The sequence below is a fragment of the Adiantum capillus-veneris genome, chromosome 28, assembly GCF_014529385.1.
Source record: "Adiantum capillus-veneris isolate H3 chromosome 28, ASM1452938v2, whole genome shotgun sequence".
NCBI classification, from domain to species: domain Eukaryota; kingdom Viridiplantae; phylum Streptophyta; class Polypodiopsida; order Polypodiales; family Pteridaceae; genus Adiantum; species Adiantum capillus-veneris.
Window position 1 is genome coordinate 74,508,823 of NC_140958.1, and position 72,089 is coordinate 74,580,911.

Consider the following 72,089-nt stretch of genomic DNA (forward strand, 5'->3'; position numbering starts at 1 on the left):
TCTCCCTTAAGATGTTACAAAAACTACGAACCAAAATTCTGATTGGTTGATTGTTGAGATATAGATGACCTATAGAAGATAAGTTCAAAGTGAGTAACATTGGTATAATTAATGCTACAAGCAAATAAGGGTAAAGAAGATAATCACTCATCTGCTCACAATTGCATGGAAAAACTAAATTGTGATGCACACTAGAGTCCACCATGTAGAGGCCATTCTCATACCATCTAGACACATTTGCAAACCAGTTGCACTAAAAAATGAAGACTCCAGATATGAAATTGACCTTTAGTATCCTTTCAATAGTCCCACAATACCCGGATTCATCACCATCTGTGTCAAAGTTGCCGATGATACCACAGTCCATGGTGGTTCGATGCATGCCAATGTGATTGGCGACCTTGTACAAGAGGGTAAGTTGAAACGGTAGGCGCCTTGCCCCAGACTCCAAGCATGATTCTCTGGTCACATATTCCCTGCAAGCCGCCCTGCCAAAAGGGTGAGAAAATCTATGTTAAATATTCATTACAAATAATACTATACTGTAGCATTAATTGCCACGTATTGCACAACCGATTAAATTTCCAATTCGTATTTTCTTAATTTCTTAACCATATTTTCATAATTTATGAACTCCAAAAAGCATTGTAAAATTGCTATGAAGCATGGCACCATCATATGGCTACCCCTTAGGGGCACGCCAAAAATGCCCACCCGTCTCCCTCTCTCTTCTTTGGCCAGCCCATTTTGGACTCTCTCTCTACAAAACGAGGTAAAATATTGCGGTAAACGTTTTGTGATTTTCATAGTGTGTCCTTTGTTCGATAAGCTTCAACAAAAGCGCTACGTCAAATCAGCTATAACTCTCGCTTTTGCTCACGATCACCTTATAAAAGTTAGTTGCTTTTGCATGAACAAAGAAGTTGCCCTGCTAAGGCTATGATCACATGAGGCTTAGTTTTTGGTTAGATTTGCCGACCATATTTGATGCCTGCCAGCTTTTCACAATTCTTGACCGGCTTCTTCGTTCTCCAACTATGCCTAAAAAGGCATAGTCACAAAACTCTTCCCGCTCACTACCGGTCAACACCAGGTTCATCTCTCCTACCTGTGCATCACTCCTCATCTCTCTACCTGCTGCTGTCGACGATGGATGTTCTTAGCTCTTGTTAGAGACTGCCGAGGCTTAGTTCTAACTAAGCCTCGCGTGACCATTCCGTAATGGAGTTGCCATGTCTTTCATCACCGCTATCTTGCGTGCTTGACATACTGTTGACCGCATTAACATGTAACCGGGCGACTAGATAGAGAGCTGCAGAGCAGCCTCATGCGACCTAGCCCATATCAATAGAAGAGAGACTTTGCTATCATGTCACTTACGGATCTATAAACAAGCCTTGATCTGCTGTCGTTAGAAGCTTAGGAGTGAGACTTTGATGAGATATCTCACACTTGGCCGATCAGGGTGAACTACCTCGAGGTAGAAGAGCATATATTATATAATGATCTATCTCAAAACAGCGACTGACTGAGGCCTGAACTTTGCCTTTACTCTGCCCATATACGTGTGTAGCATGTACCATACATGATACACCTTACACAACGTAGAGTCTAGAGCAGAGCTCTGTTCAGCGGGTGACAGAGAGTTCAGTACTACTCTTCAAAGTTCAAACTCATCTCTCCAATCATGAGTGCCCAATCAGCTTCAGCTCGCTTCTCGCTCTTCAAGCTGCCTCACATATAGGCCTACACCTCTCCAAAAAATAAAAAAAGAGCGAGCGGGCCTCATGACACATCTGTGGGACGCACAGCCCACGGGACCCGGGTCACGCACCTCACCAGCCTGATCAGTATTCGCCACTCTGGAGTCTGAGCTCTCCATTCTCGAGTCCCCACTCGACTGTTAATAAAGAACTTGGGAGGCACCTTCACCTGCACGGTGTCGTAATGAATTTACCTACTACACATACAAAAGGTCCTCTTTGGATTGCATAGACGAGTCTATAGTCAGCCTGCCTTAACCTGGGCTCACCTGTCAAACCTCAAGAATCACAAAGATGCTCTCTCGCCGCTCGATCATTTCGTTTTTCGTGTGGTGATTGATGAATTTCCATAGCTGCTCCTCAATAACTTACAAGCGGACCTAAAGAAAAAAGGGGTACGAAGTGGCGCGATCTAGCAATATGCGATATAAAAGATTCATTCTCAATGTGAGAGAGATATATATATATATCCTATATTTTCTTCATGTCCATTGTCCTTAATGAATGGCGGCGGGCAGTCTCGATCATGCTGAGCTCACTTGAGGGTGGCCGCTTTAAGTTGCAATAATCGCCACTTTCCCGCCGCCTGCGCATTTCTTTACCACCAGCTCGCACAGAGAAACGTTTACGACAGGACATCTCTCACAGTGTCATGTACAGTGGTAAGGAATCGGTCAGCGACTCAGCAGCACCAAAACTGTCCCGTCCGGTCTTGGCTCTTTAACCTTCCTTATCTTTAGAGGTCCAGAGTCTTCGTAGGTAGAGTCGTCTCGTATATATTCTGAGAGTGCGCACTCGAATAATAGTAATGCAAGACGAATGTACTAAATAAAAAATTTCTCATTGCAAACTGGCCGGCTCAGGGTGAGTAAATATATACGAATGAAAATAGCCATATTAAGGTGTCCAAGCCCCTTCTCGAGCACTGTGTTCTCCACTACGACCTGCGCACTCACAAATTTTACCCTGCTATAGCAACAACTTGTCCACTGGCAATGCTAGGTTTTGCAAGGGTGCGCTCACTCTCATGAGGCTTCAACGTCTTTTGTGAGAGTTGGTTGGCGCTGTGGAAGCCCACGAATAGCTAGATATTATATGCTTAGTAAGCACTTTTAAGCATGGAAGAGGACGTTCAAGAGCTGGGAGGATGCGAGGATGAACAGCAAACGAATGCGCAGGGCGACCCTCAGGCTGCAAGGAATTTGCAACAACAGCAAAATACGTCGCTTCCCGCTCGACAGACGCTCCAAGCTGCCCACCCACAGTACTCTGCTTCATTCATCCCACTTTCCTCCCTACCAGCTAGACAATTGACAAGCTTCTCTCTAAGCACTGGGGCCATCAATGTTCCATCTTCTACAGCCGCGAAGCTGGAAGAGCTATCGCCATCTGCCAAACGAGGGAAATATGCAGGCCTAGCCCTACAATCATGGCCGCCTCCGTTACAGATGAACGTAAATCTCTCAGGAACACGCCCATTATCGCCCGCAAATCCAATTTTTAGCCACACACTTGCAGCGCTCTCCCCGGGCCCAAGCTCTGCCAGTGCTTCCTCCTTCTCCCAGTCTTCCTCGCCGGGATCAGCTCAACCCGCAACTTCGGCTGTGATGATCATGGCACCGTCTGGATCAGGGCCTCCTACAGGGCTGCTGGCACCAGCCGCATCGCCTGCAGCATCGCATTCTCCCTCTCATTCTCTCATCCCTACAGCTAGCAGTGCTGGTTATAATCCTACGTCGGAGCCGAACATTCAAGAATCCGCGGACGCTCAACCTCCGGCCACTAGTAATACCACCAGGAAAGGGAAGTTCGTCTCTCCTGTGTGGAAGCCGCAGGAAATGCTAAGCTTAGCGAAAGCCTGGAGGCTGCAGTATTGTGGCACGGAGTCAAATACAGGCGCTCTGGTGGGTGACAGTTCAGGCTTAGTGCACAAAGCAAAGACCCGGGCCGAAAAGGATGTAGAGGTGGCGGATTACTTAAAACAACACGGAGTACAGCGGGACGTAAAGACAGCGGCAACGAAGTGGGACAACATGTTGGGAGACTTTCGCAAGGTGAACGAATGGGAAAAGACTGCTGATGCTCATCGTCACGCTACGTCCGGCATTCATTTAGGTGGAAAGAGCTACTTCCGCTTGACGTCAGCAGAGCGCAAGCTGCACCGTTTGCCAGCCTCCTTCGACGAAGAAGTGTATGAGGAGATGGCCAAGTTCATCGGCCAGCGACCAGCTCGATCCACGGCCACCGGCCATCTGCAAGCTTTGCCCAACATCCGCGCATCTGCCCCAATCTCATCGGCTAATTTGGGAGTACTCGCCACGCGCCATAATATTAATACAGGCGCCCCAGCTGCTGATTCGCTAGCCCAGCTAGACAGCATCACAACCCCGCCGGCAGCTGCAGGTACGGCCTCCACCAGCTACAGGCCAGCGATGCAGGGCGCTGATCATCCTCTTCTCATCATGAGTAAGTCTGACAGTAGCATTCATGCATTGCCAGCTGGAATATATCATTCACATACTGATGCTGATGATGACAGCTGCATGGATTGATGTATTTATAACTCTGCTCTGGGGCGTGTACTTGCAGGTGAGCAGGAGCTCGTGCGGACGCCAATGGCCAGCGCCAGCGCCAGTGCGCATCATCATGTGGGAGTGCAGTTGCAGTTGAATCGAGGAGGGGTGCATGCCGGCGGGATGGGTGTTACATTGCAGCGTGTGGGGCGAATTAAGATGGTGTGGGAGGAGAGTGTGCACATCTGGGGCCCGCCTGAAGCCCAGCAAGGACGCCTTAAGGTGGACAACCTCAACCTCAACTTCCTGCAAGCTGATCAGCTGGCCTTCTTGGATCACAACATCTCCGCCAATGCCATCGAAGCCTTTGAGAGTGGACCACTCCAAGGTTTCTCCACGGACACCTTCACCTCCGGTCAGCAGCTCAAGGTTTTTGGGCGGCGCGGCGGAGCGCCAGCACCAACATCCACATCAGGTACCTGCTCCTTGCACTTCTTACCCCTATAATCTTAGATAGGTTTGAGTTTAACTCATGCAGCTCACTGCAACAGGCCAATGTTACGTTACCTTCGTGTCGTTTAAAATAATATACTGGCCGCAGGTGCGAATATATACTTACAAAATGCCAGTCCACAAAGTTGATGTATTAGCACTAATCAACCACTCGTCTGAGACTCTGAGTGGCATTGGACTACAATAACGAGTTAATTACGTACTGTGACTATGAGCCTTATCACCCTCACCTGCTAAAAGAAGCGAAAAAAGGTTTCACCAGCTTGCTCTGGTATGATTGAAGACGAGCCCTGTCTCCTCTCGATATGTAACGTAGTGTAACTATCCATACCTGGAAGAAAGGTAGGTTATTGTCCTTTTCTATATAATGTAGAGCTGCAATGGTCAGTCACAACTCGGGCTGATTTTGACGTGCATTGGCCTTCAAGAAAGACGATTTTGCTCAAGAAATTCAGCTTTCTCGTCCAATGGATGGAAACTATGTCGTTTACAACGTTTTGCTTGTGAAATACCAAGTTGTTGGGTATTATAAGTCAACCGTCGATAATTAAGTCTCAAGATGTTAGTGACAACATACTGTTTGAGGACGTAGACCTTATGATGGGGATGCAACGGTAGCACGAGCCTATTCTTCCCTCATAAATTCAATTCGTACAATAGCCTTTGGAAAGAGTACAACATGCAGCTAGTCCTTTGCAGTATATTTCGCTTAGTGTAAGAATCAATAATGCCCCAAGGAAGGGTTATTAAGGTTTTGGGCAATATGAAGTGAAACTTGGAGACAAAAGTGCTAATTGCGAGGTAGCTGAGGGGTGATGCTACTCGATCGAAGCACTTTGATCAAAATTACATAGGCTTTTAGTTTGCTACAAACAGTCACCAGTTGTTTCCATTGGGCAATGAACTAAGAACTTCTTGGAGGTGAGCTATGAGCCTTAGTCCATTGAAGTGTTGCTGCCTTAGCATTTCTTCTTCGGCCTTGTAGTCATCTATCATCCTCTGCAGATGCGTGTAGGAGCCATCGAGCAAGACCTCCTGCTGTTTGTTGATGTTCGCGCTATTATAGAATCCCATGCAGTCATTTAACACCTTCCGATTAGCTTCGTAGATTCTGCACTGGTCCAGTTTGAGCTGGTCAGCCTCCAAGGAGAAGTGAGAAAATCGTACCCTCAAACTTTTAGTCTAGTAAGCATTGCTAAATATGCTGTCATTCCTTTCAAGCCAAATTAACCAAAAAAAAGCTCCTCTATCCTGATCCAGATATATGACAGAGAATAGTGTGACTGAATCCCCAAGCAGAAGTTGCTTCCAATTGGGGGTGGAGCCCAAAGCCCTACATAAGGATACAGAATATTAGTGTTGGCAAGACAGTTTAGAAAAAGGTGTGGGATATCTTCCTCGGTTTGTGAACATCCATTATAGGTCCCTAGGCCCATCCCAGCAGCCTTGAGTCTGCTTCCTGTCCATACTACTTGGTTTTGTAATCTCCCCCTGAATTTTGTAATAGTGTTTCTTATCTAATATATTCCAAAACTTTTCATGGAAAAAAAAAGTGCTAATTGCATGGCAAGAGTCTATTAAGACTACATATGCAGGCTTCGTTTCAGTCTACCTTACAAAACGAGTAGTTACTCTACACAAAAGGATTGACTTGGATAAGTCATTTCTCCAAAAGTTGCCGCTAGTGGAGGCCTGGTTCAGGCAGCTAGAGCGAAGCCCCTCTTTCTCTTACCCCCGTCGATGCCCTCAAGCCAAGGAAAACTCCTGGACTTGACGGGCTTCCCTCTGAGTCTTTTTAGACATTCAAAGAGCTTCTTTTCCCTTTCATCTTAAAAGTCTGGGAAGAATCCGTTGCCCATGAAGCCCTTCCATATGCCATCAACATGGGAGTAATCAAACTTCTGCACAAAAGGGGGCCGAGGGAAATGTTGTTCAATTGACGCCCGCTCACTATGCTGGACACGATCTACAAGATCTTTGCCGAAGCCATCGCAAATAGGATTACTCCACATCTCATGAGATGAATCTCATCAGAACAGAAGGGATTTATTAGAGGAAGGAATATCATGGAGGCAGTTATTGCCATATGGAAAGGGATCAAACATGCCCAAGACTCTATACATGATTTTGTGTTTGTCAAAATTGACTTTGACAAAGCCTATGATCGGCTAGAATGGTCTTTCATTCTTCTTAGCATAGAGTGGATGGGCTTCGAGACTATGCTATTGAGGTTTGTTAAGACGCTCTTTGGGCATGCTCACGGTCTTCTCTCCAAATGGTTTACTCTCAGTCGGTCTGTAAGACAAGGTTTCCCCCTTGCTCCCCTCCTCTTTGCCATAGCCGCGGATGGCCTCAACTGCCTGGTCAAAGTTAGGCTACAGGAAGGAAAAATCAAGGGCATCCATCTCCTTGGAGACCACCGTCAGCAGTGTCTTTCGCGATTCGCAGATGACACTAATGCGCTACTAGCCAATGAAGAGGAGTCCCTCTGGGAATTCTGGCAATGCTTGCACATCTTCTGCTTAGCCACTGGGTCCAAGATCAACCACTCCAAAACTGGGGTTAAGCAAGGGAACTCTCCACTCCCTCAATGGCTGCTAGCTACTGAACGCAGATTGCTAATGGAGCATCAATCCTTTAGGTTATTCGGAATATCTATGGGTTTTGGGCTTTCTCTGAAGCAAAGGTGGAAATGGTTCATAGGTCGCTTCCAAACTAAATTGGAAGGCTTCTAAGGATCTCTCATGGGAAGAGTCATGGCCATAAACCAAAGAGAGAGAGAGAGAGAGAGAGAGAGAGAGAGAGAGAGAGAGAGAGAGAGAGAGAGAGAGTAACTTTCTCGGTCTAACTTTTTGTAGCTCTCCATGTTTGTCTTTTCTGTCTTACACTATCTTTGTCCCTCTTTTTATCTATACCTCCTACCTCTACCTCTCTATCTTTCTTCTAGTAATTATGAAGCCCCCTCAAAGAATCATCATTTTGTGCATGCTTGTGCTCTCTTATAGTAGAGATTGAGCATATATATTTTACCCTTGTTCTCTTTGCTCCTCTCTTCTCTCTCCAATTTTTCAAATTGCTCTCCCTGCCACCCGTCTCTACTAATAATGCTCTTTATCCTTCATAAATTTCATTTTACTTTGAACTAGTGTCAGAGCCTAGGCTTGTTGATGCTAGACATCTGTTCAAAAACGCAAGAAGATGTTAATGAGGTACTAACTTTTGGTAGCACGAGGGAAAATGATGGCGTCATTTTGTTCGTAGAGGAGTCTCTTTCTTAGTTTTTAACATCTTGAAAGGCTCTTTGGTACATAGTTACAGGGGACGGGGGGGGACAGGCCCTGGGACCGGGGGACAGCCGTAACCGGGCCGGGACGAAAGGGAACGCCGAGGGACGGACGAAAATCGGACTGGACGGGCGGGTCGCAAGGGGACGGACCGGGGACGGACCGGAATGGCAGGGGTCGGACGGGGTCGGCTGGGAACGGCCGCAGTCCATTCAAAAATTTGACCGTCTATGACCGTTTTTAACGGATCTGTGCAGCCCCAACTGCCACATTTTGGGAGCCTTGGCCCTTGGAAGGCTATAAAAGGCTCCCTTGGGCCTCTTAATACTCATAGTCTCAATGCTCGTTCCATTTCCCTCAAGCTCAAGGCTCAAGCTACTCAATCATCAATGCTTTCCTCTCTACTCAATGCTCATTGCTCAAGCTTGAAGCATGACCATTGACTACTCTACACTCTAGTCTCCACTCTCAAGTCTCTCCCTCTTCTACCCACTTTGAAGTTTGAACTTTGAAGCTCTCCTCTCCCTCTTCTACCCACTTTGAAGCTCTCCTCTACTCTCTCTCCACACAAGCTCTCCTCTAACTTCTAAGCTCTACTCTCTCGAGTCTCTCCACCATCATGTCATCTCAAGCCAACTCCACTTCTCAAGCCGCTTCTTCTCGAAGGAGGCCCGCCGTGCAAACGTGGTCATGGTGGGATGAAGTCGACTTTAGCTCGCGTAGCAAAGGTGGCGGTGCAAGACCATGGACGTGCAAGCTATGTCCATATAAGAGAACGGGTGGTTCAAACAAAGTGCGAGCCCATCTTCTTCATGAATCTGGTCACGAGGTGAAGTTTTGTTCTCATGTAGCTCCCGAGAAGAGGTTGGATCTTCTTGAGAAGCTCACGGTGTATGAGGTTGCGGAAGCGGCCAAGAGGGGCCGTTTTGTTGCCGTTGATCCCTTCGCCACAGCGACACCGCGAGAGCAAAGGGAAGCCAACCTTGACGACATCTCTCGAACCTTCAAGAGTCATGCATCTACACCGTCCTCTTCCGTTCCGCATCGCCAAACCACTCTCAACGAAAATTGGAATCCTAAATTGAAGGAAGAGGTGGATAGGTCGGTTTCCCAATTCTTTTTTCACGACCACATTGCCTTCCATGCTTCGCCGTGAGTTTCCCTTGGCATATACACATTGTAATCTTCCATTCTGTATTCATAATGGGTTATAATTTCTCGACTCTCGACTCTCCATACTAACACAACATGCTCTATTTTGTGTGGATACTTTCGAACCATGGTTACGAAAAAATGGGAATATGGCTCCTCTTATGTGCCACCTTCATCGGAGAGGCTTCGCACTACCCTCCTTGACAAAGATAAGCTTGCCGTGGAGCAAGCGGCCCAAGCAACAAAGGATTTGTGGGAGACCAATGGCGTCTCTCTTCTTGTAGACGGATGGAGCGACACCCGCAAGCGGTCCATCCACGGGATGGTGGCCTACTCTCGGGGGGAGATGTACTTTGTGGAGTCACATGATGCATCCGATAGTGGCAAGGCCGCCGTGATGTTTGCTGCGGAGTGGACAAGCACCATAGAGATCACCGGCCTAGAGAATGTCCTTTGTATGGTTGCAGATGGAGAGGCGTCAAATAGGACAGTCGGAGCTATCATTGAGTGCATGTATCCCAGCATCCATGTCACATTTTGCATGGCGCATTGCCTCAATAACCTCCTCAAGGACATAGGGAACTTGTCATGGATTTCACCCACCATTGGTGACGCCTCTCGAATTGTCTCCTTTGTGCTCAACCATCAAAAAGTGCGCCATGAATTCTGAAAGAGGAGCCACTTGTCCTTGCTCAAATATTCAGAGACAAGATTTGCATTTAATTGGCTTATGCTAGGCCGCTTGTCTACATGTGGCGGAGCCTTAAGGGGCCTCTTTCTCAGTGATGAGTTCCAGGCCATGCCGGAGTCTACATCAACAGTAGGATTGAAATGCCGAGAATGGGCCGACGCCGCCGCTTGGTGGGAGGAGGTGAAGACTCTTGACGCCATGGTCAAGCCTATTCTACACCTACTTTGAGTGGTGGATGGCTTGCAGCCATGGATCGGATGATAGAGGCACTTGAGAAGCTTGTGCCTGACCCTGTTCAGTATACGGAGATTCATGGCTTGTGTGAGTCGAGGTGGAATGGATACTACTCTCCACTTCATGCGGCAGCTTATGTGCTTGACCCTGAGTTTCAAGGAAGGCGTCAAGAGACCGACAAGGAGGTGAGCAAAGGATGGCGGCTTGCATTGGAGCACCTTGAGCCTAGCAGTGACATTAGGCGCAAGATTAGAGACGAGCTACTCAACTACAAGCAAAAGAAGGGCTCCTATGGATGTGTAGATGCATAGATTGATCGCAACAAGATTGGCTCGGTTTTGTGGTGGGAGGACTATGGAGGAGATGGCCCACATTTGCAGCGCTTGGCTGTTCGTGTCCCTAGCCAAGCATGTACCACTAGTTGCTTGGAGCAACTATGGAGTGTGTACAGCCACATTGCCTCTAAGAAGAGGAATCGCCTTGGGGTTCAGAGGGCCAATGATTTGGTGTTTGTGAGCGCTAACTTGCGCATGCTTGCCAAGAGCGTCACACACAAGGCAGATCCTTTCACTGAGTGGGAGATGGCACAAGAGAATCTATCTATGGCCGATACTCTTTTGGAGGAGCTAGAGGAGGATTTCGAGCCTCAATGCGAACCTCCCAAGCCCTCATACGTCGCTGACGACCTCGACTACGACAACGATGTGGAGATTCAACAGGCGAGCACTTCTTGAGTTTGATGATCATTGATCACTCGACTCTTGAGTCTAGACTCTTGAGTCTACGACTCTACCTACTACATAGCCCTTTGTACTTTTTGTTATCCTTGAGGCCTCAGGCTTGTCCTAAGTCCTTAAGGCTTTTTGACTCTTGAGCCCTTGTGGCATGCACTTCTCATTTTGTATCCATCGATCATCGATGTTTTATTAGCACATTTCAGCCTATATGACTCGTGTTCTTTGGTCTATTTAGTGTAAATTTATGGTCAAAGTGATGCTCTATGTGTGTGGCATGTGTGTAGGTCGAAAAATGCCAAAAAAACTCTCTTTTTTTTTTGCTGTTCCGACCCCCGTCCCCGTAACCTGACTTTTGCCGTCCCGACCCCGACCTGTCGTCCCATGTAACTATGCTTTGGTATCCTACTTCAATTTTGTTGTAGAGCCATGCTTTTAGCCAGGAAGCGGATGTATCTTTGGCTACATTTTGGGAGCCAAAAGAGGTTTGTGGCAAGTGGTCTTGGCTTGGATTTTTCCTAGTGTAGTTGTACTTTTTGTAGCTCGCTAGCAAAAGAGATTTGACCAACAGAGGACCCTCTATTCTAGCTCGATCAACCTCTCGTCAAAGATGATTGGAGATTTATGTCAAAGGTCTTTTCTTAGCCTTGATCTTGGTTTGTACTTATTTACGAAGGCTTACCATGCCAAAAAAGCACACTATTGAGAGTATTAGGACCTGAAGACATGACATGATCATCCACACAGTGGATGTTTCCGTGTGCCAAAAAGCACACGTCTATGGGAGTATTAAAACGTAAACAAAAAATAACTTTTGATTATTCGACAAGAAAATTAATTTCTCTACATGCCCCTTCAGAATTGAAAAAGCTTGAATCTACCAAAAATAAGAATTGGAACATGGTTATGGAGGTAGTGTTGATGAAATATGACTTAATGTCATTGACATAGTCTAAAAATGGTCAGTTGTAGGCTCCTAAGCATCATAAGCTTAGTATCCAAGGAAATAGAATAGATCAAGCCATACCCTTGCTCATGGGTAATGCTTAATGTCGGAATTGGCTCTCGATTGGCTCCTTTATTTTTTTGTATTGTACTCATTGAGCACTTGGAACAACTTCATAATTTGATATCCAGGACCTCTTAAGATCTTGCTACACTTGCACAAGGTCTTAAGATCCTATAAAGTGAACAAAGAGAAGTTTCTCTCTTGGCGTACAATTGTAGACAGATGTTGGATCCTTGCAACTTCAATGACTCTTATGAATCATATATTCACAAACTGCAAGACAACAACAAGTGCAACTTTCTTAAGGTAGAAACATTGGTCTCTTTGGAAGATACGGCAATCATTATGCTTACTATGTTACACTCGGTTAAAGGGATTTCTATTTAGCCTTGATTACTTTTTGGGTAGGGGGTATTGGATTGAAATAATTGAAACTAAAGCTCTAGAGCTAGGTGGGACCCAAAGTCCTTTGACTTTCTTATCATGATCTAAAAAACCAAAAAAGAGGCATTTACATGATTTATGGTGTAGATATTCAAAAAGTCAATGGATAAGCACATTGCAAGCCTTTGAGCCCATCAACACACGATCACCCCTTTTTCTATAATGGCATGCTCTTGGGAACCAATAGTTGAGACTACACTACCACCTTGTCTTTTATGGATCTCTTGGTGAATACGCTCTTCCAACTAGCTGGTATATGTATATGCAATTCAAATTTACTTGAGGCATGTTATCTCTAATGGGCTTTGGAAATTTGAAGCTCCTTCTGTGACAAAGTTTGGCCATTTTGGAAGGCATCATAAAATATTCTCTTGATCTACCTTTTAAGCCCTTTGAGATTTTTTTGTATGTGTTGCATTTTGTAATACTCATCTTATGGGCATGTATCAATGAGAATCATAGATTCTAACCTTGAGATGCGGCATGCTACAAAAGTTTCTTTTGCATGTTTTTTATAAGAAGTGCTTACCTATAATGACTTAGTCTTTCATAAAAAGTTGCAATATGACTTGTTCTTTTTTATATGACTTATTCTTTCACAAGAACTTGCAACACTTGAGTTTTGTGCTTGCTTGATTGGGTCTTTGGTCAAATAAGAAAAATTGAGGAAACTACTATACAAGAAAAAAATTGTTGCATTATGTAATACTCATCTTATAAAGATCTATTGATGGGCATCAAAGATCCTCGACCTTGGAATGGGGCATGCTACCAACGTACCTTTTGCATGTTCTTTATAGGAAGTGCTTACCTATATTTGTTAACTATTGCTCAAGTAGATAAGTGGCAAATAAAAATATGGTTCCAAGTTGATCAAGATAGTTGTAGTTTTAATTTCACTTAGTTCTTCCTTATGGCTCTATACAGCCGATCTCAATGTCTCCTATGCCTTCTTTTCACTTCAAGTGAGGAATGGTGTATAGAGTGATTTGCAAGTCCCAAGGTAGTAATAATCACAGAACTTTTATAGATTATGTCCCACTGACATCAACCTTCTTTAATGATGTTGAGTAGGTTCTTTCTATGTAGTCCACATCCTTTTGTTGTAACAAATGTCTATTTTTTTCTACATTGGACCTTTTGGGGTTACTCCTTTTTTTGACGTATGAGTCCCCTCGTGAATTTACCTTGATCTAGTGAGAATCAACCCTTTTCAAAAGATTCTATATATCATTGAACTCAATATTTCATAACATCAAAAGTCTCCTCTTTTTATGCTCAAGTTGAAGTCTAGCTTGCTGTAATGGTAAATTTTTCTTAATTTAGTAATAAACACTACAAAAGAGTCAAAGGAGATAACAATATCCCATTGTGAACATTACCCATTGTATTGCCTTTCCACAACGGACTATTCACCTAGTACTAGCCATCAGCAACAAAGGTAAGCAAGCTAGAATACATGCACTTTGACCCAGTACACCATTTAGACTCAAATCCAAATGGCTTTGCTACTGTTAATATTTGGGGGAAAATTACCTTCAACTACTTTTAGGTTTTAGAGGCTCTATCAAAGCTTTTTTGTTAGCAGCTATTGTTGGTACATTTTTACAAAAGAAATTACAATTGTGATACAAGCACTTTGGAGGGATCAGAGTGATAGATGTGGTACTTAATTAGTGAATATGAGAGTAGAGATGAGGCTATTTATATAAGGGGTAGCCAAAAGTGATAGGATAGGATAGATTTGGTAGATCAATAGAATTATGATAACCTTTTCTAGGACTCGGTCATTACAACTTATCCTAACAATTCTTCCTTATTATATATAGGTGGTCAACCTTTGCGATGAACTATGAGAGAAGGTAGAATAATGTTGGTGGCTTTGGGTAAAAGAATATTAAAATAGGTTGACCAATTTTCTTAGAGGGAGTGACACATGGAAGAAAAGGCTCACAAGCTGGATGACCATAGTGCACATCATGAGTCGTACTCCCCCCTTCCAATTGAAGAAGCAAAACCTCCCTCAAAAGCAGCTCACAAAAAAATCAAATAGGAAAGGTTGGAAAATAGATCATCAGATGCAGATAAAGGTTAGTCTTACCATGGATCAAAAGACATGGGAAGTGTCTAGCCACTTTGCAAGCGCTTTAAGATTCACGCTGCTTCTATTATTGCATTGCTGGCTTTTAAAACATTGGTCAATTATATGGTGAGTCCATTTGTAAAATTGCATTTCTTTAAATTTTTTGTTAAGATGGCTTGGGTGGTGAAGTGTCAAACAAGGGTAGTGGTGGCACTTTTATCAAATTCCACGAGGATAAAAATCATTTTCTGATACCATCTATCAACCTACCTTGAGCAAAGTGATAATTTTAGCAATGCTCTCTTTCTTAGCAAGACTATTAAGAAGTAAGACCTTTTTGCTCTGGTGTCATTTGGAGGATACTATGGACAATTGCTTTAACATAAGATGTAGTGTATCTCTCAAGTTTTTATTGAAGTGGATTGGTAGAGTGATAAGTAAGAATGCAAAGATACATCTTAAGTAATTGCTTTGAATAGTTTATATTATCACAAGAAGTTGATTTGAGAGATTCCCAAACCTCCTTTTCCATCTTGGTAAGATCTAGATGATGGAGTAGATAGCGCAATGATAGCATGTCTTGCTTTGTTTTTTCTTCCTAACTTGAGTGTTGAGCCGAATTGTAGTGAATGTGCTTGGTTTTATCTTGTGTGGTGGCTTTCCACACACCTACGGTCATCATAAGAAATTGCATCTTTGCCTGCGCAAAGAAAAGTATGTCCTTGAGAACTTGTCAATCACAAGTGTGTACTTCGAGACTCTCAAGTGTAGCCATGATAAGCTTCTTGAGAATAAGCTCTTGAGAATGAGATTTTAAGATCCTTATCGAATGTAAAAGGTTGATGAAAACTCTCTAATATTAACCATAGTCACTGGGGATGCCTATTTTTGGGCTCCCCGTCTCCACTTTTTGGTCTCGCCCTCTTTTTTACACTAGAAATCCATTTGAGCCCCGTCCCCCATCCCCACTCCTCGGGAGGTGTCCCTTGTGACTAAGGTATTAACTCACATAAGAGAGACTTTTGAAAGTACTCTCCAAAGTGTTGACACTCTTCATGAACCATGAAGAGCTTCAACACAATTCAAAAGTGTTGAAGCTCTTCATTAACCATAAAGTAAAGAGCATTTCACAAAATATAAACTATCTAGAATTTATCACATCCATTGTTGCTTAGATTTGTTTCTTAGAAAAAAAGATTAATGATTGAAAGCAATGCAAATATGGTTTGATGACTTGAACTTGAAAATTTTGGACTATCAAGCACGAGGTTTCTACATGGTAGATGTGTGCATTCAAGTGAAACTTGGTTAATTAATACTATACAAATATCTAGGGGTAACTCTAGAAACTCAAAACTATATACTAATATTGCCCAATTATTTTCCTTTAAAGAATATTATTCTCTCTCTGAGTGTCAAATAAAAATTTGATTTTCTATTACAACATGGGGTGTACGCGGATGTCTAATGTAATGTGCAATGGAAGTGATTAATGGTGAATGCTCAAGATGAGTGCTCAATGCGTACTCAAGGTTCCTTTTAATTGCTTTGAATAGTTGATATTATCACAAGAAGTTAATTTGAGAGATTCCCAAACCTCCTTTTCCATCTTGGTAAGATCTAGATGATGGAGTAGATAGAGCAATGATATCATGTGTTCTTTGCTTTTTCTTCCTAACTTGAGTGTTGAGCCAAATTGTAGTGAATGTGCTTGGTTTTATCTTGTGTGGTGGCTTTCCACACACCTACATTCATCATAAGAAGTTGCATCTTTGCCTGCGCAAAGAAAAGTCTGTCCTTGAGAACTTGTCAATCACAAGTGTGTACTTTTAGACTCTCAACTGTGGCCATGATAAGCTTCTTGAGAATGGGATTCTAAGATCCTTATTGGATGTAAAAGGCTGATGAAAACTCTCTAATAAACTTAGACAGACAAAAAACTCTAGTATTTTAAAAGCCATGGGTAATAACTATTTTTGGGCTTCCCGTCCCCAGTTTTTCCTCTTGCCCTCTTTTTTACACTAGAAATCCATTTGAGCCCCGTCCCCCATCCCCACTCCTCCGGACGTGTCCTTGTGACAATGGTATTAACTTACATAAGAGAGACTTTTGAAAGTACTCTCCAAAGTGTTGACACTCTTCATGAACCATGAAAAGCTTCAACACAATTCAAAAGTGTTGAAGCTCTTCATGAACCATAAAGTAAAGGCATTTCACAAAATGTAAACTATCTAGAATTTATCACATCCATTGTTGCTTAGATTTGTTTCTTAGAACTAAGATTAATGATTGAAAGCAATGCAAATATGGTTTGATGACTTGAACTTGAAAATTTTGGACTATCAAGCACGAGGTTTCTACATGGTAGATGTGTGCATTCAAGTGAAACTTAGTTATTTAATACTATACAAATATCTAAGGGTAACTCTGGAAACTCAGAACTATATACTAATATTGCCCAATTATTTGCCTTTAAGGAATATTAGTTTCTCTCTGAGTGTCTCATAAATGTTCGATTTTCTATTACAACATGGGATGTACGCGGAAGTCTAATGTAATGTGCAATGGAAGTGATTGATAGTGAATGCTCAGGCATTAGGAAAAATCTGGACTCCCCATGGGCCTTGTAAGGATCCCTAATTTTAAGGGATTAGCTACTAAATTGTTGGCCCTTGGGGGACATAGAAAACTACTACTAGGGTCAATGGTGGTTTTTTAGGCTCTTAAATGCAACACCTCATATAAAAAGCTCTCATATTGAAGAAAGATATATATGACTTTTTTTGAAATTAGGTTGATAATACCTTTCTGCCTCAAAAGCACTTGCAAAAGTGAGTTTGCCAATTTGATTGGTCCGTGTGGCAGCTTTCAAATTTTGAAATGGTATAATTTTCAAAGGAAAGCTTTTGAAAACAAGTTAAATAAATTTTCAAATTTTGAAATGGTATAATTTTCAAAGGAAGGCTTTCGAAAACAAGTTAAATAATTTATTTTTGTTCGTGAGCTCTAGGCAATTAGCTTATAAAGGGTAACCGACGAAGCGAAACTGTGACAGGCTGGAGCCCTGTGGAGCGTATAGCGTGGAGCCGTGGGAGCACATAACCTCAAGGCAACGTGGACTAGAAAGAAGTGCATGCGTATTAAGCATGTCAGGCAGCTTCATCGATACGCGGCAAACCTTGCAGGTTCAGTGAATGGGAGAAGGCCGCGTGCGCTCTGAGGCAAGGAGGGAGTTAATGCAGATGACGCTAGGAGGAAGGGAGGGATGGAGCTGCATGCACTTGCGAAGCATCTTCTGCGACCGTTCCTTTTGCACTTTTGTCTCAGGCAGCGGCCCATGAAGGCGAGGCTTTATTCAAATATAAGTGGGTAGCATGGTCCTCCTGCAGAGTTGCCTCAGATAGTGGCCCATGAAGGCGATGCTTTATTTGAATATAAGTGGGCAACAATGACTGGCTGAGCTCATTTGCACGCCCCAAAAAGCCTTAAAGCCTTCGTATATATTATACTTTCCTTTGCCAATTCTGCATTTAGATTAATGGGCAATATGACTTACGAGAGGGAACTGAACACCCTTGGCCCACTTAAACCATGGTAATGGCTTGAGAAACCGCTTATGACTTGGAAAACCACTAGAGCAAAGGGGACAACATATGACACGCCTAATATTCTTGAGGCTCTAGGTGATATCCCAGCTCTCACCCCATTGGCTAGTTCTTAACCTCCCCTTAATCAAAGAGCCCCATGGAGAGTCCATCTTTTTCCTAATGGATGAGTGCTCAATGCGTACTCGAGGTTCCTTTTAATTGCTTTGAATAGTTGATATTATCACAAGAGGTTAATTTGAGAAATTCCCAAACCTCCTTTTCCATATTGGTAAGATCTAGATGATGGAGTAGATAGAGCAATGATAGCATGTGTTGCTTTGTTTTTTCTTTCTAACTTGAGTGTTGAGCCGAATTGTAGTGAATGTGCTTGGTTTTATCTTGTGTAATGGCTGTCCACACACCTACATTCATCATAAAGAAGTAGCATCTTTGCCTGCACAAAGAAAAGTATGTCCTTGAAAACTTGTCAATCACAAGTGTGTACTTTTAGACTCTCAAGTGTGGCCATGATAAGCTTCTTGAGAATAAGCTCTTGAGAATGAGATTTTAAGATCCTTATCGAATGTAAAAGGATGATGACAACTCTCTAATAAACTTAGAGAGACAAAATGCTATGGTATTTACAAAGCCATGGGTATTAACCATAGTCACTGGGGATGCCTATTTTTGGGCTTCCCATCCCCACTTTTTCATCTCGCTCTCTTTTTTACACTAGAAATCCATTTGAGCCCCGATCCCCATCCCCACTCCTCGGGACGTGTCCCTTGTGACTATGGTATTAACTCACATAAGAGAGACTTCAGAAAGTACTCTCCAAAGTGTTGACACTCTTCATGAACCATGAAGAGCTTCAACACAATTCAAAAGTGTTGAAGCTCTTCATTAACCATAAAGTAAAGAGCATTTCACATAATATAAACTATCTAGAATTTATCACATCCATTGTTGCTTAGATTTATTTCTTAGAAAAAAGATTAATGATTGAAAGCAATGCAAATATGGTTTGATGACTTGAACTTGAAAATTTTGGACTATCAAGCACGAGGTTTCTACATGGTAGATGTGTGCATTCAAGTGAAACTTGGTTATTTAACACTATCTAAATATCTATGGGTAACTCTAGAAACTCAAAACTATATACTAATATTGCATAATTATTTGCCTTTAAAAAATATTATTTTCTCACTGAGTGTCAAATAAATGTTTAATTTTCTTTTACAACATGGGGTGTACGCGGAAGTCTAATGTAATGTGCAATGGAAGTGATTGATGGTGAATGCTCAGGATGAGTGCTCAATGCATACTCAAGGTTCCTTTTAATTGCTTTGAATAGTTGATATTATCACAAGAAGTTAATTTGAGAGATTCCCAAACCTCCTTTTCCATCTTGGTAAGATCTAGATGATGGAGTAGATAGAGCAATGATAGCATGTGTTGCTTTGGTTTTTCTTCCTAATTTGAGTGTTGAGCTGAATTGTAGTGAAAGTGCTTGGTTTTATCTTGTGTGGTGGCTTTCCACACACCTACATTCCATCATAAGAAGTTGCATTTTTGACTGCGCAAAGAAAAGGATGTCCTTGAGAACTTGTCAATCACAAGTGTGTACTTTTAGACTCTGAAGTGTGGCCATGATAAGCTTCTTGAGAATGGGATTCTAAGATCCTTATTGGATGTAAAAGGCTGATGACAACTCTCTAATAAACTTAGAGAGACAAAAAACTCTAGTATTTTAAAAGCCATGGGTATTAACTATTTTTGGACTTCTCGTCCCCAGTTTTTCCTCTTGCCCTCTTTTTTACACTAGAAATCCATTTGAGCCCCGTCCCCCATCCCCACTCCTCCGGACGTGTCCTTGTGACAATGGTATTAACTCACATAAGAGAGACTTTTGAAAGTACTCTCCAAAGTGTTGACACTCTTCGTGAACCATGAAAAGCTTCAACACAATTCAAAAGTGTTGAAGCTCTTCATGAACCATAAAGTAAAGGCATTTCACAAAATGTAAACTATCTAGAATTTATCACATCCATTGTTGCTTAGATTTGTTTCTTAGAACTAAGATTAATGGTTGAAAGCAATGCAAATATGGTTTGATGACTTGAACTTGAAAATTTTGGACTATCAAGCACGAGGTTTCTACATGGTAGATGTGTGCATTCAAGTGAAACTTAGTTATTTAATACTATGCAAATATCTAAGGGTAACTCTAGAAACTCAAAACTATATACTAATATTGCCCAATTATTTGCCTTTAAGGAATATTATTTTCTCTCTGAGTGTCTCATAAATGTTCGATTTTCTATTACAACATGGGATGTACACGGAAGTCTAATGTAATCTGCAATGGAAGTGATTGATGGTGAATGCTCAGGATGAGTGCTCAATGCGTACTCGAGGTTCCTTTTAATTGCTTTGAATAGTTGATATTATCACAAGAGGTTAATTTGAGAAATTCCCAAACCTCCTTTTCCATATTGGTAAGATCTAGATGATGGAGTAGATAGAGCAATGATAGCATGTGTTGCTTTGTTTTTTCTTTCTAACTTGAGTGTTGAGCCGAATTGTAGTGAATGTGCTTGGTTTTATCTTGTGTAATGGCTGTCCACACACCTACATTCATCATAAAGAAGTAGCATCTTTGCCTGCACAAAGAAAAGTATGTCCTTGAAAACTTGTCAATCACAAGTGTGTACTTTTAGACTCTCAAGTGTGGCCATGATGAGCTTCTTGAGAATAAGCTCTTGAGAATGAGATTTTAAGAGCCTTATCGAATGTAAAAGGATGATGACAACTCTCTAATAAACTTAGAGAGACAAAATGCCATGGTATTTACAAAGCCATGGGTATTAACCATAGTCACAGGGGATGCCTATTTTTGGGCTTCCCATCCCCACTTTTTCATCTCGCTCTCTTTTTTACACTAGAAATCCATTTGAGCCCCGTTCCCCATCCGCACTCCTCGGGAAGGGGCCCCACTGACTATGGTATTAACTCACATAAGAGAGACTTCAGAAAGTACTCTCCAAAGTGTTGACACTCTTCATGAACCATGAAGAGCTTCAACACAATTCAAAAGTGTTGAAGCTCTTCATTAACCATAAAGTAAAGAGCATTTCACATAATATAAACTATCTAGAATTTATCACATCCATTGTTGCTTAGATTTATTTCTTAGAAAAAAGATTAATGATTGAAAGCAATGCAAATATGGTTTGATGACTTGAACTTGAAAATTTTGGACTATCAAGCACGAGGTTTCTACATGGTAGATGTGTGCATTCAAGTGAAACTTGGTTATTTAACACTATCTAAATATCTATGGGTAACTGATCTAGAAACTCAAAACTATATACTAATATTGCATAATTATTTGCCTTTAAAGAATATTATTTTCTCACTGAGTGTCAAATAAATGTTTAATTTTCTTTTACAACATGGGGTGTACGCGGAAGTCTAATGTAATGTGCAATGGAAGTGATTGATGGTGAATGCTCAGGATGAGTGCTCAATGCATACTCAAGGTTCCTTTTAATTGCTTTGAATAGTTGATATTATCACAAGAAGTTAATTTGAGAGATTCCCAAACCTCCTTTTCCATCTTGGTAAGATCTAGATGATGGAGTAGATAGAGCAATGATAGCATGTGTTGCTTTGTTTTTTCTTCCTAATTTGAGTGTTGCGCTGAATTGTAGTGAATGTGCTTGCTTGGTTTTATCTTGTGTGGTGGCTTTCCACACACCTACATTCCATCATAAGAAGTTGCATTTTTGACTGTGCAAAGAAAAGGATGTCCTTGAGAACTTGTCCATCACAAGTGTGTACTTTTAGACTCTCAAGTGTGGCCATGATAAGCTTCTTGAGAATAAGCTCTTGAGAATGAGATTTTAAGATCCTTATCGAATGTAAAAGGATGATGACAACTCTCTAATAAACTTAGAGAGACAAAATGCTATGGTATTTACAAAGCCATGGGTATTAAGTTCCATAGTCACAGGGGATGCCTATTTTTTGGCTTCTCGTCCCCACTTTTTTGTCTCACCCTCTTTTACACTAGAAATCCATTTGAGCCCCATTCCCCATCCTCACTCCTCGGGACTCCCTTGTGACTATGGTATTAACTCACATAAGAGAGTTTTGAGAGTACTCTCCAAAGTGTTGACACTCTTCATGAACCATGAAGAGCTTCAACACAATTCAAAAATGTTGAAGCTCTTCATGAACCATAAAGTAAAGAGCATTTCACAAAATATAAACTATCTAGAATTTATCACATCCATTGTTGCTTAGATTTGTTTCTTAGAAAAAAGGTTAATGATTGAAAGCAATGCAAATATGGTTTGATGACTTGAACTTGAAAATTTTGGACTATCAAGCACTAGGTTGCTACATGGTAGATGTGTGCATTCAAGCGAAACTTGGTTATTTAACACTATCTAAATATCTATGGGTAACTCTAGAAACTCAAAACTATATACTAATATTGCCCAATTATTTGCCTTTAAAGAATATTATTTTCTCTCTGAGTGTCAAATAAATGTTTGATTTTGTATTACAACATGGGGTGAACACGGAAGTCTAATGTAATGTGCAATGGAAGTGATTGATGTTGAATGCTCAGGATGAGTGCTCAATGTGTACTCAAGGTTCCTTTTACTTGACGAGAGAGTTCCTTCGGCATCATGAGAGATGTGCAAAGACTAGAGAGAAAAGAGAGCGATACTGTGAGTGAAGGTTCTGTGAGCGATATATATATATATATATATATATATATATATATATATAGAGAGAGAGAGAGAGAGAGAGAGAGAGAGAGAGAGAGAGAGAGAGAGAGAGAGAGAGAGAGAGAGAGAGAATAACACCATATTGGGCCCAAAACCCCCTTCAAGGGCCCTCTCTCTATCGTTAAAGAGGTGTTAGATTTAGATTGCACAATGCTACAAATGGAAGACACAATCGCCATGCAAAAATATCAACATAACACGTTGCAATCCATGAGAAGCACAAATTTGCATATATGGCATATCCCATAGCGCATATGCAACACCATACGCGACAGAGAGAGACAGAGAACGGACGAGAGAAAGAAAGCGTGCAGGGGCACCTCCTAGAACAGAGTGCTACGTTGGCACGATGAGAGAGGAGAGGGGGGAGGAGAGAAGAGTAACACAGACATTGGGTGGAATTTCCCCCCGTGCAAGAGTGACCATTTCCCTCTTGCATGTATTTGATTTATAGATATCTTAAATGGTCAAATTGATTACAAACTGGCCAGCGATCCATAAATGGCCAAAGCTCATAAAAGAGCACTTGAATAATAGGATGTACATAAAATATATATATATTCGTTCGCATAGGTCTAGATCTATCAAGCCTTTTCTACCTGTCAGTTGCAATAAGTAGTAAAATATCAATTCCATAACATATCGCTCCTCCGTTAGAAAGAAATTGTCCTCTGTTGCAAAGATAAGAATCTGCAAACAATACTTGTCAAAAAGAGTGATTACTATTCTTAGTTAGGAACATGTCATAGTGAAAGGAAGAAAGTATTAAACTAAATAACATTGCTTATGCTTGTCGTCATCCATATACTATCTATTCTAATGTCCTATACCAGTAGAATAAGCGGTATATGTCATATCTTAATGAATCAAGATATCATCGGTCACACTCATCATCATCATAATCAATTCTCATCAATCTCAAATCAAATGTCATAAATACTGTCGCGACAAGAAATTGTCATATACCAAGTCAAAATCCAATATAAATCCAAATCCAAATATCTACTATCCATTTCAAATCCAAATCAAAATATCCTTCAATATGTGTACCCGGGTAACAAAATCATACCAATTACAATGGTGGCCAGCCCCACTGCAGCATGATTTTGTGAACGGTGTTGCCTAAACCAACGAATCTACACCTGACATGCTGCCTAAATCGGTGAATTGGCATTGGTGCTACCTGAACCGGCGAATCTGCATTGATATTATGTAAACTTTTGAATCTATTGTGTGTTGTGTGTTGCCTAAATCGGCAAAACGGCACAGGATGAATGTTGACACACTGCATAAATCAACGAATCTATGTGCTTGTGACCAATGGATCAAGCAAGGCATAAAAACAAAACATTTTCCACACAATTGACACCAAATTAGCATATGTTCCAGTAGTAAAGCACTTACAAATTGTGGCTCAATATCCCAAGGCATCCCAACTCATATGAGGAGTTGCATAGATAATGAATAATCATGTCAATAAAAAATTCATAAAGTGCAAGTAGTAAGTCCTGACCGTAGCAGAGTTGGAGTTTCAGTTGACAAGACAATGCATAAGAAAAATGTGTGATGTACAGGAGGACAGACATGGAGGCTATTTTACATCTGAAAATGTACGTACCTGTGTGTGCGTGCATAGACAGCTATAATTGAAAGAATGACAATTTGGATTAGGAAGTCGCACAAAAATAGAATGCCCGCACAAGCTAGAGAGGGTTGTAACTGTGTTGTTCTCTTTTTGAATGGGAGCAGTAGACACATTTAAAGTTGTAGACAAGAGAGTTAGCGTACTTAACAAATGAAGTGCTGAGTAAGAGATTACGTTAGATAGTGGATCGGTACACAAAGAATGCCATACGAGAATCTTTTAGAATGGTGTTAGTGGAATATCACCTGAATGTGATAAGTAATAATGTAAAGAATAAAAGAAGGGGATTGACGTTGTGATTAGGGAGCTTCATGACAAATTATCAGACTTATTAGTGAAATACTGTGAAGCTCTTTCGATTCTTACATTGTTTGAGTTAGATTTGCTCGCCGTGTATGTGAGACAAATTTTTGTGTGATAGAAACGAAGATTTACCTATGATATTAGCTGATAAGGTGAAAACAAAGATTGGATATAATAATGGAAACGTAAAACGAGTAGTCGATATTAGACATATATCCTCAACATGGCGGTGTATGTAGATAACAGTGATGGCCATTTCTAAATATGAGTATTTACCTACACAACCATCGATAAGTAGTTAGAAAAAATATAAGTGAAAAATTAGGGTACAAAGTCAATGGAGTACGTGAGTAAAGACATAGATATATGACGGTTAATGAGGATGTATTTAAACAGGTTAAAATTAAGTATATAATGCAAAAGGGGTTGACATCAAAATCATCCATAGGAACAATTTTCCTGCACTAAAAGGTAGCTCTTTATAAAGGAGTAATAAAAGTAACAGGATACATGTCATACAAAAGGTGTATTAAGCAAGATATAGTAATAACTTTAATACTGTAACATGGAAGACAACTACAAAGTGCCAAAGTCCATTAGAGGACATCATTTAAAAGAGATAATTATAAAATGTTGTTGCTTGTTCTTGTTGTTAGTAGGGAATTGCGTGCATAGCTATATGAGAATTCTAATTAAAATGGTAAGATTGGGAAGATAAACTTGTATTAAAACATGGTTATCACGGAATGTTTGGTACGTGTTGTGTGGTACTACATAAAAATAATTATGTTTATTGGTTAGAGGTGGGTGTCATATCAAATGCGTCGGGCTTCTACTTGTGTGGGCTATGCACATTGGGTGCTACAACATGATAATCTTGGGTGGAATTTGATTTACAAAGATGATTTAGATCGTTGTAGTGCAACTTTCTGGAGTGAAACATTTACGGGTATGTGTGTGTTTAAAGAGTGATGTGATTACATATATGGCGTGGGTATGATGGGAAACTACAAGCATACTGATTTGAGACAAACAAAATAAAGGAGTTGGTAAAGAAAAGTTTATTATCCCTTGTAAGTTAGCTTGTTATCGTAAGCAAAATAAATTAGTATTCTGATCAATTGTTTGGTGTTCAACTAAGTAAGAGGGGAAGGGGTGGGGAGTTGCAATTGCAGAGTATGTATATTGAGTTAGCTATGACAAGTGGTCGTGATTTGGGGGGGTGGAGAAAAGGGGATAAAATTTCTGAGAAGAAATAGAACTCAACGTAAACAATTTTAAAGATGCTAGTGGTTGGGTAAATAAAGGACACAATTTTTAAAAAAAGTGATATGCTTGGTGTGTTGAAAACAAATAACAATTTTTTTTTCGAGGAGGCTTTACTTAGGTTGATTTGACACAGGTTTGGATTCACCATAAATGCGGTGGGGATCAACTTCCCAATTGTATTCGGCAACGAGTGGGGTCATGGCCTTGCATTCGGGTCGGGTGTTTTGAGGGTCGCGTGAGATCCAAGGTCCGTATTCCAGGTGGGAGAAATAGGGTTTGTGATTACCATACCAGGGGTTAGACAAGGTGAGGTTGGTGGGAGGAACATGTTCACGATCGTGGATTTCAGCTTTCTCTTCGGTGAGGTGATCAGAGTATTACGGGGAGTGGTAATCCCAGTCCATGTCGAGAAAAATGTCTCGAAAGTCAAAGGTCATGCGAGGTTTATGGAATGTGTCGTACATAACGACATTTTGGTGGGGATTATGACAAAGTAATGTGCCAAAAACCAAGTGAAAGAGATCAAGTGATACAGATCAAAAAGTATAGCAAGTATCGAAACCCATAAGATCGTAGGCATTAATGTAAAGTATGGTGTGGGGGACTCTGATTTCGCCAGTACGAAGCTTCGCACAAGCCCATTTGATGTTACCTGGGTGAGGGGTGTCAAAATATGGAACACTGCAGAATTTGGGTTGGCCGTCGACCTACTCATTCAGTACGCGAAGAGTATTAGGGACAAGAGTCGATGGTGGTGCGATCGTCAAAAAACGTGCGGACAACTTGAATGCTCCAAAAAATGTTGGTGCCAATGGCGTATTTCTTTAAGATTGAGGTTTGGATGTCCTGTAGCGTCATGTGATCCCTTGCGGTGCGTTGTCATGGCAATTGGACAGGGTAACTGAAGAGACAAGAGCGGCAGCTGCTTAGTAGTGGTACGTGGCGGTTGTTGTTGTAGGTCTAGGGAACGCCATCATTGGGAGTGTGGTGAGATAAGTAGTCTCACGAGGAAAATATTGCTCATGTGGGCGCAAGCTAGAGTATGAGCCGGTGAGTACAACTTGAAGATCAGAGGTGGGCTCTATGCAAGAGGGACAGGAGAGAGCGTATGATTTTCGTAATCAAAATTAGAAGACGATATGTGAAAGGTGGAGGATAACCAACTAAAAATAACGGGGGTGGCAGGAATGCAGTCTAATAATAGCCAATTAGGATGCGAGCGGTTATGCGCACGCTTGCAGAGAGCTGGCCATAAGGTGGGTGGGTAAATTAAGGGACAATTGGCACGTTGCGTATGCAAAAGCCGCTCTGCACTGGAGTGGCATCAAGATTGGGTGGACGTCAAAAGCTGCAGTGGGCAATCTGTGGCGGCTCTGGAGAGAAAGAGAGAGAAAGAGTTGAAACGTGCATGAGAATAGCTAGAGAGATAGAGAGAGAGAGTTTAGTGGGTGAGCTCGATGGCCGTCGATCGGGTGCAGGGTGTGCATGATACAGAGGTGGTGGGTAGCCCACTGTGCGTAGTAAGTGGTTGGCGGCTCGATGCCACTGGCTGGCAAGTGAGGGAGAGAGTAACCTATTGACGAGGGGGCGGGGGTGTGTGTGTGTGTGTGTGTGTGTGCGCGCAACTGTGAGAGAGAAAGAGTTAAGCGACAGTGAGAACTGGCCTATGACGGCTCGCATGTATGTGTGTGAGAAAGAGAGAGAGACTGGTTGGCACGAATGCGGTCGCTTCAGGTGATCATTGTAGTTAAGAATGAGAGATGGAGAGATTTCTTGCTGCACGTAAGTGATAAAGGCCTGCATGGTGGCTAGCCGAGTAGGAGCCTTGAGAGTGAGAGAAAGTGCCTTCAATTGGCTGATAGAGTGCAAAAAGCACTGGTTGAGAAGATCAGAGAGAAAAAGGTAATGGTCAAGAGAAAGGGTGACATTGGCCTTTGCATGCATGCCAGGATGGTGAGTGGTTGGGAGAGAAAAAAAACCCTCTATGCAGCCCCTGTCTGTGTGTTGGGAGCTACTAATCATGCCGTGGAGGCATGCGGATCTTGTGGTGTGCATGCCGCTACCATGGATCTCATGGGCATCAATGGATCTACTGTGTCGTCGTTGCTGACATTGTGAGTGACTGCCGCCAGTGACTAAGTCGCCAAGCTTGCGAAAGAACACCCGATTCCCATTAGGTCCCATGCTCAATTTTGGGTGGGTTTCCACTAGTTGGGCATCGTTCCCTTCTTCTGCAAGCCCCTTCTTTTTCCTTGGTCCATGCTAAATAACCAAAGTCTCTACTACATGAAAGTTTTACTTTATTCTTCCTCTTCATCATATACGGCTTCCCTGAGGATTTGTGTCCGAAATTTATAAACTCTTGTTAATGACAACAGATCGGGGGGTAATTCTAGCTTAAGGGAGTGAAAACATCTTTATCTTTCTTATTCTTCTTCTTTTTTAACATGGTTTATCTCTATAATGCTTCTTTCTACACACATATGCGTATATGTCTTACATAAACATATATTACTAGCCATGACGTATAAGGTACACTGTATGTATTTGACCCAACTGATCAATGCAATCAAGTGCATTGCAATTAGGTTTCTAATTAAACTATTCTTGTGATCAATTTTATTCACAAATAATGATTTCACAAGTCTTAGACAATGCAATTAATCTTATGATCCTCTTGAAATTAGTATTAATCGTCTACTTGCAATCATAAATAACAAAATCAAGTTTAAGGAGAGCACAACTCATCTCTAATAGTGAAAATCTCCATAGCCATGATTGTTGTAATCCCAAGAGCAAACCATAGCTCTGATACCATTGCTACAAACGCAAGACACGGTCACCTTGCAAAAATACCAAAATAACACGTTGCAATCCATGAAAAGCACAAATCTGCATACCTGGCACATCCCATAGTACATATGCAACGCCCTACGCGAACATAGAGAGAGAGAATGGAAGAGAGAGGAAGAAAGCGTAAAGGTGCACCTTCTAGAGCGGAGTGCTACATTGGCACGACGAGAGAGGAGAGGAAGGAGGAGAGAAGAGTAACACATACATTAGGTGCAATCTTCCCCTGTGCAAGAGTGACCATTTCCCTCTTGTACGTATTTGACTTATAGAGATCTTAAATGGTCAAATTGAATACAAACTAGCCGGCCGGTCATAAATGGCCAAAGCTCATAAAAGAGCACTTGAATAATAGGATGTACGTAATATATTTATATATGTATTTGTTCGCATAGGTCTAGAGTGGTCAAGCCTTTTCCACCTGTCAGTTGCAATAAATAGTAAAATATCAATTCCATAACACAAATGTTGATAAAATGGTCCTAGATGTTGAGATGCTGATGGAATCTTATTGTAGGTGCTTGGATTTACGAGGCTAAGGGCTGAAAATGAAAAATGCTATGGTTTTTGGCTGGTATTTGCAATTGCGATGAGGCCATGGGCCAATTTGCTATCTTAGGTTGAAACCCGAAGACGATAGTGTTGATGACAGGGTCTGAATGGTGCGGCGAGGCTATGGCCGAAAATTGAAAATGTTGTTGTTGGCGGGCTGATCTGGTGAAAAAAATGCCAGAGAGGGTGAGATATTAAGGATACTTGGTATTGGTACTGAGGGTATTGACTTATCTTGGAGAAGTGACCCCTAGGGTCACTTATATAGGGAATTAAAAACAATATTGAAAACCCATGATTTCTAGAAATGGTGCTAAAATGTCACTTATTAATAAGTTGATGAACTACTAATAAGAGGTGATTCACATGCAAATAAATCATAGTCACATGGCGACGTGGCGGGTCTCGGGGACGGGGATGTGGCAAAACAAGGGACAGGGGACGCGCTTAAAAAAACACTAGTTTGCAAATTTAATACTAAGACAACAGTGAATACTAAGAGCACAAGATTGCAAAGAAAAAGTGGGTTTTGCACTCAACACATAATATCAAAATATATCAAAGGGGGTGTGACGTGCGCGATACGGTACACCGTTGATGTGGTGATCAAACATCAATCATCCTCGCTAAAGGGAAAAACATAATGATGTAAAAAGTGATGAGTGGATAAGTAGAGTTTAGCATAAATGGGAGTCAAAAAGGGAAGGACTTGAGTCAAGAGTCAAGACTCAAGACTCTAGAGTCTAAACACTACATGTTGGCCTATGGTGCCAATTGAATGTCAACTGGCTCTACATAGTCCATTTGATCCAAAAAATCATCCTCAAGTGGTGTTGTCTCAATCTCTTCCTCTGCATCTATCTGTGTCTCTGGGATAGGATCATCCTCTGTAAGTGTCCACTTCGCAAAAGCATCACTTTGGTCTGATTTGGAAAGCATCTTCAAATTTGATGAGACATATATGAGATCATTGGCTCTCTGCACATCCTCTTCTTTGAGGGTACATGAACATACACGCTCCAAAGTTGCTCCAAGCAACTCGTAGTGCATGCTTGGCTAAGAATGCGAATAGCCAAATCATGGTGTCAATCATGGTGTCCATGGCCTCATATATCTTGCCGATGCAAGGCTTCATGGAATCCAACACCCATAAAAGGTGGATGATAGGCTTCACCATTTTGGAGATTCTCTTTACTTCCTCCCACCATTCCGGCATGTCGGCCCGTGCTTGGCATGCCACTCCATTGACACTTTTTGACTTGGGCATTGCCAAGAACTCATTACTAATGAAGAGTCCCCCCAATGCCCCACTACATGAACTCAAGTGATGGAGGATAATGAAGTTGTAGGTGAAGCGAGTCTCCGAGTATTTGAGAAGAGCTAGCTTTTACCTCTTTGAAAATTCAGCCCTCATCTTTTTAGAAAAATCAAGTTTCAACATTCAAAACGAGAATTGGCCTTCCATATTGAAATTAGATTCAAATTGAAATGAGATTGGTTAACACTTAATGGTTACCTTTTGATGATTATTTACAAAAGTCACGATTGAATTCACATGCTCAATGACGGGGGAAATCCAATCAAAGGTGCCTATGTCTTTGAGAAGATTGTTGAGGCAATGAGCCATGCAATATGCGACCGTGGTTTTTGGATAAAGGGATTCGATGATGGCTCCGGCGGCATGATTGTTATTTTCTCCATCGATGACAATGGCAATGACATCACGCTTTCCCACCTTCTCAATGGTAAGTGCCCACTTCGATGCAATTACTTGCGCACTCTTCTCGGTCCCCGATGCATCATGGGAGTCAATCAAATATATCTCCCCCCAAGAATATGCCATCATGCCATGAATGGAGCGGCGACGGGTATCACTCCACCCATCCACAATGAGGGATATCCCATTCTTCTGCCATGAAGCCCTTGTGGATGCACATGCCGCCTCCACCATGATTTTCTCCTTTGTCAAGAGGAGTGGTGTACAAGCTCCCCGAAGAGGAAGGGACATATGTGGGTCCAAACTCTCCGATCTTCCGTGCCATTTCTTTAAAATATGGAGACCTTTTATGTAAAAAAAAAAAGTGTACATGAGTGATATACATTGTATAACTAAAGATGAAAGCTTAAGCCTTTTAAGTTAAAATCTATAGAGCTTACCGTATTGCATTGAAAGCAATATGGTCGTGGTAGAAAAATCTTGCTAGGATGACATCTACCTCCTCTTTCAAGACCGGTTTCCAACTATCTCCAAGAGTTGCTTGTTGCTTGAGTGGACAACAATGAGGGAAAGATGGAGAAAGTGGAGGTGGGCAATCGTTGTCGGTGCTGATTGATGCACAAAATGATGCCGAAGAAGGGGATGTCGATGCTCGGATGAAAGCCGTCGTGGCCATCTCCCTGGGATTCACCGTGCGCCACTTGGTACAATTCTTCTTGGCTTCTTTTATATCCTCAAGAGTCTTCTCAAGGTTTATGAGCTTTTGCTTCTCCTCTTCGGAGCCGATTTGCGGGCAAAATTGAACGTGATGTCCTTTTTTGTGAAGGAAGTGGGCGTGCACCTTCCTCACGGAACCATTGCGCTCGTAGCCACAATGGCGGCACTTGCATGGCTTGCTTTCACCTCCAACACCGGACTTGGGAGCAATCACCTCATTCCACCATGTCCATATGAAGTCGGCGGAGGAAGGGGGTTGAGAAGCCGTGGAAGGGCCGGAGGAACGAGAAGGAGAAGGGCTTAGAGGAGCTTTGGATCCATCTTGAGATGCCATTGATGATAGATTTTAGAGAAAGCTCAAAGAGAAGGAAAGAGGGGTAGGCTTCAAGGCTCAAGCTTTCAAGGAATCAAGCCTTCGACTTAGAGAGAGAGAGAGAGAGAGAGAGAGAGAGAGAGAGGAGAAGGAGACTCGTCACTCAAGAGACTCAAGGGCGGAGGGCAACTTGGCTTTTGCAAAGTTGTAAGGCTTGGGCAATGGAAGTGGCTTTGAGGTTTGGATATGAGCCTTGAGGTGGGTATGAGCCTTGGGTGCTCTTAAGTAGAAAGGCCTCCTCCCCCCAAAATGAACGTTTGAAAGGCCTCCCCCCCAAAATTTGAATTTTAAAAATTCCCACCTCTGCAAGCTTGCCCCCTACTCATGTCCCATCTGGAGGTGTCACTGGGGACGTGCGTCCCAAGACCCGTCCCAAAATGGCGTCCCCGTCCCGACGTCCCCCGCCTCGTCCCCGCAGAAATGGGCCGCGTCCCCCGTCCTTGCAACTGACATCTATAGTAGCTCTTTGTGAATATCTTGTAATGTAGGTAAGAATCTCAATAAAATTCTATAAGTTATTATTTTTTTTGATTTGATGTTGCTAATCTGCAATATCTAAAATCTTCTCAAGTTTTGTAAAGTTTCCTTTTAAAATTTAATTATTATTCTGCTCAAAAATGCTCACCATTACCATTGTTGTGAAGCTTGTATTAAACAAAACAGATAATTTATATCCGAAGGACATAAGATACTCTTCCTACAAGAGGGTTCAAAACCTGCACACAAGTCACAATGCAAGATATAAGTGGCCTTATGTAGAGTCATGAACATCATCATACTTATTCAAAGATGCAATCAATGTGTAAGCAGGTCACACAAGCTCTATCAAAAGCATTGGTGAGATTATCTTAGAGAGCAAAAGAAAAAATCTACGAACAAAGATTGCATGTGAAAAAAATTGACCTAATTTGGACTTGATACAACAAGAATGGAGAACATGATCATCAACTTTTTATTTTTGGCTTTATCTAAGTTTAAGTAGTAGCAAGTTTTATAAGTTTTGAGATTATAAAACAACCTAGGTTAGGAATATGAATTGCTAGACTTCACAAAAAATATTTACTAATTGTTTGCAAAGCCTTGTATCTTAACTTCCTAGTTTAAAGAAAAGGCTCGTGTCTTGTTCCCATACCTCTATAGGCCACGTGGACATACCACTACCATGCCTTCCAACTCAAGGTTTGTAGTGTACTTTATATTGGAAATTTTGAGCTTCTTTGCAAGACTCGCATATATCGAAAATCTATTCGATAATAAGATCCTGGAAGTCGTAATACTCTTTCATAATTTTGTGCAAAGTGTTTGGCATGTGTCATTACATAGTGGCGGGTATCGCTAGCACTAGCATGCAGATTAGAAAAGTGTATTAGCATTCTCCATTTTCTACCTAATATGCTAAACTTGTGGTCAATAAGTAACTTTCCCACCCATATGAAGATAAGCTTGTGCTCTAGAGTTTTGGAACCCCTCTCTGCTCCCTTATCTCTAGGCATACTCTAGGTATTACGTTGTTGCCATAATTTATATACATCCTTACTAATTATTTGTAAAGAGGATTTGCTGCAATTTTCAGCCCATCTCCTTGCAGCCAACATACGATTGCAAATGCTTGAATAGCATTTGCAATCTTCCTACTGGTGGACATTAAAAGGGTTAGTGCTAAGGTGGATAGGTACTAGTGCCATTCATGATTGATTAGTATGTGGGGTTGATCACAAATAATAAGTAAGCTCACTATAAGTGAAAAAAAAAAAACAGCAATGCATTAGTAATAAAAATAAACAATATACATGGTGCTTTTATAGCCCAAAGCTACCATTCTAAATGCATAGAAATCATGGACCTTCTTTAATGTAGTCTTTGGAATTCTTTTAATGAAGTCTTCATTAGTCATGGATGTATGCATGCATGCGTGCCTCATATATTATGTGTCATAGGGAAGAGATGGTTCCCATGAGGTGGTTTGCCCTAACAAGCTCCCCCTTAAACTTAATCATGGTACTCTTTAGTGATCAATCTAAGCTTCTTATGGTCCACTGATACATCATGGCTAGTTCCACTGGATTTAACACTTCACGATTCTCTACTGGATACATCGTGGCGATTCTCAACGAATTTATAGCTCATGGTTCACAAGGTGGCCATTCACAAGTCCTAGGCTCTAATCTAGAGTCGTACATCATCATAGTCATTTGATTATGCCTGAATCATTATGGTTTATTTGCCGTTGTCATGGAGTCTTGATTCATTGTTTTGTAATTTTCTTGATCTAAGTTAAATGATGGCCTAATCTTGGCAGATCTGGGCTATTCTTACGATACATAAGTGCAACAACAAAGGGGCTAATTTTCTACTTTATCATGCCAAAAATTCACAAAGAAAATCTCCTTGTTTTCCAAGAATGATTCTCAAAAAATATAGTCATAGCTAAAAAATCTTTGAGATAGTTCGGCTAAGGTTTCTATTGATACACCACAATTTTTGAGGTCTAAAGGTTTCCTATGGTGGAGGAGAGTTTTCTCGCAATTGGTTGTGTAGTTTGAGCCTCTCTGATGAGATCAACCCTGTGGGAAAATCATAGGCCACCAACTCCAAAGTGCTAGGTAGGTGGGCATAGCCTTACTTGGGGATGCATTCCAAATAGTTGGAACGAAGAACGAGGGACATGGCTTGTAGGGTATTCTTGTTTCCACAAGAGGGGTTCAAAATAAATAGTGCTTAGATGAGGGGAACATAAGGACAATGGGGATGGGAAGCTTAACATGTGGGTGGGCAAGGGTGTTTAGGAGGTTGAGACTCTTTTTTAAATGTGTGGGTCGCCTAAGGTAGCAACATCAAGTGGATGTTGGATTGGCTACGTAAGCTTCATTTGACATTGCTTCATGTTCGAATCATTCATCGACCTTTTATAGGGATGAGAGAGACCTTAGATGAGTCCCAACTTTAGCATTGGATGTAGGGATGGGATTTGGAGGAGATATCGCATGAGTGAATGCATATAATATCATATGACCTAGTAGGTGGAACCAGCTGAAAATAAACCCCCTAAGTTTACCTTGTTGATAGATTGGCTTTGTTGTAATGGCATGTCCAAGTGGCACGATGTGCCCCTTTCTACGAGATGAATTTCAGTCTTTGTGCACCAAATTTTGCTTTTGAGTAATTAAAAAGTTCCTAAATAGAATGTCGTTAGTATCTCCCTTAGGTCCATAAATGGCTCAAGTGGGATTTCTTAGAATAAGTTTATGCGACTCTCTTTAAATTAAGAGAGATGATTTACCCAAATGAGCTTATAGACACAAAACTAGTTTGTATTTACACAATCAGAGAGGTAAGACTCACGTAGGATGCTACGGACTTAATTAATTAAGTGGAATGTATTTTTCTCTATTTTGAATACCTTTGTAGTGACTAGAAACATCAAATCGCTAGGTCTTGTGCAATTTCTTTGATACATGTGATTGAAAATGCGGTCATCGTAGCTTAACAAAATGTAGTGACACTTTTAATAGTGAACATTGCAAATTTTTTGAGATCTCATTGTTTTTCTATTCTATAATTCAATCTCTTTGCATTAGGAATCTTGGCAAATATTTATTCTAAATGCCTACTATTTGATTGCTTGTGAGATGAATAACCCTAAACTTATTGAAGCAAGAATAGATTATCGCATATATACTATGCACATAATTATATCTAATTAAGGAATTTTTGATGTGTAGGGCATTATCAACTCTTGATTCCTCAATCCATTGGTAAGATCTATTTTCCTTTTGTTTTTTACAAAATTATTTTTTCAGTGTGTTCAAAAATCCAATGCACTCTTTACGTGCATAAGTTGAGTTTCCTGGCTATTGAGATAGAATATCAATAAGGAGAAATGGTTGATAAATCGTCTACTTTTCACTAGAAAATCATGTTGAGGTTATTCTTGTTGAATTATTTATAAGTGACAAGGGTTTTGACATATGTACTGGGTATCGAAGTACAAATGATAGATATTTAAAATTACAAGTGGTAAGGGATTCTGTTTTAGTTCACATTGGATCAATCAAGAGTGAGAGAGGGTGCAAGACATAAGAACAACAAGGAGAGATGGATGCAGCACTAGCACTCCGTGCAACAAAGATATCAACTCCTTATTTACTCATTGTGGATAAAAAGCTGGTTCAAATTGTGCGGACAACAAGAAGGAAAAGACCTAAGGGACGTGGTGTTAGCTCATTTGAGGGAAAAAGGAGCCTCAATTCTTTGGATACACAAGATCATGAGCGGCCTCCACCCTTGGGAGAGAGAGTGTCTAGACACTTTCTCAGTGCATGATACATACGATCATTGATCTCTTGATTTGTTGATAGCCATACCTCAATTGATTTGCTATTGCCTTGCTCATATAAAGGCTTGAGTTTGTGCTACACCTCTGGACAATTTAAAGGAATCCTAAGGTTAGTATTGCTAGTGTAAGGATTAGGTTAAGGTGGATAAGTGTTAGTGGCATTCATGGATAGTTATTATAATGGACTCAATTACCAACAAGATGTAGACTCAATGTGTATGCAATAGTTACTGGCATTCATGGGCAGTTTGTATAACGGATTCAATTACCAACAAGACGTAGACTCAATGTGTATGCAATAGTAGACAACAATGCAATAGAAACATGATGAGTAACGTACATGGTGCTTTAATTGTAGCCCAAGGCTAGGCTTCCAAAAGCATAGAAATCATGGACCTTCTTTAATGCAATCTTCATGGGTCATGGAAATGCATGCATGTATGTCTCTTGGGAGTGTATGGCCATTATGTCATGGAGAGAGAGGGTATTCCCATAGTACTCCATGGCTAGGAAAATCCCAAAAATCTCCCCCTTGAACTAGTCATGGATATTCTAAGTTGATTCATCTAGGGTTTGGGATGGCTACATTGATACCTCATAGGTGGTTCAATTTGATTCATTACTCTATGGTTCGCAAAGCTGGCCATTTAGTCATGCTTAGGTTCAATTCTAGAGTATATCACAATCATAGAACGGGTAAAAGTTAAGCTGCTTCATGTGTCATAATCGTCTTCTTCATGCTTGATTCCGTGACTTTTTTTAAGTTTTTGTTGTGTCGCGCTCACTCTTCTTCATTTATGCCAATGTCTTGGTTTTCATGTCTTCATTCAGTTCATCTTCATGAAATAGAATGAGGCTCATGCTTCTTGTGCAAATGATGCAAATTGTGAGAGATTTTATGTAGGTATGCAATGGGGGTTCTTACCAATAGGGATAGTATCCTCTGGTAAGAGGGATAGTATCCTCTATGGCAATGTCTACCCAAAAGTTTACAAAAGAACTTTATTCAAAATTTGAAAAGGAAATGAGGCCTTGCTATGGTGGGCCCCTCCCCCTTAATTTGAGCTTAGGGCAAGGTTTTACCCCAAACCCAAAGTCAATTAAGGCCTTCATAGAGCTTTTAACAACATACTCTTCAAATTTGCAAAATTAAAAGTTAGCTTAAATTTGCAAGGGGGGGTATTTTTTCAAAGTTGTGGAAACGACCACTAAAGCCAAAAGCTCTTGTCCTTACTTTGATATGGTGCAGTGTGGTGAATATGATAGGAGAGCTAAGTGGTGATGAGCACGAGTTATAAGTGGTGATCATGATGTCATGGCGTGTAGAGCAACCATGGTGTGCACGGGCCAACAATCAAGACTTGACCTTGGCAGGGGATGAAGATGGTGCAAGAGAAGGCAGTGCAGGAGATGAAGGCGAATTTCTATAGGCACAATGAGAGCGGGCTTGAGAACATTAGGCAGCATTGATGGTGTGGCTTGAGGCTCACGGCATAGGAGGAATAATGGGTTGTTGATGGGATATGGTTTTATGCGAGGGTCAAGAACCATTTCCTAGAAGTGATTTTTTGTGATGCAGACAACTTGCCAACGTTCTGCAAGCTCGCGATGCTGACTTCCTTGGCGTTTTGCACCTCCCACGATGGTATGTTCGAAAGTGCAACCAAATGCAGTAGATCAAAGAGTAGGTGAGAGGGGTATAGTAGGGTACAACAATTGAGTGGGGAGTACGTGAGCTTGCGAGTTCCCAAGGGTAGAGCTCAATAGCTTTTGGTTGGTGGCAAGGGGCAGTCAAGAATGGGATTGCAAGGAAAATGGCTCAAAAGAGAATGAGCTTACAAGGGCTCATGTATGGTGATCGTGGGAGTTGATACGAGGATTGAAGCCGAGAGGGATAGGCTTGACACTTCCCGTTTACCTTCTATTGTGATGTGTTCCCTTTAATGGGGCCTCAACTCCAACATTAGTGCAAGTTGACTTTGATGCTTCATCTTTTTATTAAAAAACGGCCCCAAAACATTAAAGTTTTATGCCCTTTGAGGTTTGGGAAAGCTAGGGAGAGAAAGGAAAAAATACTTATCACCTAACCTAAATGCAACTAATTATGAAAAAGATAAAATGTTGGGCAACCAAATTCTCATACAATTGAAGATGATACCTAGGATCAAGAGATTAGACTAGGAGGTGCTGGCCTTCTTGAGGCTCTGATACCACATCTAAGTAAGAATGGATTTAGCTCGTTGTGCCTCCTCGATGCTTTTGGATGCAATTTTTGACCCTCGCCTTGTCTTCTCTACGTGTAGTCGTACCGGGACAGCTCTTTGTTCGCATCAATTTTGCATGTAACGGTGTGCAGATTCAATTTTGGTCATCTTCAAAATTCTTGTCAGTCATTTTTTAAGCTTTAGAGTGCTCCAATTGGAGTTGTGCTCTTCAAGTTAGGACTATTTCTCTGTAGGGTTATGGCTATGGCAGCCAGCTAGCGGCAAATTGTGTGCAAACAGATTGGGAGGGCATGTATCTATGAATTGTGGATTTGATGTTGGAGTTGTGGGTTTTTTATGTTCAATTGTGAAAGGGGAGGTCCTTGTCTTCACATGCATTGGTCGGCGTGTGCTGTAAATCCGTGCTTTGGTAGGGGTTTTCTCTTATGTGCTATGGTCCTTTGGGTTGGCGCGTGCTTGTAAATTCTTTACGGAGCAGAGGCCTTTTGGTTGGGGTATACTAAGAGTGGTTTTGGTATACGTTTTGGTGCTGAGGTTGAAGTTTTAATGCTCTTGGACTGTAAAGCTATACAGGTGTCCCACTTTTTCTTTTGCCCAACAATGGAAAGGTGTTAATGGCATTCATGAGCAATTAGCATAATGGATTCACTTACTATCAAGACATAGGCTCAATGTGTATAAAATAGTGGACAACAATGCATTAGATACATAATGAATAATGTACATGGTGCTTTTATGTAGTCTTCATGGGTCATGTAAATGCATGCATGTATGCCTCATGAGACTATATGGCCATCATTTCATAGAGAGAGAGGTATTCCCATAGCTCTCCATGGCTAGGCCAATCCCAACGCTAGTGATGGGTAGTTAGCCATGCCCAACAAGTGTAATGACCCAACAACTTTCCTGCATGTGAAGGTCAATGTTCCTCTAAAAATATATATAGGGTGTAAAGTCTAGATGTCAACACTCAATAGTGTTATAGCAACCACTTCAAGGAGAGACATTTCGTTAAAAGATGGGAAAGATTCTCATATGTATCAATCCTAACATGTTGGATGTGCTTGTCCTCAAGAACTTCATGAATCTTTCTTTGCACGAGACATCAAAATTTGTGCAAATTGGATAGTACTCTTATATATCACAATGCAAAATTGGAGCATCAATAGTGATGCCTAATTCCGCAATAAGTGATAAACAAGCTATATTTCTTCCTTGCTAGGCGTTGAATTTCATCCTTGCTAAGCTTTTATTTTCTCCCTTGCTAGCCTTTAACGTTGCAACATAATCTTTTTGATAAATTTAGTAACACAATCTTATAATTGAGATTTTTAACAAGATGCAACACCAATGAATGTAAAGACATAGCCCAAAGTACACATTGCATTTTTCACATTCCTTGCATATGTGTAACCAATTTACCCTACTAGCATCTTTGTCTCAAAAGAAAATAAACATCTTCTATATGTAACATTCAAGTATTTCATGAGCGATAGCATTGTATTTTCCTCCCGATGCTTCTTGCCAATTTTAAACATAAATTTATTTGCAACACCCATTAAAAAAGTAATATTTGGATGTGTAGCAATTATCAATTGTAGATGTAGTATAAGAAACCTTGGCCATTTTAATCCTTTTCTCGACAAATTTGGGACAATCATGTGGGCTTTGTTTCCCATATCAACATTAATTCTCTTATCCATATCAATATCTTACATGTTGAGACATCAAACTCGACTCATGGTACACTTGGATGATCTCTCACCTATATGCATCACTAGTACAAAGTAGCGGATATGAGGATCGTTGTCATTAGTACTATAGTTGGATGTCACCGACATGTTCTGCCTATCAACAGTGAAAGCCTCTGATTCTTTTGCAAGCTCACTTACTACCGGTTTCGTATTTATATTTTTCTAATATGTTTTATAAACCTTATCCTCATTTTGTGTAGTAAAGAAAGTTGTATCTCCATCTTCATTGTGTGCTCTCTAAGTTGTGTGTGTGCGTGCTTGCAAGACTAAAGCTTTCTCCTTCTCGATCATCGTGCAACATTTGCTCGCGCGTGCACACACACACACACATAGAGAGAGAGAGAGAGAGAGAGAGAGAGAGAGAGAGAGAGAGAGAGATGCATTGATCCATGTGGAGGGTGATGTGAAAATGGACAAATCATTCAAAATGATACTAGGGAGACCTTTATTCAAAGTTCCAGTTATCATGCATTTTCAAAAAATGGTAAGATGGCTCCCCCATAGGCCCAATAATGGTGGTGTTAAAGGGCCTTTCAACCAAACGACAACTCTCCATAACGTACTCGTTGCCAAAAAGGCCCACTTGCAAGATTACGAGAGAGTATCGTGATTGTTTCGTTAAGGGGGTGTGGTGTCTCAACCACCTCCTACATCAAGCTTTCACCATTATACCTAGCTCCATCTGGTTGCAACGGCTTTAATCTAGTTTTGTAGGTGGCGACGTTGCATTACGATGACCTTGGACCGGCTACAAATAGCGGCTATGCGATTTTGAAGCACCCTTCAATGCATTGCCTAAAAGTAATGGGCCCTCCTAGGTCGTGGGCCTATGGGGAGCCCTCTTAGACCCATGTCTGGCTCACTCTTAAAGGCATACAGAATTTAGGAGACCACTAATTAGTGATACCGCACAAATGCTTGGCTAAGAATTCCCTATTTCAAATAATGGGCGAATGACATGTTTTCTTGGCATTGAAGTGATCATTGACCCGCATGGGCCATCCTCTTCACTAATTGACACCTCCTTGGGAGGTGGGATCAACGGATCACGATTGCCAGTTGATCGTGACCGTTGGATTGCCTAGGGAATGCAAAAGATTTCGACGTTTTCGGATCCCGGGCTTGAACTCGTTCCGTCTGTCCCCCTTGGAATCGGCTCTAACCGCTAAGCTATCATGCACTCGTTGAAAGGTGTGTGTATGTGTGTAAAGTTTATACATCACGTTGTGGCGGATAAGTTTACACCTAGCTCACACTTAGTTCACACCAAATTTGGTGTGGTGTGCAACTCTCTCAAGTTCACACCAAGCTGACACTTAGCTCACCTCAAGTTCACACTGAGTTAACACCAAATTTTGTGTGGTGCACATACCTCCCGAGTTCACTCTTAGCTCACACCTAGTTCAAAAAACGATCGGACGGCTCTGATTGCACCCGCCTCATGACGCCTAATGTGGACCATTGATCCCACCTCCCTATGGGTGTGTCAATTAGTGACGAGGGTGGGCCATGGCTTGCAGTGGGTCAAGCTAATATGGACAACTACTCAAGCATATATCAAAAGGCATTGCTAGCCCAGCTCACAAAATTCACACCCTTGCCTAGGTAGAGCATTACTCTTGCTCCTAAATTTTGATCCTTTCTAGGTTTTCCTAAGCACGTTTTTGTGGGCACTTAAGAAAAGCGCATACCAAACTTTGTGCAACTTGCAGTACTCAATGGAGAACTATTGTCTTACCGATCTTTATGCTCCTATGCGCCTTTGTACTTCCTTAGCTAAACGGATGCTGCTTGGGCATCTTTGGCTACACCATTTGGCCTCCTAACTTAGAGAATTGCGGGCATACACACCCGATAACTGCTACTTGCATTTGCCAAAGTTGTTCTCTCTATCTCTAATAGCATTAAGAGGAGGCTAACTAAATATTCTCCTTGGAAGCATATTTATGATATGGCCTCAGCGTTTATAAGGCGGCCTCCTCTCCGATCCATAAACAACAAGAATATCCTCTAGCTATAGCCTGATGTCAATAAATAGCATAATATAGGCATTTCTAGGCTTCTGTATATAGCATGAGTAGGTGTGCTCAATTTTGGCCGAGAATACATTTTATTGTGAATTTTGTCCGTACCAAGAAAAAAATGTTTGATTATTCGTGAGTGCAAAGAATGTGCATGATTAGGATCGGTGTTGTGTATTCGCACCATGCAAATACCGTCTTTCTAACCAAAGTGAAAAAGCGCACATTTAAAACTCTCCCGGTTTCCAGGTCAAATTTGAAGGATCCACTAGATTTTACACAAACTTGTGAAGCCTACCGTTCTCTAGCCACAAATTTAACCGACTAAATGCAGGTTTCTAGCAAACATTGCCACTTTCTAACTGCAAAATGGCAACAAATTAAAAGATCCTCAATGCCAGTTTTTAGCAAACATTGCCACTTTCTATCTGCAAAATGGCAACAGATCCAATTGTAGGGTACCCCAATTGTAGTGTAACAAAAAAACACGGCCAATTACGATGGGAGAATGATATTATGGAGGTGGCTTTGGATCCTTTTCACCCTTTGTGGAAACCATATTTGAGAAGGAACAGTGTACATAAATTTTAACGTAGCAACTAAAAATCTTGAAATTAGCGAAAATTTGAGGCAGCCAGGTTTTGGATAAAATGAACCTACCTTATGCCGATCAGCCCTGAATTATTTACGATTGTTCCTCTCTCTTCGCCCGTTTCATGTCCCCTGTGGCTGCATGGGTGATTTCATGTATAAATAAGAGGGAGATCCAATCTTCTTTCCTTGTTTTGCTGGTAAAGCCTAGATGTTTGCAAAAGATGTTGCAAAAGGGTAACATTAGTTGGAATTGTGCAGGTGCAAATATGGCTGGCGTACTTTGGGATCGCACAAGCTACTATCTCAACTCCTTAAAATCAACAGCGCAGCAGGGGCTGCCGCGCCTCTCTGATCTATCCCGTATTTTGAAAGAGCCTCCACCCCGCGATCTACGATTTCCAATTCGCACAGATGTATTTATGGATCTGCCTGATGGTATACGGGACAACTTTTTTGTTCCATCGAGCGAAGTAGATTGCCGGGAGATCATCTATGAAATGGTTTCTCCGTTGATCAGGAGGACGAGTATAAGCGGCACTGTGGGAAAGGAATTCCTAGTTGCTCTGTGGGACGATTGCATTAACCGTATTGTGAAGGCTTTCTGTGCAGAAGAGCTAGAGTTGATTCGTTGTGAGATAGGCAGTGGCTCTCAATATGATGAAGAAAGGGTGAATATGTGTGGCGTGGTGCGTGATTTGTGCCTGTGGAGAGGAGAAGAACGAGGTGGAGCTTGTGTGAGTAATAGCAGCAGCAGCAGCAGCAGCTCATGCGCAATATTGCAGGGGGACGATCCTGCGATGTCTCTGGTGAACAAGCTACTGTGGACTTATGGTGATCTTCCCTACATACTGGCTTATCATGCAGTGGGCATGACGGTGACATTTTGTGCACTGAGCAAGGGCGAGGCTGATAAAGTGGTGTGCACAAATTTGATGAGCATTGGGCTGTCCAACCCAAGGGAGAGGATGAATGCCATGACTCCGTGCTGGCATGTGGCTCAGCTGCTGTCAGTGCTGGCGGACACATGTGCTGGGATGCGCAATGTGTACAGTGACTACAGCAGGGTGCAAAGCAGCAGCTGCAAGGTGGTAGAGGTGATGATGTCCCATGTGCGCAAGGTGTATCCGAGCAGGAGGCGATGGGCAGCAGTGAAGAGCATGTACGAGGTGCTGGCAGAGCAGCGTATTCCCTTTGCGGAACGGCTGGTGAGATGGGATGAGATGAGGCTGTCATTGGACTTCAAGCCACGAGGGGAGCCCATCAAGCCCGCCTCCGTCGAGGGGCTGTTGCAGGCGCTCAAATGCGTCTGCACGGCACTGGTGGCACTGCACAATATCTCCCTCATGCACCGCGACGTGCGGTGGGAGAATGTAATGAAGCGGCGGGACATCCAGGAGGAGGAGCAGTGGTTCCTCATCGACTTTGAGGATGCCACCTTCGTCGAGGAGGGCGCCTCTGCATCCGCCTCTTCACCAGCGCCTGCTCCCGATCAGCCGCCCTTCCACCCCAATTATTTCCCGCACCGTCTCTCCCTCTCCCCCACACGTCATGCGCCTGAGATGAGCCGCGCAGGAGGCATCGGCCATGGCCTCAAGGTGGATGTGTGGGGCCTGGGCTACCTCATCCACACCTGCGCTCTCCCAGACCTCCCCCCTCACCTCCACGATCTGCAGCTCCGTTTTATGGACCCTGATCCAAACTTGCGCCCCTCCATCGATGACTGTCTCTACCTTCTCGTCCAGCTGCAATCCTCCCTCTCTCTTCATTACCACCACCACCATCATTGAACCACTTCTCTGTAACACGCCACCACTCACACGTGACCATCACCAGAACTGAAGTCTGAAACCCTATTCTTTTTGGACTTTTGAGAATGGAAATTTAAATGGGATTTGTCAGACCCCAACTTTTTGGACTGCAGCGTCAAAGTTCAGCAGCCTATCATCGCCAATACATACCATTAATGTATTTTTAACCGGCTAAAATTGCAAAATCCTCTCTAGATTCCGAGTTTGCTTGCAAGAAAAACGATAAGATTTTTACACGCTCTAGTGTAAACTCGTGCGATGCTGTGGCTAAAGAAAAGCATGGCCTCTACTATGGAAATACGACCTCCCTTTCAAAGCTCAAAATTAGGATTTTGTTTTGGTGTAATGCTAGTAGCATCAGCATGGCAAGGAAGGAGGACCTTTCAACCATTTAATTATAACACCCCCCCCCCCCCCCCCCCCCCCCCCCCCCCCAAACACACACACCACCACCACCAAAAAAGAAAAAAAGAAAAAAGGAATAAAAAAACTCCATCTATTCATCCAAATTCCTATGTCTTTTGGCTTCAAAATTGGAAATGCAAGTGGTCTTGAAATCTTGCTACATATTGCTTGCTTGCATCTCTACCTCTTTGTTGCAACAACCAAGATAGTGTAATAGTACACATCATCACAAAATTTCTAGCTAAGCCGTTAACCGAGAATTTTAGCATGGTGTAAGACGTAATGATATGTAGTCCTAATGTTATGACTCATCAACTTAATTGTTCAAAATTCACGTGGCCATGTCTCGACTACTCTCTTGCTTGCTTACATCTATCAATATTAGTGTACATTATATCGTCGCCTAATCTATAGTAGAGATGCCGTCCTCTCCTTCACCTACCTTCGAATGCCAATACTACCAGCCTTGATGGACTGAACTAATGAGGTCAATATGGATAAGATGGTGAAGGCCCATAGATGCCAATGTAAGCTTCTCGTGCCAAAGGGAGGAGTTGTTTTGATGTGATCAAGGATATGAGTGCTTGAAAGTCTAATTAGCCTTTTCATTTTCGACATTGGAAATGCAATGGCACCTTGGCTTATGTAGCTCTTTGTTGCTTGCTTGCAGCTGTCTCTGTGTCTTGACCAAGATATACTAACAATAGACATCATCACCTAATGTAGTCATAATGGTTAACCTCCTCTTGGTCTAACTTTGGTTGACAACGCCCTAATATTAAAGGCTAAAACACTCACACAATTCGGGAGAATTGGTTGGAAAAATCTCAAAAAAAGATTTGTCCCTAGGTGGGTCTTTCAAAGTCGTTGGGCAAAAAGATTTTTCCAAGCACTATTGAAGCTATCAACGTTAACATTAGATATCTAAATACGTAAGAGAAGATACATTGGCAAATATATCATCACCTAACCTACAATAGGGCATACAAGTCTTAGCAACATGCTTTTCTCGACATAGCAAAGACAAAAATAGAGGTCTATTGGTGTATTAAAGCGCCATTGGCACCTTGGAACTTGATATTAACAGAAACAAATTTATAATTTGTCGAGTTAGATGTATATGTGTTACATGCATCGACATGCTATATTAAAAGAGACGCGCAGTAGAGAATGTAATAAACTCTCTCTCTCTCTCTCTCTCTCTCTCTCTCTCTCTCTCTCTCTCTCTCTTTAGGGTTGAGTTGTAGTCAAGGTGGCTAGTCATCATCCAGTTGTTGAGCTACAGGTGGTTGGTCATCATCTCCATGATCGGCTTCGATGTCCTCTCCCTGGTCTTCGTCATCCTCTTGGACTTCTTCCACTTCATTGGTGTCTTGATTCTTATTGTGCTCAACTAAGACCTGATCAACAAGAGCACCAGTATATTGCTTTGATTTCTCCTCTAAGGCTGATTTCATAGATTCAAGTAGACTTTGTTTTCCTTCCATATTCAATGTAAGGTTTGATTCTTGATCAGCAATGTTTACTAAAGATTGATAGATGTATTTTTTTGTAACTACTTGCCTCAGGGTATGGCGATGGGCCATAAAAGACTTAGAGCTAACTTTTTCTCTTCCAACTTGCCTTGTACCTTGGTTGTGGCTTCTTCAACAAACCTCTTTCCTCAATCAGTCGTTGTTTTTCCTTCTGAAGCTTGTCTATGTCGTGTTGCTGAGTGGAAATGATTCTGGCATCATTAGTATGTTCTATGGTCATCTAGAGAATCTTCTGTCTGAGCTCAGTTAGCTCATTCGTGGAATTCACTAACTTTGTCTTAGTCTCTTCAAGTTCATTCTGAAGGGCCATAGCTGCAAATCCTGGAGCCAGTTTTCATATAGCATGGACAATTGTGTTCTAGCCAGACATCATATTGGCAACATATCCATCTGTATGGAATGGAATCTCATGTGAGAGAGAAAGAGAGTAGAAGGTTGGCAAGGCATCATGACCCTACAAGGAAAAAATTCGATGCAAATTAACTAAAATGAGTTTAGACATGTGTCCAATGAAGAGAAACGTACCAAAATTGTAAAGTCTCTCTCTTTGGCATTGTATAGGGGTTTTGACCAAAGAGAGAAGAAATAAGATGATCAAGCGGCTAAAGTAGTGTGTATAATGTCAGGACACGGGTCCTGTACCCTAAGAACTAGGCTAGGCAAGGACTACGGCCAAGGGCCGGGCTAGGCAGTGTGGACAGGGGATTCGTATAGGGCAAGGGGCTAGGAGCCCACCTATAAAAGGAGGTTGGGAGGAAGATCCAGGAGAGCCTAGTTGCCTAGTTTCTTACACTGGTATCAGAAGCAGCCGTTTTTGGCTTGGCATGTAGTCGGGGACGAAAACTCTTCCTTAAGGGGAAAGTAATGTCAGGACACGGGTCCTGTATCCTAAGAACTAGGCTAGGCAAGGACTACGGCCAAGGGCCGGGCTAGGCAGTGTGGATAGGGGATCCGTCTAGAGCAAGGGGCTAGGAGCCCACCTATAAAGGGAGGTTGGGAGGAGGATCCAAGAGAGCCTAGTTGCCTAGTTTCTTACACTGGTATCAGAGCCAGCCGTTTTTGGCTTGGCATGTGCATGCAACCTCAAATTGGAGGAGAAAGAAGAAGGCAAGGCCGAGCGCTTGCAGGAGCTCCTAGTCGGGGACGAAGGCGTTTTTCGACCTGCTTCAAATCCCTCGAGATCGGGCTTAGTTGGACCGCAAGGGCAAGTGGAGGAATTTTCGTCACTTCAAGGCTCTCAAATTCTGGTCGTGTCGCGAGTTGTTTGCCCTTTGGCTATGGTGCAGCTGGCCGCGATCTGCAGAGCAGAGCTCGTCAAGTTTTTTAAAAAAAAAAAAAAAAAAAAAAAACCCTTAGGGGTTGGCCGTTCACACCCAGCCAACCCTCATGGGTCTTCAACAAGGGCTGTGCCCTGCGAAATTGAATTCCCTTGCATCTACAGCTTTCCTTTTCGATTGGGGGATCCCGTCGATCATAATTTATGTTAATTGCTGCAAATCCAGAAGTTCGAACTTGCTGCACACAGTTTTTGGAAGTTCAACAAGCCATCAATTGGCCAACTTTCTACCGATTTGGCGATTGCATACGATGCAAACCGCATCGCACGCGTCTACAGTTTGATTCACATATTTCAGCTTCTTGCCGACTGAAACCTTCGTCGACCAGTGCCAAAACTAACTGGTGTATTGCATACGACGCAAACCATATTAGTGGCAACTCGACTTTGCACCGTACTTTCGAGTGAATCATCGACTGTCGATTTGCTCATTATTTTCAAGCTGCTCTTGCTTACGAAGACCAAGAAGTTTGCAGATTTTGTTTTTTCGAATTCAGCGGAGTCGGGATTATGATGACTTCGTTCCACCACTCGAAGCGGGCGAGAAGAATCGGTAAGCAAGTTCACATTTTTGTTTTACATTCTGCATTCATGAAATCTTGCAGATCTCTTCGTACTCTTGGCATGGCAAGCAATTGTTGCCTCTGTTCTACAAGTTTTTGGGGCTAAGCAAAGTGCTTTCAATGGTTACGCCCTTGCATATCGCTTGCCAAGGTCAACCATGTACACGAACAAACATGGCCGACAAGACTAGAAAGTGTATCATGCATGGTGTATGTGTGATAACTTATACGGCTTTGAGCACAACAGCTGGGTCGGTTTGATGCAAAAGCATAGCAAGTTGTCATTGTTCTGGAATCTCAAGGAGATTGACCTGGCTTGCTGATCGACTTGATGTACGGTGCCCAGTTGCTCGGCATGACTGCCTACTGTCATCTTTTCTAGAAATTAGCAGAGAATACATCAATTATGCATACTTTTTTATAATTCTCGAGATGTGGAGATATTTGACATGGTCATTTAGCTAAAAGCGTTCGACAAGGTCGATTCGTTTTTGCCAATTTACCATGTTTTGTAATCTCAAGGAGATTGGCACATCATACTGCTTGACTTGATGCAGGAGGCACGTTATTCGGCATGGCCGACTCCTTGTCATTGTTTCTAGCCGTTGCCAAAGGATGCTTGTCACACAGTCTTAGCTCATTTAGTTGAAATTCCTCGACAAGGTCGATTCTTTTTGTCATGCTCTCTGCATGTCAACAACCGCCTCAGTTGGCTACTATCAGCAAGGCTTCAATTTCTGTGAAGCAAGGCTTCAAGTTAGGAATCTTGCATTGAGACTCCCCACGTTTGGTATGTGCTATAAGCATACAAACTTGGGAGGAAATTGGTAATCTGCTTGCAGATTATTTCATTACATGCCAGATGGATGTATATGATACAAGGGACATATATATATACATGCGACAACTCTCTCTCGTGTAGCAGAAAAGGCTATGAGCAGTTCTGGAACGAGTTCTTCTCCATCAAAATTTTCAGGATGACTGGTTACAACGGGATAACCAGGTGAGTCGAATTTTCAATATGTTTGTTTTTCATGTTTTCATTGGAAACATTGTAGGTTATGTAACGCAAAGTGCTTTGACAAATTCACATGAAGCAAGGATTCGCACGTGTGCCACGATACTGCCCATTGACTTGGCATCAAGGGCATTGGTACGCCAGTTTGGCAAACTGAAGGGCTTACAATTATGCATGCACGGCATACTAACCGGGTGGCATGAATTCCACTAATTCATGGATTACGCTTCGCTATCACACTCGAAACACTGTCAAGGACAAACTAAGTGATGGATTGTTTAATGTGTTTTTTTTATTTCTGTCAACACAACAGCACTAAAAAGACCCAAAAATTGATTCCTAGGCACAGTGCCAATGACAAGTCCCTCTCTCGATGAGAGTCATACCAGAAAATTGTGGACTGCTTATACAATAAGCTGCAAGTCAGGCATAAGATGCGTCAGGGCACATAGCTTGGGTATACACTCTACAACCTTAAGGAAAGTTCCTCAGCCCAGCATGCTCTTCTTCTCTCTCTCTCTCTCTCTCTCTCTCTCTAAGGGAATAATATAACAAGTTTTTGATACATATTCTGCTCGTGAGTCAGCTTCGGCCAAGGTGCTCTAACTCACAGCTAGCACTACTCAAATTAGTCTTCATCGGTTCGTCGATTGAACACTATTTTGCATTAGGGCTATGAGCCAAACAGGCTAAGCGTCGATGTCCGGACAAGGGTAAGACCCAACTACTGGCATTCTTTGGGTGCTTATTTTCAAGATATACCCCCGGACGTACACATCGACGTTAATGGACAAGCAAGAGTCTTGTGAATACGGATGTTTAGGGTGTCATTTCTGCACTACTTGTTTTCAACGCGACACTTAAGTTGAGTTTTTGATCATCTTCAACTCCACCGCAGCTGATCTCTACAAGAAAGTCTAGATGTAGCAATCAGTTGTGACAGCATGGCTGTCCATAAGAGCTCGGAAGTTCACTTATGTGGATCTCCTGCTCTCTCTATAGCACTACAGAGTGTCTATGGACATACTTTTTTGGGGTAAGACCCGGCGGGTGATTGCTACATCATCCCATAGGCATTAAGGATCACAGTTTGATCTGCATTGAGGATCACCGTTGATCTCTCCCAGTTATACTTTCAAGGAAAGAATTCCGCAATCTACCACGTGGTAGCAGACGAACACACTTTTCAAGTTGATTCCAATCAACCTGTACACGGTTGACTATGTTGGTTATCGTTATCTGCTAGTTGAGCAGTTTCTACAAAGAGTCTTATCAAGGGGTTTGACTATGTAGATTCTCACCCAAGATCTTGGATTGCGAGGGCAACACCCATGGTTCCCACTGCAATGCTGTTTGTTTTTTCAGGTAGGAGACGTGCTCCTCTCCGTTTGAATATGGGTAAGTGAACATTACGTTCAAATCTCCAGGTACGCATCTATTGATTTGGTGTTATTCCATTTTTAGTATGCTTTGCTTGGTTTTTCAAGACGTATAAGTATGCTTGAATGTTATTACAGAGCCATGCCAAGGGCATGTTGGCACAAAGTATTTTGGGCCAAGTGTCCAATCTATTTTTTTGCCTTATGATGTTACGAACCTACTTGTAGGGTTCAATTTGGCACATGTTGTCACATGGGATACAACATGGTCTAGGAACTCCAGGAGTTCGGTTTAGCCAGTGTGGAGCAAGATAATGAGGGTCCCTCTCTCTCTTGTCGCGGAGTGTTTTGCACTTCCTCCACACCCAAGTACATCTTGTACTGAAAGGATGTTCTTTTTTACACATCCTTACATGAGACATTCCACAGGTGGAGAATATGAGTCTCTGGACTGACGCTGGCGCCATTATTTCAATTAGGTGTCACGACAAAGTCCCTAAGTGCTGGTCACATCTGTTTTCTAGACCATTTTTAGCACGACGTATCAAGAGCAATTTCGCGGCGAGAAATTGTCGGATACTTAGAATGACTTGTTAAGGTACAATTATTGCTAAACAACATTACCGATGGTTGTTTACACATATAGCAAATGAAAAAGTTTCATTGTTTGTACCTAGAAGTGATCCCTGTTTCACCTTCTATTATGGTTCAGACGTTTCCGCAAGGCTTGCAAAAAGATTGCAAGTGAAAGTATTTAGTTTCTTTTCAGAACTATTTACATTCCTCTTTAATGTGTGCTAGGCGCATCACATTTTCCATACATATTGTCAAGCCTCATTATGGATATACAGGTTCGGTTAGTTTTTGTTAAATGCATGCACACTAGGTGTTATGGGCCCTAGTGTTTAGCAAGGGCTGATTTGGAACGGCATGCATATTCCACAGATTGTTGCTTATGAAGCATTTTGCACTCTATGTGCACTATCTCTTTGAGATTACTTTTGGATCCACTAAATCACCAATAGAGGTCATGGCTCAGTTTGGGCGTTTGTGGATTTTTTCAAGTTAACCACGATGGTTATTTCGGACATTGTTGATTCTTCACCAATGTTAAACACTACTGTGATTTCCCGTTTACCAGTCATTTGGGACGACTGTCTGTAAACCGTGAGGAAAACACACCTCAATACTGTCAGTTATCCAAGGGGATATGCAGCTTACAAAGATTACAAAGAGTAATCTTGTGCTAAAGGATCTGCTAAGAGCATACATTAACACAACGCATTTCTAAATAGATGATTTTCTCCCTATTCTAGAATTTGCTTAAGTATGAATTCGACTTTGAACACCTCTGGTGATGGGGTTGTAGATAGTGTCAATACTTTCATACGTCAAGGACTTACCAGGTGTGCAGACAGAGCATGTTGGCAAGTAACCTTCATTAGGGATGAACATGTTATGGACTGTTCAAGATACTTAGGTGAGTAGGAAATCTGGCTCACAAATGCATGCAAAGTTACGCCAAGGTTTCCTTGCAATCGAGTACCTTTAGAAGATCTGAAAATTGGTTATGCCTTTGGACAACTCTTAGTTGTGGTTACTCCTTTACAGTACTCAAGTGAGTTATAAATGGAGTTATCATTCAAACCAAAGCGACTCTTAGTTGTGGTTACTCCTTTACAGCACTCAAGTGAGCCATAAATGGAGTTACCATTTAGATCCAAGTGGTTGCAAATGGACAACAATGTTGAAAATCAAGATATTCATCTTGGTTTCATTGAACCTCCTCACTGCACCAATTATCGGTCATAAAGAAGATGTTACTACTTGTGTTTTCGAGGACGAAAACTCTTCCTTAAGGGGGAAGTAATGTCAGGACACGGGTCCTGTACCCTAAGAACTAGGCTAGGCAAGGACTATGGCCAAGGGCCGGGCTAGGTAGTGTGGACAGGGGATCCGTCTAGGGCAAGGGGCTAGGAGCCCACCTATAAAGGGAGGTTGGGAGGAGGATCCAGGAGAGCTTAGTTGCCTAGTTTCTTACATATATGGTGATGTTTTGAATGAATCAAGATCCACAACTCCTCCCCTTACTATCTATTTCCTCACCCCCCTTCTCTTCTTCTATTGCTCTTTGGTGTGTTGGTGGCAACGTGTGGGTGTGCCCCCGGATTGTTTGTCATGTGCACACACACACACACACACACACACACACACACACACACACACACAGAGAGAGAGAGAGAGAGAGAGAGAGAGAGAGAGAGAGAGAGAGAGAGAGAGAGAGAGCGAGTATGAGTGTTGATTTCAATTAGGTGTGTGTGCATTTGACATTGTGCAATTGAGTGTATATTTGTTGGAAAGTGTGTGGTTCCAAAGGTGTTTTTAAAAGGATTGGGGTGCTATGAAAACCCTAGGCTATAGAAAGGAAATTGTATGTGTTTCTAGGTGTGTTTCCATTCCCTCTCTTGATCTTCTGGTGCCCCCATTGAGGAGCACACTGGTAGAAGCATGCTTTGGTGATGTTGGATAGATGAATGTTGAAAAGCAAGTGTAATTGAAGAGATGTGGTTGGGTTTTCCAAATTTTACTGGGGTTAAATATGTTGAAGCGTGGTTACAAGACTATGGATTATTTCTGCTAGGGAGCATATTGTCAAGAGAAGAAGGGGCAATTTGAGTTTTTCCGCTCCTAATTTGTAGCAAAGCAAAGAAATGGTATGAAAGGTTTTGTGATGAAGAGAAGACAAATTGGGAGGATTTGGAAATGGCTTTTTGGTGCAAATCTATGCTAGATACGCAATTGGAAGAGATAAAGAGGAAGCTAGGAAGTCTAAATAAAAGCTTGGTTGGTGACTTTTGTGAATTGAGTATGAGTTCAAAACCCTTTGGAGACAAATGCCGATTTTTTGAAGCTGAGTAAGTTTATGGATGGACTACATGAGGATGTTTGCAGCAAATTCAAAGTGGATGGACTTGTGACATATGCAAAAGTAGCGATTTTTGCAAGAGGTCGGATCAAGAAGATTTTGAAGAAGCATTATATGAAGTAGGATTGTCAAATTTTATGATGCCTATACCAGTTTTTGTGGGAAAGGGAAATATGAAGTTGATGAAAGAGAGTCTATTTGTGTGAGAGGAGCCAAGACTTGTTTGGATGCAAAGAGATAGAGCTATACCTATGCCTTGGATGATGCGAGATAGAGTGACTCTAGCTATTGAAGAGGTGCAAGTGGCTCCAAACAAGATGGAGGATGTGTTGGCTCATATATGGTTAACCAGGTTGCTTTGGTTTGTGCTCGTGATCAAAATGTAAGGTTTGTAGATGAGGTTAAAGTATTAGGGATGGATGAAATTCCATATCTCAAAACTGAAGAAGAGTACAAGAGCAACTATAGTAGCCCTCTAGATATGAACACAACTTGGGATATGGATTCTTCCTACTCAAGGTATGAGGAATTTGATCTTATGCATGTTGATAAAGATGAAGTAGGTATGTGTGGAAGGCAAGGAACTATGCAAGAGGTTCTGATGGACGCAAAGACCAAGCGAAAGCATCCAAGCTCACAAACAAGGACATGCAGGTCAAGGTGGTGTGTGGTACGATGCTAACGACCATGCTCGTGAAAGTAGTGGTGGAGTGTGTTATAGTTGTGCAGCAAGTTCAAGGTCTTTCCAGGAAAGCAAGGATTGCATCCATTTCGGAAGAGAATCTTGAAGAGGAGGTGAATGAAGGTTGCCTGCAAGAAGAGAAAATTGATCAGTCTAGCTCAAATTTTGTGGATCGTATGAGGGATCTGGTCATGAAAGATGAAACAATTTCAGAGTCAACAGGAGAGCCCATGTTCATTGCACAACCCAATCTTGACGAGTTGTAGGTAGAGGAAATTGTTAACCCTCACGGCACACGGACACCCTATGATCTATAAACGTTGTATTATTTAGAGTCAGGTACCGGGCTTGTCGGACCAATAGGAACAGGGTAAGGGTGATCGCCGATGACATGCGCACTCTAACTGGAATATTCAAGGAGTTAGTTGGCTAAGTATGGGCGCCCAAGTGTGAATGGGGTGAGCTCATATAAAAGCCACTAAACCTAATTTTTACTCATTCTCTCATTGTGCAATAGAAGCTGCTCTTGCTCCATCTCCACCTTCTCCTTCACCATCTCCTTGTGTGTGTGTGTGTACGTGAGAGAGAGAGAGAGAGAGAGAGAGAGAGAGAGAGAGAGAGAGAGAGAGAGAGTGAGAGTGTGTGTGTGATCGAGCGTTGCGGCGGCACGACGGCGGCGAGGCGGTTGAGCGCGGCGTAGCGGCGTCTCCCTCTTCTTCGCGGCGCGGGAATCCTTCATTCGCAACTACGCAGGAAGGTGAGTGACACACCATTCTTCCTTGTGAGCTTGTCTGTTGTATGACTGTGTGCTAGGAGTCTTTGTGGCTCGCACACGGCGCGTAGCAAGTCCCTAGCCGTGACATTTTTGGCGCCGCTACCGGGGAGCTGCTGCGCGTGAAGCTCCAATGGCGACCTGTAAATTGTATTGAAGCTATTTTTTATGTAGGAAAGGCGCGGCTTAAGTTTGATCATTGTTGTTATGCAAAAACAGTAGAGAAAGACACAATGTTGTTGACTGCATTCAAGTTTTCTGTGTTCTATTAAGCTCTGTTTTGTTAGTTCTATTAAGCTCAGATTTCAGCTTACACAGTTATAAAAACGGACGGGAAAAAATCGAAAATATTTAAGCGTGAGTGACTGGGGGGATCACTAAAATTTTGATCGGGATCGGGATCATTTCCCCAAGCCCAAGCCCAAGCCCAATATTTAAGCGTGAGTGACTGGGGGGATCACTAAAATTTTGATCGGGATCGGGATCATTTCCCCAAGCCCAAGCCCAAGCCCAAGCCCAAGCCCAAGCCCAAGCCCAAGCCTCAGTCCTCTGATATATACTAGACTCACTCTTATATATATACCCCACCCCCTCAAGAGGGAATGAGAGCATGTGGGGCAAGTCCTCCACTCTCCTTCCTTCTCTTCCCACTTGCACCCTTAGACTTGCTATTTGGAGCCTAGTTCCCCAGCTAGGAAAAGATTGTTTCGGGCTTTTCTGGAGCAAAATAGAACCAAACGGTGGGCTCTAAAGCACAGCGCGTCCCTCCTAGCGATACGCTCGTTTCGAGCTATCACACGGCCCATTCCACGACACGCTCTAAAAAATCTAGCAAAAAAACAAACAAAAAACACGAAAAAAACTAGTCACAAGGCCTCCTAGAGCAGCTTTTTGACACCTTAGGGTATCAAAAGCACATGCACTTACGCTCTGGGCGGGTGCTAGAACACGAGCATATTGAGGGTGCCTCTGTTCATACGGACACCCATTACCCATCCACGATAGGCTCTAGACCCTCAGCGGGGACACAAGGTAGCACCACCCAAGACCCTAAAATAGCCGCTAGTGATTCCTCCTCCGACTCAGAAATCATGGAAGCATACCCTACCCAAAACACTGAGAGAGAAGGCCATGCACCTCCCGAAGCTCCACAGCCTAGTACTAGTATGTTTAGCCGTTTCATGGAAACATTAGGTAGAGCTACTCGCTCGGAACCTGATGCAAATGAAGCACATGAAGGGGGTGGGGAAGTGGACTCTCCTTTCAAATCGCACGTGGACCCCACACCCCCAAAGAGTGTCCATGTGGATATCTTGCCAACTTCTTACCAAGAAGGCCTTGTTGAGCTGCCTCCTTCAGAAGTTCCATCTAGAGTACCGTTGGTGACAAGTAAAACCACGGGGAGCAACATTGCTTCTACCTCACAAGAAACCGTTAACACGTCGACTCTAGAAGGATTGTTCATTAATGATCATTGGACATACGACCTCCACACTGAGGTGTTGACGGATCTACACTTTGGCCACGCCTACCATGTAGGATGGATAGAGATTGTACAATCCACCTCTAGTGCCACGAGCATTGAAGATCAACAGAAAATGATCTGTAATGTTATCCATGGCATTATTCAATCAGAAAGGCAAAATCGAGGGGTAAATATACTCTCAACTGGCCCCATGAGATTTCTGGATACGAGCAAGGCTCAACAGTCTACTCTATCACAAATGGAGACTCCTCTAATGAGTCCCATGGACCCATCTTACGTCATTTCACCTGGGGTCTCTATGCAATCTGAGCCTCCGAGCGACAACTTTAGCTTCCCTAACTTGGCTCAACCCTCTATTAAGGAAAACACAGTGCTCACTCCAGGGATAGGCCTGACAGAGAATGTACCGATGACATCTACGGTTAGCGCAGTGCCACTACCTAGTGTCGTAGTACCTAATATGGGGCCTCGACCGTATGTGCCTCTAGCCCCTTATGCACACATGGCCCCCACACCTCCAATTGTACCACTTGTTTATGCTCCTCGAGTGCCTCTCCCTAGCCCTTATCCGAGTGGACCTATGCCCGGTTATGTTCCATATCCTGCATCATCCACACATATGCCAAGATTGGTACCCGTCCCTCTCCCACATATGATTCCAAGAGTACCTCCACCGGCCGTGCCTCCTCACATAGGTGACTTGGCAGCGTTTGCTCAAACCATAGGTCGATCTATCGCGGAAAATATGCGTCATGCATCTGATTGAGAGCCTAGAAGTAAGGCAATACAAATTGCCAAACTCACGCAAAAATTCAATGGGGACGAAGATGCTAGAAAACAAATTGAAGTGTTTGAGCAAGTATGTGATTCCTTAGGGGAACGCAGCGAACTACATAAGTGCAATGCCTTAAGCTTGACATTAAGTGGGAAGGCTGGAGATTGGTATAGAACCCTAAGGGTGGACGAGAAAACAATCTACCCTACCCTTCGAAGGTTGTTTCTAAAGGAGTACATACGAGAAGGTGTGCTTTGGGGTGTAGCATCTCAGCTACAGAAGGCCGAACGTAAGGAAGGAGAGTCAGTAAGGGACTTCATTAGTCGTCTAACTGCTTGATCGATTCATTCGAGGGTTGAGGAATGAAGGAATCTATAATGGACTAGTGATTAGAGGTATCACAACCTGGGAAGATGTCACTGCCAATGCAATCCAATTAGAGGACAACTTGATGATAGCAGGCATGAGGGTGTCTACTGACACGAGATCCACTAGCTCACAAGCCATTGAGGATGAACCCATGACTGCAAAGCCCATTGCCAATGAGCCAAAGGTATTTGAGATATTCTTGACAGACCTCACCAAGGCAATCCAAGAGTCTCTTAAGGATAATCGACCCCCTCAAAATAGTCACATGTATCCAAGAAGGGAGCAACAATGGTGTTCCATTTGCTTAGGTCCACATAGCACTAGTGAGTGCCCTACGTTTAGAGTAAAATTTAATGGAACTTGCAACGCATGTGGTAGGTATGGTCACCAAGCTAAGGATTGTTTAATGATCAAACGTATGATGGCAAATAGACCACCTGTAGCCTGGACGGATGCACCTCGAGCTCCTATATTGATGCCTGCTCCACCTGTTGAGCAACTACCGCAACACATGGTCCCTAGATCTCAAAATGTTGTACAAGCTACACCGCTACCACCTCCTGTGCTAGGACTGCAGCCTCCACATCCAAGAGTCGCCCCTATGAACCAAGTGGGTTGCGAGCCATCTAATGCTTATGCAGATGGCTGTGAGGAGGAAATAGACACTAGTATTGCCTACGGACTTGATATATTGGAAGAGTGTCCTATATACTACATGGAAGATTGTTGGGGGCAAGTCAAGCCGGTTTATCAAGCTGCTGCTCTCGCATCCAGAGGTCAAAATATCAACACCCAGGCTAGGAGGCCACCTCTTCAATGCTACGAGTGTGGTGGACCACATCGGGTAGCGGAGTGCCCTATTAGGCTGCAAAAGAATGCTGCACAGATGCAAATGAATCAAGGGAGCACGTCTGCAATGCCAATACTCACATGTAATCGTTGTGGCATAGATCACTTGATTGCCCAATTCCCCTATAACCCACACCCCTAAATTTGGTCAAAATTGCTAGTGTGACATCGCCAATACCACCCGTCGCACCCGCTTATGCGATTACACGGTCCATGCTTCAAGGGCCAGGCCATATCCTTGAAGAGAGAGATACCGCGTCAGTTATCCAAGCAAAGAAAAAGAAGACAAGAAGGAAGAGGTCGCAGAAGACGGGAAATTCAAAGCCAAGTTCCAAAACAAACATAGGAACAGGAGATGACCCCGTGTATATGAATGACCTCGAGGATGATTCAGATTCAGTTGAGACAATGGAGACTAGAACCAATACCACAAAGGGAAAGACCGACCAAGAAAACAGTAACATGGAACCAAATGAAAACCGAATAAGAGAAAACCATAAAGAGCCTGTGAAAACACCACAAGTGTTTCAAATCCAATCCAAGACCCCCAAGATAAACCGCAGGGGCAAAAAGGGAAGAATCGTAAAAAGAAGATTGGGACGTACCCAAACCCAGTAGACGAGATTGAGCACGTGAAACATCTAAGAGGTTTAGTGGACGAGACTCAAAGGAAACTAGAACCAGAACCCATGCATGTCAAAATTCATGACACAGTGTTTCCCACGCAAGTTCATCCACCCCACATGAACCATAGACCGTTAGCCATATCTAGTATCATCCAAGAAGGGAGTGAGGATGGGACATCAGAAAGTGAGCATACACCCTTCTTGTTGGAAAGGATGTTTAACGAAGGAATACCTGATCCCATTGAGGAATATGAGATTCCATCCTCACCAGTTCCTAGTCAAGGACCTACACCCTGCAAAATGCCAATGAATGTTGCCAAACTAGTGGACTTCATGTCTTCTGAGGTCTGAACCACGATCATAGCAAAGTTGTATGGAGATCCTGAGTTATTCCTTGCACTTCGCATTCCTTAACGGAGAGCTACGAACGGGATTACCGCAGTTTGCGCAACCAAATAGGCCTGACTCGATTATGATTGATGAGGAAAATCATGTGCAATCACTTGACTTAGATGGACACGAGTCTGTGATCGAGGTACCCATTAACGAATTAGGGCAGTATTTTGAAGGCGACGAGTCTAATGCGACCCTACCCATCACTACCAAGGGATTAACTATAAATGGAATTCTTGATGGTGGTGCGGGAGTTAGCATCGTTACAAAAGATTGTTGGGAATCCATGGGAAAACCCCGCCTCAGTGTTACTAACATTGTGGTAAAGATGGCAAATGGTACCATAGCCAAACCTATGGGGATGCTCAAGGATCTTAAGATCAAAGTTCTAGGACACAAGGTACGACATACGTTCATTGTAATGGATTTCTCTAAACACCTTATGTCATATGAAATGATTTTAGGACGACCATTCATGAGGGAAGCACAAATGGTTCATGATTGGTCTAAAAATCATGTCTATTTGCAATTCCAAGACTCTGTCCTTAGAGTGGATTTGGTGACTGGTAAGGTACACCCCTTAGGGAGTAAAACCATTATTGATCATCGCTCTGACACCACAGTTCACTCGGCCCACTACAATATTGTTACACTTGTAAGAAGGATACAGACATTGGCCAAGATTCTCCTTACATGGATGTGTTACCGGGTATGAAGGAATCAGACAACGTAGACTGGGTACACCTAGCTGCAACCATAGATACCTGGGGAAATAGAGGAACCACTTGGGTCACACCAGAGGGGGAAGAGGTACCACAAATTGCACCTCTGAACATGATAAGTGCCATACATGCATCTTCTAAGGGCAAGGCAATTGTAGACCAATCTGACAGTGACACCGATAGCTCAATAGAAGACTTTGACCAACACGACTCAGACACTGACTCCCAGAGTGAAACGGATTCTGAATCTCATGAATTAGAGAGTGGAGCAAGTTCAGAGTCAAAACATTCGGAAGGGCCGAGCACATCAACCGATGATAGCTCCTCCAAGAGTGAAGAGGACACCAACGAGGACTCCTTTAGTGAGCCAGATCTAAATGCAAATCAAAAGCAGGTCTCAAATAAGAAAAAGAAAAACTTTAAGAGGCGTCGATATCGAGCCAATGTACGTGCTAGGATAAAAAAGAAGAGATCCTCAGCAGAATGGCTCAGTTATATAGGAGCATGTGATGCTCATCGAAAATTGGTAGACGATTGGGGTGAATATCTCCAAAATGTTATGTGGTGTAGACCGCGACCCCATGACATAGCCCAATTAGAGATCATAGACAAGCCAAAGTTGAGCCGTACTGCAAGGAGGCGTCAAAACCAAGAGTTAGCTCGACAACACAAGAAAGTAGAAATGGAAGCACAGACCAAAGCACAACCAGAATCCACAGACTTGCATCCTGCACCAGAACATTTCAAATCTTACACCACGGGGGAAGTAAAGGTTGTGTACACAAAAGCCCAAAGAATACCTATCGATGGGAATAATGAAATCTATGATGGTCCATCAATAGTTAAAGAAATAGAATTAGCCGACCCCGGTGAAGAATCAAAACCTGTTTTTATTGCCCAAGACCTCACAGAAGTTGAAGAGGCGGTCCTCAAAGAGCTTCTCAAGGAATTCAAGGACATATTCGCTTGGACATACCATGATATGAAAGGTGTTCCACCTTCTGTGGTCCAACATACAATCCCTATGATTAGCACTGCGAAGCCCGTACAACAAAGATCCTACCCGATGAATCCTAAGTACGCAAAGATCATTCAAGAAGAACTAGAAAAGCTTATCAAATGTGGGTTCATATATCCTATTGAACACTCTGAATGGGTGTCTCCAATAGTTATCGTGCCAAAAAAGAATGGGAAACTCAGGGTGTGCGTGGACCTCAAAAAAGTTAATGCAGCTACTAGAAGAGACCATTACCCCCTACCATATTCCGAACATGTACTCGAAAGAGTTGCAGGCAAGGAAGCTTATAGCTTTCTAGATGGGTACTCAGGCTACAACCAAATCACGATAGCGCTAGAGGACCAAGCTAAAACTGCCTTCATCACAGAATTTGGCGTGTTTGCATTTCGTGTGATGGCTTTTGGCTTAACAAATGCCCCTGCTACATTCCAACGATTAATAAACACTGCTTTTAAAGAATATTTGAGAGAGTTTTGTGAAGCTTTCTTAGACGACCTTTGTGTTTACTCTTCTTGGAAAGAATATCTATCATGTTTGCGGAAGGTGTTTGAAAAGTGTAGGTTATATCGTATCTCATTGAACCCGTTCAAATGCCAATTTTGGGTCAAGCATGGAGTTATTTTAGGGCATATAGTATCTAAGAATGGTATCTCAACCGATGAGAGCAAAATTAAAGTGATTCTAGAGTTACCACCACCAACCAATTACAAGGGAGTTCAAAGGTTCATGGGACACGTGGGTTATTATCGACGGTTTATTTTATTTTTTGCTGAGATAGCACGTCCTTTGTACAAGCTTCTCATTGAATTTAAATGGACTGAAGAGTGTGACCAGGCCTATGAACAATTGAAGAAAACACTAGCAAGTGCTCCGATTTTAAGGACACCTAACTGGGATGTCATTTTCCATGTGCATATTGATGCATCAAACTTTGCTATTGGGTGTGTTCTCACTCAACCATGAGAACATAAATTGGACTATCCCATTAGCTTTGCAAGCCGTCAATTGAACGATGCTGAAAGGAACTACACCACTACAGAGCGAGAAGGTTTAGCAATGATTTATGCAGTAAAGAAATTTCGCTACTACCTTCTGGCAAACAAGTTTGTATTTTATGTGGATCATCAAGCGTTGCTGTATCTGGTAAACAAGCCATGCTCCACAGGAAGAATCACACGATGGTTGTTAATTCTTCTGGAGTTTGATTTCACGATTGTAGTGAGACCCGGTAAAAGGCACGTCATGGCTGATCATTTGTCTCGCATACCCAATGGTGAAGCCCCTACAGGAGTTGATGGTGAATTACCCGATACTTCCCTATTCATAGTTGAGACTATGCCTGAATGGAGTGAGAACATTGTTAACTTTTTAGTTAATGGTTTTCCACCCAAGGAACTTCGTAAGGATATCGCTCGAAGGCTAGTAAAAGAATGTGAACCCTATTGTTTGATTGCCGGAACTCTGTATAGACTAGGCAAGGACGATGTTCTTAGGCGTTGTGCCCGCGAGGATGAATATTTGTATATCTTGCAAGAAACACATATGGGAATAGCAGGAGGACATTTTTCAGGAGACCTGACTGCTAGAAAGGTGCTGCAATCAGGCTATTGGTGGCCAACTTTATTTAAGGATGCATCACTTTTTACAAAAGGGTGTGATGAGTGCCAACGTTACAAGACCACACAACGCAAAGACAGAATGCCCTTACATCCTGTTAAAGTAACCCAACCATTTGAAAAATGGGGCTTAGACTTTGTAGGTCCAATTAGTCCCGCAGCTCGTAATACTCAATCTCGATATATTCTAGTTGCTACGGACTATGTAACAAAGTGGGCTGAAGCTAAGGCTTCACAAAAAGCTGACGTGAGGACAACAGCTAAGTTTCTTTTTGAGAACATTACCACAAGATTTGGTTGCCCTTTTGAAATTGTTAGTGATAATGATACCCATTTTATAAATGAGGTAATAAGAGAGCTTATCACGACCTTTATGATATCCCATCATAAGTCTACACCTTATTACCTGCAAGCTAATGGACAAGCCGAGAGCACCAACAAGACTCTAATCTCTATTTTAACCAAGACGGTAGAAGCTCATCGCACTGATTGGGATTTGAAGTTGACATCTGCTCTATGGGCTTATCGTACTGCTTATAAAGTGGCTATTAATTGTACACCATTCAAAATGGTAATATGGCCAAGAAGCAGTTATGCCTTGGGAGTTTGTCATTCCTAGTCTTAGGGTAGCTTCGCAAGAAGGATGGAATGGTAACCCCTTAACTGAGCGTTTGTATATCTTAGAAAAACTAGACGAAGAGAGAGAGTTGGCTGTGCAAAATGCTCTTGTGGAAAAGGATAGGAGAAAGAAGTGGTTTGATCGCCATGTGAAGGACAAGGACATCAAAGTTGGTGATAAAGTCCTTATGTATGGAGTACGTAAAGAGAAGAAAAAGTTGAAATATGCTGGTAAAGGACCATATAGAGTATGTGAAATTACCCCACAAGGTACCCTTCGTGTGGAAACTCTTGATGGAGTTGAAACCATTGGATTCCTCAATGGGAGTAAATTCAAAAGATATTATGATCCTTTAAGCCAAGAAGAACTACGGGCCATTCATCAAAAGAAGGCCGCCAAAGCACAAACCGAGTTAAACAAGATACAAGCTCAAGCTGAGGCTAAGGAGCGACAACAACGTATAAGACAAAAACGAGAGGCTAACCTTGGAGTCACAAATGCATTCCACGTGGAAATCGAAGAGGATTGGTTGGACTCTGACACACCTCTACGATACCTTATTGAGTTAAATAGTGCCTATGGAAAAGTGCTATATAACGCCTTATTGGACACGGGTGCTAAATATAATCTGCTATCCTATGGGGTGTGGTGTCAGTTAGGGAAGCCACCTCTATCTGAGAGTATTATCCAAGTCAAGGGTGTCAACAAGAAAAAAACTACGGTTTTTGGAATCTGGCACACTTCTGTCAGTTATGACAATGGAATTGTAGCTCAAGACTTTTTGGTCATGCCTACTGGAACTATGGAGGGTAATATAAACCTAGGACGCACGTGGATGATAGCCACCAAATGCACTATTGATTGGGGGACTGGGGGTGTCACAACACAAAAACCAACTCTTATCCCTACCACTCAAGCCATAGTCCCTGAGATATTGCCTAAGGAAATAAAACCCAAGACATTGCATGTCCAGGAGGTTGAACCATACGCCCCCATAGCCCAACTCTCTAAATCTTCAACTGATGTAGTTGAAAGAAAGCTTGAGACACACAAGAACCATCCTAATATAACAAAGAAAGCATACAAGTGGGTCCCTAAAGCTTCTTTACTAACCATGGATGATGCTCAAAAACGAAAGCCTCGTAAGAAACGTCTCACTCGCTCCAAGAAATGTAAGAAAACGTGGCGTTGGATTCCTAAACGACTATTAAAAGCCCAAGGATACTATGATGGAAATGAGAAAATTTGGGTACCTAAACGTAAAATGTGTCCTTCCCTATCGACAACAAACCCATATGAGTCAAACAGTGTAACGCTAAAGCCAATGGCAGACCGTGGGAAGGGAAAGATCAAAGAATGCTACATACCTAGTCCAGAGCTAGTTTGGGCTCCAAGGCAAATCCAATTTATTCCACCTAGCTCAGGAAGGGGGGAGTTCCATGAAGCTTCTAGCTCCTCATGTAATACATCCATAGAGGTAAAAGCTTCTACACAGCCTCCATCTATAGTAATGGACCTCAATGAAGCTACAAAAGAATCCACACCTCCCAGTGTTCAAGAATCACCTGATGAACCACTTCAAGTTCGATCCTGGGAGAGTACCTTACCACCCTTGCAACTTGACGAGGCACCTAGGGTAATAGAAAACTACTGGCAAAAATCCTCACCTATTACCAACTGGAACAATTGGTTTCAAAGGGTGACAAACTCATTATAAACGGTATGATCTACCCAAGGAAGGGGGGAGTGTTTGTGGACATCCATCATTCACTTGCTTCCCTCTCAACCTTTCTCCCTGACCTCTTAATCTCCGATCTTAGGGAATGTATATATAAAGCATTATACTCACAAAAACAAGATAAAAAAGTAAAAGAGTAAGAGCCATCACACAAATCATAAAAACAAATTATGCACAAGAACACGACCCTTGTAATATTTACACTCTAACCATCATCTATTTGCATGTACAGATATGGCTAGTACGCTAGAGTCATCGACTCCTGCCTTGGGTGAGAGGTACCTTCGTTACTTTTCACAAATGTTTCACATGGTCTTTCCAGTGCTTGCATGTGAATGGGATTTGATAGGTACGCTAGCATGTGAGAGGAATTTTGAGGAGTTAGAATGGCTGATACGTCTCTTGACCACGTCTGATCCATACTTAGTAGAGAGCGTTTCTCCCATAGCACAAGCCTACCCTTTTGACCAAGATGACTATAGGCGTCTAGTGACCTTCTTAGTAAACAAGGGCACCTATGATGAAGAACAAAATTTACATGACTACACGGATGGCACATATGGTCTCATGGATGATGACTTTGTTTATCTCGACGACGAGGATAGGGGTTTAGCCTTAGGGTTTCCCCCCAACCTCTACAATATCCTATTCCCTCGACTCTTTAGGGGGAGTGCAAATAATTAGGTTAGGGTTCCTTATGTTTTTTGTTGTGTTCAATAAGTGTTGGTACTTTTTCCCACTAATGTGCCTCCTGGAGGTATTCCTTTTGTTTCCTAGTGTGTACAGGAGCGTGTTGCTATTGATAGGATTTGGACCTTCATGGAATCTTTCTCTCGTTCACACTTCAAATCACGCGCGACCATCAGCACAAACAGGTGTTTTATGTCCATTAGCATTGCCCTTATCTTTTTGCATCCATGTTTGTCTGCTTTGATTGTGATTGGTAGCATAATATTCAACGCATTTGCTTAGTATCAAACATTTAATTCAATGTAATGTTTTGTCATAATCACTTGTCTAGGTTTAAAAATCAAGCAGTCCGACTAAGCTAGTTTGACCAAGCTAGGTATTAGAAATATTCTCTTAATACCATGGGGAATGCCTTCCTAATAAGCAATGGTTACTTAGGTTCTTAATCCGATTTAGGCAGCATTGTGTGAAATGTACTAGGGCTTTCTAGTGGGCTTAACCCTATTGATCTTTAGCTTAAGTATTATAAAGGGAGTTTACTAATGTGATGAACCTGGGGAGGGTAACAATGTTATATGACCCCCCAAAGTTACAAAATTAAAATGCTGAAAATGAACAAACAAAAAAATCAAAGTGCCACAATGTAAAATTTTAAGCTGGAAGAGAAATCCCTGCTTAAATTGGTACTTCACTCACTTGTATCGCCTATGGTACTAGAGCCCTAGAGGTTCCCACTGTGGGCGCTTTTCCTTGAAAAGCAAAAAACCCAAGGCATACAAAATAAGCACACACATCAAAATTGAATCAATGTGAAAAGACTTTGGGGGGTCAAAGAAAAGGTAATCAGTCAGGCGATGATTTCATGAGAAATTCCTTTTATCGTAGCTTAACTACAAGGTCTTCTAGGTATAGCCTCTAGTCAGCCCTCGAACATCAAACACTTGGCTCTCGCGATTAAACAACTTAATTGATCCGAAAAAATTGAGAAGTTACCCATGGTATTAATAGTCGAGCTCTAGTGCCTTTTGACCGTTAAATTAGCGACCCCGGACTTGTTTAATTTTTTACCTTTACATATGTTTATGCATTTGATTATATTGCAATTTAATGTTTATTGCTGACAAATTGTCTAAAATTTTGTTACCAATCAATTTGTTTGTCTATTGCATATGATTTTTAATTGTATATGAGAATGCAATTACTGTGGCAATGTTGTTTGATTTTGCAGTGATTGAAGAAGACTACGCACATCCATGTCGACTGCTCTCCCATCTCGACGGACGAGCTTCAACTGGATAGCTTCCGAGAACGGAATTTACATCAAGAAGGGGGGCATGTTAACCCTCACGGCACACGGACACCCTATGATCTATAAACGTTGTATTATTTAGAGTCAGGTACCGGGCTTGTCGGACCAATAGGAACAGGGTAAGGGTGATCGTCGATGACACGCGCACTCTAACTGGAATATTCAAGGAGTTAGTTGGCTAAGTATGGGCGCCCAAGTGTGAATGGGGTGAGCTCATATAAAAGCCACTAAACCTAATTTTTACTCATTCTCTCATTGTGCAATAGAAGCTGCTCTTGCTCCATCTCCACCTTCTCCTTCACCATCTCCTTGTGTGTGTGTGTGTGTGTGTGTGTACATGTGAGAGAGAGAGAGAGAGTGTGAGAGTGTGTGTGATCGAGCGTTGCGGCGGCACGACGACGGCGAGGCGGTTGAGCGCGGCGTAGCGGCGTCTCCCTCTTCTTCGCGGCGCGGGAATCCTTCATTCGCAACTACACAGGAAGGTGAGTGACACACCATTCTTCCTTGTGAGCTTGTCTGTTGTATGACTGTGTGCTAGGAGCCTTTGTGGCTCGCACACGGCGCGTAGCAAGTCCCTAGCCTTGACAGAAATACAGGTGGTGCTTTTTTATTGCTCTTTGCAAGAGGTACGTGCTTTACAGTTGATGAATATGCTTGTGTTAGTAGCTATGAAGTGTGCTTGGATCTCAAGGTTTTTGTTGAGGGAGTCTTTTGTATGAGAACCTCTCTACTTTATGGTTGGGTGGGAGGGTCAGATGATTGTGTTTCAGATGATGGTGTGCAAAGTGACATTGTGGGTGTAGCATGCTGGATATAGATGTATATTTGGATAGCAAGAGTGGTGTTTTAGGGATCATGTGGGTATCACAAGTTTGGATTTTGGGTAAAGCATTGTAGGAGGTTTTTACATATGGACCGCCATGTCCAAAGTTATCTATTTGATTCCAAAGGTGACGGCTTGTGGGAGGCAGGAGCACTATGCAGCAGGGAGTTGGCCTCTTGATCCATGCACACTTGTATACAGGTTATGCAAGGGGTTGGGAAACCCACCCAGAGGGAAGTTGCATGGAAGAAAGAATAAAACCTTATACATATTGTAGAAACTTTTTTGTGTTTGCTTAAGTTTTCTCTAGTTTTGCACTTTCCAGTTCAATAAACATCTCTTGTGGTTGAACATAAATGTTCAACTAGCATGTTGGACAATGATGGTATAGCTACAGTGAATTTGTTCTTGAAAGAGCAAGAAGTAGTGCCATGGGTATTGACATGTGTATGTCAGCGTGATAAAGCAGGTATGAAGATCAATGGCACACAAGTGGATGTAGATGTGTATATTGTTTGGGGTTTTTTTGACCAAAATGCTCAACTATAAGACTTCCTTAAACGTAATCACCTTCTCAAATCTCAACCTTAGCAATATTTCCAATACTAGTAAATGTATACTCTTCAATTCCATGGTCTTGCATGTGCATCATTTTTTAAAATTCTTCTCTTGAAATTCGGATGGCTATCAAAATCTCATGCCCCCATTGAGTGCAATCCCCTCTTTAGATCTCATCCCTAACAACCCACCAATACTAGTACTAGTAAATGTGTACTTTCTCATGCAATAGTCCTACAAGTGTACTCTTTTTTTGAGTTCTCTCATTGAAATTTGGACGGGCATCCAAATCTTATGTCCATCTTAATTGCAATCACATTAAATGAGAGTGTTGAGATCTCAATCCTACTAACCTCTCCAATACTAATATCTGAATCCTAGAAACCTCTCCAATACTAGTACATGTGCACTCATTAGAAGATTTTGGAGGTCATTTGGAGGGCCTTGTAAGAAATTCTATTTCTCTCTCTAGAAAATCTTCTTAAAATGCCTTTGCACTTATTGAGTACGTCGAAAAGGACAACTAGATACTTTGAAAAGTAAACCCAACTTTTTGGAATTTTTGAAAACGATCACCTTTTCATTAAATGTGATTGTCTTTTTCACGAGGTCGGGCCGCTCATTCAATATGGCTTTTTACATCATTGAAAAAAATTACAAACCTGCCAAATAATGTCAAAAATTGAAGATTTGGACACCATTAATGCGTCCGGAACGCCTAAATACCTAAAATTTGACTGTCTATTTGTCCTATTTTGAAACCTGAAGAGGGAGAAAATGCCAAACAAAACCCTAAAAGGGAGAAGTAGCCGAACGGAACGCAGAGGCCATTTCACAAGAATTTAGAGTGCCCCTCATGCGCCGTTCGAGTAAAACCCCTTTATAGTATATATAGCAAATATGTATTCCAAGAAAGAGAGTAGGCACTGTTTAGGTTATGGCATTTGGAGGTGGTAGTAGAGGCTGCAAGCTAACCTTTTGATGCAGACATCACCCAATAAATGCTTAACATAATTAGACGAGGAAACAACACTAGTAAATGGGGGTGTCACTGGAACTGAAAACAAGAGAAGCGGCACATGTTCTCAAGATACCAGACGTGGCCAAACCCGCACCATCCACTACAAAGAGGTAGTCAATAGTTTTATGAAGGAAAATGAACATGCTAAAAAGAAAAGAAAAGATGGTGCACAAGCACTGGAGTGCACATCAATCTCTATAGACTCATCGTTGATGCAATAAGTCTAAAAACAACTCGACATGTCTGTTTGAGAAATAGTTTTCCATGCTACTGGCGAGAATTCTTGATCCAAAGGCCAATATCATTCAATTAGTTTTTTATGTACTAGTGTCATGCACCAGACTGCTGTGGCTAATTATCAAAACCTCTTCAAGGCTTGGTACGTATGGTAGATCCTTTGTTGGGCAAATTGTTCACCATCACACATGAATGGCCAAATGGCCTGGACTTGAGCGGTTGAAGAAAGTTCAGTTCAACCACAAAAGGTTTACTTATCATCCACTGTTGAAGACACAGAGACTGAAGGTAAAGGGAAGGGTTGAAAATAAAAAGAGATAGCAACAAGGCCACCAATGGAAGACAAGGGAAAGGGAATAGTACAGCCAAGCGCCCATCACCTCAATCCGAGCCAAGTTCATCAAGTAAGAAGCTCAAAAACATCTAATTATTGAAGAAATTTAGGCACGAACACAAACACTAGCCATCACATCGGTTCCTCTAGTAGACACTGTCAAAGGTCAAACTAGTGCATAGGTAGAGCCCAAGGAGGCAGCTAGCAGAGATAAATCTCAGACAAAGAGTGCTTCTCCAACCCAAACGAGTGCCAAATTGGATGATGGTAAAAATCGGGTATCAGGTAGCACCATTGCGACAAGCTTAAGACAACGAAGCACAATTGTCCATAGTCAGATTAGACAAACTATACTCACTGCATAAACAACCTCTACAAGGGCATTTGTTGATGAAGAAGCCAAACAAACCCTTACTGCCCTATGGGTTCCCAATGATAGTTTATGAGACTTACCACACAGACCTCGAGTCCATCACACAAGGATGTACTATAGCCATCTAGTATGGCTAGAATACTATTGTTAATTCCATTGGCCAAATGATGGAAGCCCAATACTATCTCTTTCACAAAACTAGATAATGTAAAAGAAGAGCTACAAATGACTAAGGTTGAGTTGGAACCACTAAAAGAGGAATGATTTGCATGGGCTAAGAAAATCTTGAATTTACAACTTGAGCAGTAGCAACATAATTAGGAAGTGGCTACTAGAAACTCTCCAAAAGAAAGTGGATAAGTTAAATGCTAAAACTTTTGTGATGCAAGAAGAAACGAACATTGCTCAATAGGCAGCTAAACATTTCAAGACCATGCTGAATGCAAAGACACATGACTACAACATCCTTTATCACAGAAACATTAGGTAATGAAAACCACCTTTCTCAGAAAGTATATGTATCATTCTTTGGTCTAGATAGTAGATAAGGATGGAAATCTTACCAAAAATGTGAATGATCTGGAAATGATCATCAAACCCATTCAATTAGATTTGCAGGATAAAGCCATTGAGTACACTATCTCACTGGCCAATGAAACCATTTCTAAATATTTGAATAATTAGAAGAATGAAGATGAGGATTATGATAAGGATGATGATGAGCACGAGGATGAAGTTGCAAGCCAGTATCATTAGAAGGACAATGATGATGACTACAAGGATGATGCTCTAGGTTTAGTTGTCTGTAGGAGGCTCAACACCACTAGAGGCCAGAGCTCAGATCAAGAAAAAGATGGCCACACTAGAAATCAAGAGCCAAGGGAAGGTGCTGACTCCTAGAAGTAGAATCCACCAGCCAAATAGCAGTAGGCTAGATAGCAGAG

The 72,089-nt window shown here is 42.2% G+C and overlaps 1 protein-coding gene across 1 annotated transcript; it reads left to right on the forward strand.

Annotated features, from left to right (window-relative positions):
• Window positions 1-2,729: 2,729 nt before the first annotated feature.
• Window positions 2,730-45,210, forward strand: LOC147420693 (Protein kinase superfamily protein). Its single transcript, XM_086504296.1, has 4 exons — window positions 2,730-4,229; window positions 4,353-4,751; window positions 35,958-35,990; window positions 43,424-45,210. Exons 1-4 carry the CDS (start codon window positions 2,882-2,884, stop codon window positions 44,950-44,952), a joined length of 3,309 nt encoding a protein of 1,102 aa, XP_086360422.1. The 5' UTR covers window positions 2,730-2,881; the 3' UTR covers window positions 44,953-45,210.
• Window positions 45,211-72,089: the final 26,879 nt, after the last annotated feature.

Bases quoted from the DNA above. Each gene is read 5' to 3' on its own strand.
- LOC147420693 (XM_086504296.1), top strand. From the start codon at position 2,882: ATGGAAGAGGACGTTCAAGAGCTGGGAGGATGCGAGGATGAACAGCAA. The intron at 4,752-35,957 runs GTACCTGCTCCT...TTTGATGTGTAG, and splicing joins AGCACCAACATCCACATCAG to GGCATTATCAACTCTTGATT. The intron at 35,991-43,423 runs GTAAGATCTATT...GGAATTGTGCAG, and splicing joins CTTGATTCCTCAATCCATTG to GTGCAAATATGGCTGGCGTA.